The sequence below is a fragment of the Leuresthes tenuis genome, unplaced genomic scaffold, assembly GCF_036924035.1.
Source record: "Leuresthes tenuis unplaced genomic scaffold, fLeuTen1.0.hap1 SCAF_19, whole genome shotgun sequence".
Taxonomy (NCBI): Eukaryota; Metazoa; Chordata; class Actinopteri; order Atheriniformes; family Atherinopsidae; genus Leuresthes; species Leuresthes tenuis.
The window spans coordinates 21,750,327-21,822,415 of NW_027325373.1; the positions used below are offsets into that span (position 1 = coordinate 21,750,327).

The 72,089-nt window shown below is 42.6% G+C and overlaps 1 protein-coding gene across 1 annotated transcript; it reads right to left on the minus strand.

Annotated features, from left to right (window-relative positions):
- Positions 1-10,350: 10,350 nt before the first annotated feature.
- Positions 10,351-12,514, minus strand: LOC140277135 (uncharacterized). Its single transcript, XM_072372047.1, has 6 exons — positions 12,232-12,514; positions 11,823-11,883; positions 11,566-11,666; positions 10,889-10,982; positions 10,708-10,775; positions 10,351-10,591 (listed from the first exon to the last, which is right to left on the minus strand). Exons 1-6 carry the CDS (start codon positions 12,304-12,306, stop codon positions 10,355-10,357), a joined length of 636 nt encoding a protein of 211 aa, XP_072228148.1. The 5' UTR covers positions 12,307-12,514; the 3' UTR covers positions 10,351-10,354.
- Positions 12,515-72,089: the final 59,575 nt, after the last annotated feature.

The following is a 72,089-nucleotide window of genomic DNA, read 5'->3' on the forward strand; positions in this document are numbered from 1 at the left end:
TGATAAACAACAGTGTTGACTTTAAGTTGTTCAAGACGTCCTAACAGCATTTCTCATTAATATCACAGTGATGTACTATCATACAAACAAGTTGTACTTCAACATCTTAAAGTACAACAAAGAAAGATAACACCCCCCGTAGTGTATATTCAGACAGTTATGAAATCAATAAACATGATTATAAGGCTTAATAGAACACAGTGTCAGCCTCTGTAGCCATTTCAACATAAAATGATGCGTTCACATGTTTCCACAAGGATGATACGTGGAAAACATGATGTCAAACATGATAAAATATAACCTTTGGTTTTAAAAATGTTCACACAACATAAACATTAAATACTCATGAAGCCCTTTTGCATGAGTCGGTTTGTCAATTTAGAAAAACAACTTAAATATACCACTTGTACATGATTGGAAGTGGTTAAAGGAAACAGAAGTGCTGCTGGTCTGCAAAAGCTGGGACTCAGCAGCAAATACATCCAAGTGTTGATCCTCTGCCAGCACGGTACAGCAGTCAGAAGAAGTAGCATGAAACCGTTACCGGACCTGTACAGGCCGTCGGCCGACATTCCAACACTACTTCTCACCTGAGCTACTAGTTACCGTGAAGCCATGATCATTAAAGTCTGTCAAAGTAACAAATACATTTCAATGATTGGAAGATATTAACAATAATTAACATCAGTTTGACCAATAAATAGAAAGCCAGCTGTCATAAAGAAAATACAATGATTATCATTAAAAAGTGCTCATGATTCAAAGCCAGTACAGCAGTACTGAAAGATTTGTGAACTGTTGTAGTTCACAAAGCAGCATAAGAATTATACATATACACATGTTACAGCTGGCAGGATAAAAAGGGTCAATACTGATGTGCACCATTACATTCTGCAAGAATAAATAAATAAATAAATAAATAAATAAATAAATAAATAAATAGCCAATCAGCAGCCAGTATTGTTCAGTACACAATAAACTGGACTGTGATAGCTGTAGTACGTGTGCAGGACTCCTGACTGGAGGCAGCAATTTGGTTGGGAAATATAAATGTGGTCGATTAACGTGTTCTGTTCGGTTGTTGCTGCGGTGATAATTTGTGTGTACCCTCTAATTTGTAACAATTCGTGAATGGCTTTTTTACCTGTGGAGATAAGGTCCTCATTAAAGTCTCCACAAATGATGACGGGTTGGATGGTCATCATGTCCAAAGAATCCAATAAATGGTTCATTTGGGGTAAAAATTTGTCCAATCTGTAATTTGGAGGCCTGTAAATTGTCGCAATAAGCGCTTTTACCGGATGCTGTACTTTGACGACGATGAATTCCAGATCCGTGACATTTTGGATGTACCGCCGTGGTTCCGCTCTAATGTCGGTCCTAAAGTAAACTGCAACGCCGCCGCCAGCTTTTTTGGCCATGTCAGGATGGGTTGCGTACGAGACGTGTCTGTTGCGGGTCAACATGGTGTATCCTTCCAATTGAAAATGTGGGGAAATGTGTGAGCCAGACAGATGCGTTTCTGTTAGGCATAATACATGAGCCAATTTCAATTCATGGTGGCATTTTAAGTCCTCCATGTGAGACGGCAGTCCCTGTGTGTTGTGGTGGATGATGGTCAATGATTGATGTGTTTGATCGATTGTTTGTCCCAATTGTAATAATGGCCTTGTGTCGCTAAATGAGGTGTGTGTCATCTCCTGCAGTGCAGCTGTGATTTGTGGATCAGCATAAATTTTCTCCTCATTAAATTCAGTAATATAAAGTCCCTGAAGTGACGTTGTCCTGCTAAGGGCAACGTACGCCATTCCGGGCTCAAAAACGCGTTTCAAACAAACCACAGCTGACTGCATGGTCATGCCTTGTACTTTGTGGGCTGTACAGGCAAAGGCTAACTTCATTGGAAACTGCCGTCTCATAACACCCTTTAAGCTGAGGTTCTCCTCCGATTTGTCAATGTAAACTAAGTCGTCCGACGGTCCCTGAATTTTTTGGCGAAACCTCTGACCCGCTGTCGGATTGTCAAGCTTGAGTCCAATAAGCCTGACCGTGGTTGGTCCCTGTTGTGTGTTTGTGACCATGTGTGCAATGGTTCCAAATGTGCCGTTCACAAGCCCATCCTCGACATCCAGGTTCCGAATTATCATGACGCGCACTCCTATCGCCGCTTCAATTTTGTCGGGTAAATCTTTTTTTTTCCCTTTTAATGTTCCCAATGTAATCATTTGGCCTGTCTGAGGGTCTTTTTTGTAATCCTCTGCTTTGATACTGATGATATCAGAGCAGAGAGCAACAACCGTTTCAGAATTGTGCTTATCGACCTCTTTGTTGGTTGCGAATATGTGGAGGACGTCAGGTGGACAGTCTTGGTTGTCGTGGACTGTCTGTGCGAGCAAGGCTTTGTCCTGTTCGCTGAGAGAATCGGTCTTCTGCTTTACTCTGATCCTGTTCAGGAGCTCAGCAAAAGTCCGATCATCTTTCTGACGCATGATCTCTGTCAGGTTAACCATTTGAAAGTTCTCCTTCCAAAGATCAAGCACTTCCTCCTCATACACGCACAGTGGTTTGGCTTTACCAAGAGGGGGTAGTTGGTAAAAGTCTCCCACTGCAAGTACCGAAATCCCACCAAATGGTTTCTTGTTTCCTCTGATCTGCTGAAATCTCCAATGGACGTACGCAAAGAGTTCTTTGGACACCATGGAGATTTCGTCAATAATTAAAATTTCAACGTTTGACAGCACTGCTCTCATTTCGTCCAGCGAGTTTCCAAGACCCTGGTATGGTGGTTTCAGGGATCTTGGCAGTTTCAGAACTGAGTGCAGTGTCTTACCAGAGATGTTAAAAGCTGCCGTTCCAGTAAAAGCTGTCAGGAGTACCGCGGGTTGGGACATGTCTGCCTGGTCCCTGAATCTGGGGAGCTGGCGCAGGATCTTTGTGGCCTCCTCATGTATGCATTTGATGACATGAGATTTTCCACATCCAGCTCCTCCAGAAACAAAATAAAAGAACTGTTCAGGACTGTGCCCCCAGACAAGTCTGAAGCACCAGTCCCGAACAGTGTAAAAAATGGATGCCTGCATCTCGTTGAGGCTTCGGTACATCTTTATAACCAAATCTGGGCTCAGTCTCGGTACCTCGATGGCTGGAATGGTTGCTCCGCTCTCCACTTGATAGTCGGGAATGACTTCTCTCCGATTCTCGTCATTCACCGGCTCTCTCTCGGCAACACACTCCAACCGATCGACCTCGACTTCTGGTGCAAAAGAGTTCCAGGCATTTTGAAGAGGACCTTGCTCCTTAAGCCTTTCCATGGCCCTGTCAAATTCCTTCCCACGTCCTTCATAACGCATTTTGTTGAAATCTGTCCATTTTTTAACTGAGATTTCCCCTTTAGTTTCATTATTATAGAAACTCTCGTACGTGGGATGGTCCTCATTTTTCAGGTCATTGCTTGACCTGTGTGGAAAATAAAGTTTGAGAAGTCGCCCATAAAACTTCTCTGCCTGTTTCTTCTCTGAAAATCTTGTGTACCGAATTACAGCAGGTTTTCCAACTGTTCTTTTCTGAATGAACCCTTTGTCGTTCATCAGAGGAATGGCATTTTTACCCTGAGTTTCCAGACCATAAAGCACCCTGTAATCTGACACAAACTCAGCCAAACACATGCCTTCAAACTCACGTGTTTGGGGTCTGGAAGTGTACTTCTCAGGGAGTCCAGACATCCAGACTTCTTCACTATCGTCTGCCATTTCCTTTAACCTGCTCATGGGGAGACTCATCCGCACTGCTTGATCATCCGTCTGGATGAACAAGACACTACGGGAGCACTTTTTGAGGGGCAGGCTGCATGTTCGTGCTACAGACTCCTGAGCACTGACCTCTCTGTGTTTCACATACGCCTGCATGATCTGCTTCATCTCGTCTTTTTCATTGACATTCGTTTTTTTAACTTCACGAATGACACCATCGAGGAACTCGGTCATCTCATGTTCTGGCTTTGACACATAGGACATCATGTAGGCCAAACAACTGTAGTCGTCGATAACAAATTGGATGTCCATGTTCGCATTCCAGGCTCTGAGAAGATCCGAGTTGTAGGCGTTGACCCAACATTCCTTTGGATGGCGCTTCAGCAGAATCACATGGCCGTTGGTCAAATTGAAGACATTATCCAAATATTCTTCATAGGTCATCTTGCATCTTAGTAGCAGCTCTGATAAATTATTAAATGAGACATTTGGGTCACACAGTAAATCTCTCACTGGCTTGAGTTTTTCTTTGGCCTCTCTTTGTTGCTTTCCATAATCTCTCTTTTTAGACTTCTTCCCTTTGGTCTTTTCCCCACTTGTGCTGGGCTCCCCATCACCCAGCATCTCCTCCAGTTCTCCGAGGTTGGGGAAGGTAATCATGGTGTGGTCCACGGGTAGTTTTGGGAACCCAAATCTGCAGATTACGTTGCCTCTCTTGCATGATTTGGAGTGGTTTCTGCTGTGGACTTGGACCTCAGACACAATCTTATGAAGCTCAGGGTCAGTGTCTGGGTCAGGCATCCGGCACGTGATGTAGCGGTCAATAAATTTATACACGTGATCCTCCAGGTTTTCTCCAAATTTGGGGGCGTCTTTGATCCAGGCCAACATGTGGATGTGAGGACTTCCTCTGGCCTGAAACTCTACCCTATAAAAATAATCCTCAACCTCGCCAATTGGTTGAGCTGGAGACAGAATCAAATGAGCCATCAAAGCGTCGACTCTCTTCTCAAACAGTCTCATGACTGTGACAGGATTGCTTCTGAGGATCTCACATTTTTCATTCCAGTCCAGCTGTGAAAAGTCCACCTGTTGTCCTTGTTGAGCTTTTATGGCCTCAATAACCTCAGGCCATCTCATTTCAGCAGCTGAAAATGTGAGAAAGAAAGTTGGTTTGCCCAACTGTCTGACCATGGCATGGAGATCTTTAAGTGCTTTCTCCCAGTAAGCCGGGGTCCCTCTCAGTGGTCTCATGAAGCGAGTTGCGTCTCTGTCGCTAATGAGCTTTTCCACTTCGTCTTTGTCCTGAAGCATCCTGCTTGACACAATGCGTCCATCTCTGGTAATGGGTTTACTTTTCCGCATCTGGATGGACATGCTGTTTGTGGCTATGTGTGTCTCTGTGGCAAACTGAGCAAAGAACAAATAACTTTGATCAACTGCAAAGCGAGTGTCTGCAGAGAAGAGCCTTACATTAAAATACATACTGGGGGACACTTTAACTCTTCTGGCCTCACATATGGTGTTCCTCCCAGTAGGAAATTGGACGGGGAAGGCTTTGGCTTCTAGTTTGGGTGTTGAAAAGAAGCCAACAGGTTTGTTGCCTTGGGCCGGTGCGATGCTGAATATGCCTTGACCATAGGACAAAATCTCTTGTGCTATGTCAGAGGGCTGCATGCAAGAGTCCAGGGCCAAACCAGGACGTAAATCATCCTTTTCTGGCTCTGTGGGTTGTGGCTGTTGATCACTTCCACCTGCAGATGGTTCTTGTGGCTCCATCTGGTCATTTTGGATGATGGATGCTGCATTCTCCACTTCTGTATCTGTGTCTTCAGGAACCGTCTCGCTGGACTGATCATCCATGAGACTTTCAAAAGCAGCATCCTCGTCAATTGACACATCTGTGTATTCAGAATGTATCTCTTTCAGTTTTAATAGCCCAGCTAACACATTCTTCATGTTAACAGTGTAAAAATGTTGATACCCCTTGTATCTGATGTGTCTTTTTAGCTTTACTTGTAACAGCTGGGCTTCGTGTCTGGATCTTGGGAGGCAGTTTACGGTTGCTTCCACCTCTGATGGAACACAAACCACAGCACCATGTACTGCTCTCTGCCGTCCCTTTGGCAATGCGACAATTTTTGCAAATGGCAATATTTTTGCAATTAATTGTCTTTCTAATACATTTAATTGGCTCAGCTCTTGTGGGATGGGAGCAAGTTGCAAATTATTTGCCACAGCAATGGAAGACATTTTCCCCCTCTTCAAATGTCCGTCACAGCTGTGGCAAATCCACTCCTGCATCCTCTCTGGTGGAACGGTACAAGGAGCTGAGCATTCAGTGTTGCATGCGTGCACATATGTTCCTGTCAAGCAAGCAGCAACTATGTGGGCATTAATCACATAATTTGATCTGTTGCATTTCTTTACTTGATTAGGAAACAGGGTTCTGTGACACACTGTACAGATCAGTGTTGGTCCTTCCTGAATTTGTTCCCTGAATGCAGATATGGCAGCTTGCATAACATCACTGACCACAGGCTGAATTTCAGGCCGCACAGTTTGCTGGCAGGATCTACGGACGTATCTGTATTTCCTTCTTATTCTCAAGGCACACTGCAACTTGTGAAGTATGCGAAGAGTAGGATTTGCAGCCAGTCTGTCTCTCTTTTGCTGTGTACAGCGCTGAATGTGATGCAGCCTGAAAGAAGGATTCGTGTTGTACCGCTGCACCATGTACCTTTTCTGCCTGCTCTTAAAACCAGGATCTGTATGATAGTTATGGACTACGTACCATTTCTGCCTGCTCTGAAAACCAGGATCTGTATGATAGTTATGGACTACGTACCATTTCTGCCTGCTCTGAAAACCAGGATCTGTATGATAGTTATGGACTACGTACCTTTTCTGCTTGCTCTGAAAAGTTGGATCCGTTTTATATCTCCTGACAATGTATTCCCTCTTCTTTTTTTGAACATGAGCATCAGTATGGTACGTCATAATTCTATGAGCTTTAACTTTTTCCTGGATCTGTTGATAACGGCATTTGGATGATAACAGCCGTCGTTTATGGAATCGAGAATCCTTCCCATATCTTGTTGTCAGCGCCTGCAACTTCTTGGTCCTTAATCCTGAACAGATTGCATAACGTTGCCTGTAACGCTGGCTTCTCATCTTTCGTTTTAGGACATCAGTGGTTGTTCCCTTCTGGTTTTTGCGTGTACTTTCCTTACGAATGGCTTTGCGACGCCGTTGTTTATTTAATTTGGAGACATTTCCTATTGCCTCTGCAGTCCGATTTGGTACACGGTCTCCAACACTTTCACCGGTGCTCGTCTCTGGCACTGGTTCTTCTACAGAGCTGTGGGCTTCAACAGTCTCTGTATGTGCTGCGGGGGTTGACTCAGCACTCTTCTGTGCAGCTGCAGCTGCTGGATGTCCCCTGGAAGCATTGAGTGCTTCAAATGAAACTGGCACAAACTCGTAGCTGGTGTTACCTCCACGATCTCCGAACAGCTCGTGCAGGTGGCTGACCAGGTCACTCAGGTGAGTGAAAGTCAGCATGATTGCAGTTCCACCTGGGAGAGGCAAACCTGAAGCACTCCTGGAGTGAGAATCAAAGAATCCATATCTGCCTGTGCTGTCACGGAACACGGCAAAGCACTCGGGTGAGACCACGAGCAAAGCGTGACTGACGTCTTCAGACAGACACTCCAGGCGCGTGGCAAGGGGCAGCCACCATTTCCTTCTTTCAGGGCTGTCTTCCTCATCCATCAGAAATCCATATTTAATGGCAGATTTGTGCACGTTGTAGATGTTGCTGTCCGTTTGAATTTGGTTTGGAGTTTCCTCGATTGTGAGGTTGTCATCTATAAACCTCCCCTCAACCAGAAGCTTCATTTTGCTCCAAATGTACAGCGAATCCCCCTCTTCTAACACTTTATCTAAGTTAGCTGTACTGAACTGCATTCCCTCAGTGTGATAGGCCAGGAATATGAGAGCATTACATGTGCACTGGTGATTTTTGGAGAACCTTTCATATCTCATATCACCCTGGGAATGAGTTGCTCTCACAGTCCAAATCCTCTGAGAAGTGTGGCCAGGAACACGTTGAGCTGCAGTTGACTCGCTCTGCGTTTCCCGGGTCAGAATCTCAGCAGGTGTCTCACGCTGGTGAAAGAAAGATGCATCAGGTTACTATAACTATCAATACTTTTCACTTTCAGTGACTTTAAATGTAAAAGTACATTTGCTGATTTCTGCAATGAACATTGATGAATATAACAATGAAAGTTGTTTATATTAACCATGGCTGCTGCGATAAAGACATGTCTTCTTTTGGTGATGTTAGTGGTTATTGAAGTGATTCACATTTAAATTTACCCTTAAAGCAGGAAAATGGAGGTCAGTGGAGGCATCATCCATTAGTGGGAACCAGCTCGATGGTGAAGGAGTGCTCGCCATCTGATGAGACATAGTTAAGAGTCAGTACGACACAAAGTGAAGAGATTTAACACAGAACTTCTGTCATGAAAATGATAAACATGAACTCAGAGCTACATTCTGGGTTAATTGGAATTTGTTGCAGCAGCATTGACTACAGTTATAGTGGTTTCTGACACAGTATAAATACACTGATTTGGGTCTCCAAGAGCAGTGGAAAGAATGTGTGTGTACCTCATCAGGTGAAGGAGGGGGAGTGCTCATCATCCAGACGTTTGGCTGTGGAGGTGTCAGAAGTCTGGGAATCTGCAAGAATGGATACACTAATCATTACAGTGACTATAAAACAATCCCCCACCAGCTGCGTAGAAGAACTTTAGCTCCAGAACATCAACAAATGTCAGATGTCTGCATTATTGAAAGAGATACCTTCTGAGCTGGAGAATGGACGGGGGTGGAGCCTTCATGGTCTTTCCAGAAGTGTCTCGGAGGTGGAGACGCCTGAAGAAAAATGACATGATCCCACAGTGAAATAAAGCTCATCGCTTAATTTTGCTTAACAAGATCCCAAACAGGAGAATGTAGGGAAAAAAAACACACCTGTTCTGCAGCAACATGGGAGCAGGAGGGTAGTTCCTCCATCACCGGTCCTGCCGGGGGAACAGCCGCCGCTGCCGAGGGAGGAGGAGCCGCCGCCGAGGGAGGAGCCGCCGCCGAGGGAGGAGCCGCCGCCGAGGGAGGAGCCGCCGCCGAGGGAGGAGCCGCCGCCGAGGGAGGAGCCGCCGCCGAGGGAGGAGCCGCCGCCGGGTGAACCATCTGTTTGAAGAAAGGATGTTAGATAACACAGGAAACAATTACTACACATGAAGATGCACATTTGTCAGTTCATTACAAATGGTAAAAAAAGTTTTAAAAAAAGAGCCTTCAGAAACTGAACCCTGCTGTGCTGAGTCAGCTAAAGCTGGTGTGTAAAAAGAAAATACCTTTTCAGGGGGAGGAGGGGAGCAGGAGGGATTCTGACACAATGTTTGGTTATAAATGAACACCTGGATATTCCAAACAGAACTCACAACACTCGTGATAACGTAGTGATATCAGCAACATGTCACCATTAACATGTTTGTGCTTTAAATATCCTGCGTTTACCCAGTGGTGGAATAAAGTTTACCTCATCAGCTGAAGAGACGGTGGGTCTGGTCTGGCGTCCCCTGAACAGTCTGGCGCGACGTTCAGCTCTCTGCCAACACATGACATAAGTTAGTAAAGATGCAGCGTATGCAACACTGAGACCGCCTGCAAGAAGGCGCAGAGCAAACTGAACTTCTTCCGGAAACCGAGGTCTGTCAACATCTTCTACAGTGTAGTGTTGAAGGTGTAGTCTGCTCTGCAGCATCAGTCATCAGCACTTTCCCCAAACAAAAGAAAACAGAAAATTCAGTGGATGTTCTAAACACAGACGGCACCAACCTTCTCCACCCGCACACCTTCCTCCACACCAGCAGGCACAGGAACAGTAGGTGTCGGTGACACCTGAAAACCCAAGAACAAAGGCATGAATGAAAGTGAAACCATGTCAGTTTGACAGTTACTCGTCTGACCAAACTGCACCACAAAGGGATCAAAGACATTACAAACCTGTGGCTGGGCTCGCCTCCGCTTCAAGACAGCAGGCCTCCTCCGATGTTCCACAGGCGCTGCCTAATGAGAGCAAATGTACGACATGATCAAACAAACAGGTTCTCAATGAAGATGTCACACTTTGTCATTAATCCATTATGTACAACGAGGCAGCAACGTACCCATTTGCCTGCAGGAACACCCGCACCAAGGGCTGATGGAACCAGCTGCTCCATGGCCTCCAGGATCTCAGCGGAGAACCTCTGAGGATTCAGGGGAAAGACGGACTCCCCCCCTGAAACCACAGAACTGGCATCCACCTGGAAGGAGGAAAACAGAGATGAGGTTAGATAAACGACAGATGCAGTTACATGATTAAAGTGATGAAAGAAAATATCACTAAGATGATGCAGAACCATCCTCCTGTCGGGTGAAGCAGAGACAACTCAGCTTCCCCCCGAATGGTTCCACTGAAATGACGCCACATTGAAAAAGATGAATGATTAGAGCATCATTTATTGAACGTAAAAACATTAAAATCATGACTACAATGTCCAAGTTCTCACCTTAGCACCTGATCCCACAACCGTCCACTCCGAAGGAGGTGGACGTGGGGCAGGCACCTCACCTCTCACCACGATGCGAGGACGCATCCTGGGAGATGGTGGGGAGACCCTGTGAAGCACGAGGGGCTTCACTGCTGGCGGTTCCAGAGCCTCGTAGGTGGCCCGCCACAGCAACTGCACAAGGATGGGCATCCCTGCGTCGTCACTGAGGTGGACCTGCAGAAACAAGGAGAACAGGACAGAAAAAGGAGATTAAAAAGGGTTGTAAACGTCCCACATTTAGCTGTTAAATGTTAGTCTTTATTAGTTTTTATAATTTTCTAAAAACTTACACCATCGTAGGCCCACAGCTCCAAACGGTTGAGAGGGAACTCATCCGCCATGTGGCAGTATTTAAGGCCTAAAGGCAAACAGAGAAAACATGTCTCAATAAACATGTAGAATTATTTCATATTTTAATGAAGCAGAACTCCTAAATCCATCTGAACATGCATTGATTTTATGAAAACGTACCGTAACTGGCCGCCACACGGTGAAACTCCTGGCGAATGAGTTTCTGGTATCCCTCATCCACCGTCAGCCGCGGGACGAAGTCCGCAACGAACACCTTTAAAAAACAATGACGGGGCATTAGGAATGATGGCAGGATGTAAACGGAGAACCTCAATGGCTTCATGTCAAAGTAAACCTGAAGAGCTTACCTTAGGCCAGCGGTTGCAGACGGTGGCCAGGTAACGGCCAAAAGCTGCGCCCGCCTCCTCCACAGTCCTGCTGGCCGTCAGGTCGTTGCTGGGAGCCAGGACACACACCGCGTCAGGAACCTGAGGAAGAGCACAGGACAGTACCTCTTTCCTGAGCTGGTTGGCACACGCCCCCGGGGTGGACATCACGCCAAAGGAGAAGCGCCCCTCCGGCATGGTGACGATTCCATCTGCGACGGATCGCAGATGAGAATCTCCTACAAGAAGAACAAACTGGGACAAGAGAAAAGATTTACGTTAGAAAAAGAACATTCAATAATTAACTGTTCATACCCGCTTCATCCTGATCAGGGACACAGGGCGGAAGAAGCAGGAGCCTTTCCAAGGCATCAGTCAGTGGGAGGCAGTATATACTTATAGAGACCTGGAATGATAGTAACCAATCAGAAGCACTCATATTGAATGTGTTCTTTAGAAATGTATAAATACCTTCTTATCGGGATGCTGGGCAGGGATGACCAGCTTGTGGCTCTTCCCGCTGAAAGGACTGGTCGGCCACCTGCGCACCTTGTGACGCCACCCCGTCCCATCTGCCATGAAGAGAAAAACACAAACAACAACCTTTACTGATAAAAGAATTAATTGAATGTCAATAAAGTGGGTAGCACGGAGTGAAAGGAACTATTTACTTCAGCTATACAACATAGATGAACCTGAACGTGGAAATAAAAACACAGATTACATACGTGCGCTAGCCCCAGAGGGCTGCTGATGGCCAACCAGCTCGGTCCCTGGCACCGCTCTGCCCTGAAGGTCAAAGAATAACTTTAATTTTCCAGCACAGATTGAGAAATAAACAGTAAAAATGACATTCCAACACTGATAAGAAATTAAAGCAGTGTAAGTTAAATGTGTGCAAAGCAAAGCTGTTGGTTCTACAGTACACTGTAAGGTCTGCGATTAAAAATATTGTTTTAAATCTAAGTGGAATTGCATATTTAACCTAAAATTTGAGGGCAATTTACAGAATAATTATTGATATCCTGAAGTCTCTGGAGTTTTTACAAACATGATGACTGACAAGCACAAACAGAAAGTGATTTGTTTTTCATCAAGTGTAATACATTCATATAAATTAATTTGAGAAAAATATACCTCCGGCACGTCCGGCACGTCGAGCTTCCTCCAGCGGTCCTTGGCGGCCTGGGCTTTCCTTCCCTTCCTCGGCATCCTGCAGAGAAAAATAGAAGGAAAAAAAGAAAGACGAGAGGAGGCAAGAGCACAACAATCCAACAACAACAATCTATAAAGAATGCCAAAGCTCAATATATGTTGTGTTCAAAACGTAATGGAAATTTAGGATGTACTGAAGTACTGTTAAACAAATGAAGGTTGTAAAAGGTGAATGTTCTGAGAGTGTTCTCTCTAATAGTGTGCGTGTGTGTGTGTGTGTGCGCTTGTGTGTGTCCTATGGGTAGATATGTATGGGTATAGAAATGGGTATGTAGATGGGTTGTAATGAAGGTGAGTATGTTGGTAGGTTTGTAAGTCGGTGTGTAGATCGGTTTGTAGGTGTGAAAGCTTTCCACAGAGGAATTCACAATCAAAGGGTTTAGGAGCTGAAAAAAAAGAGAAGAAAAGAATCTGATTAATAACACAAACTATAGTTGTCTGTCCTTAAAACTTGAATAAAGTGAATATGTCAGTGTTCAAATTGTAATAATCCATAAAGCTTAGAATGTATACACTTTTGTCAGTAAACTAAAAAGATTCCTGTAAACAGGAAAACACAAAATTCACGAATAGTTGCCAACTTACAGGGTATCTGACAAGCTCAGTCACAACACTGAAAGCAGTCTGTCAAAAGAAAAGAAAAAAATATTCATCAGCAAAAGGAACATGGAATGAAGAACATGTGAAGATATAAGTTATACAGGTCAGTGAGGAAAGTAAAACCTTAACTGTTCACCACGCAGGAAGAGACTAATATAATATGTTTTTGAAGTAGCTTTAGAGCTAAAGCCAGTTCATTTTCTAATTAATCAGATATAACATAACATCATCATTAGGCCACTTTAAATGGCTTTCTTAAAATCTGCAAGCTCATTTAAAAATAGAACTTACTTCATTTAAATAAGATTAATCAGGGGAAACTAAAGTAAATTAGCAAAGCTTTGATTCCACCTCAGCCAGCCCTTTAGCAGTTAAAAACATTTGATGTTTGTCTGTGAGAGATTGCAGTGTAGCCTACAAAGCTAAGGCAGCATTGGTATACAGGATTTAGTACAAAACACAAGCAAAATGAGCAGTCAACACAAGACATATTGTGTTAAAATCACAATGCATTCACATTCTGAGTCATTCAACAGCAGCACATAGCAAAATGAGCAGTCAACACAAGACATATTGTGTTAAAATCACAATGCATTCACAGTCTCAATCATTCAACAGCAACACATAGCAAAATGAGCAGTCAACACAAGACATATTGTGTTAAAATCACAATGCATTCACAGTCTCAATCATTCAACAGCAGCACATAGCAAAATGAGCAGTCAACACAAGACATATTGTGTTAAAATCACAATGCATTCACATTCTGAGTCATTCAACAGCAGCACATAGCAAAATGAGCAGTCAACACAAGACATATTGTGTTAAAATCACAATGCATTCACAGTCTCAATCATTCAACAGCAGCACATAGCAAAATGAGCAGTCAACACAAGACAGTGTTAAAATCACAATGCATTCACAGTCTCAATCATTCAACAGCAGCACATAGCAAAATGAGCAGTCAACACAAGACAGTGTTAAAATCACAATGCATTCACAGTTTCAATCATTCAACAGCAGCACATAGCAAAATGAGCAGTCAACACAAGACATATTGTGTTAAAATCACAATGCATTCACATTCTGAGTCATTCAACAGCAGCACATAGCAAAATGAGCCGTCAACACAAGACATATTGTGTTAAAATCACAATGCATTCACATTCTGAGTCATTCAACAGCAGCACATAGCAAAATGAGCCGTCAACACAAGACATATTGTGTTAAAATCACAATGCATTCACAGTCTCAATCATTCAACAGCAGCACATAGCAAAATTCACATTCTGAATCATTCAACACCAGCACATATCTTTTACCGTCGAGAGCATTCAAGTTCAGGCTGCGAGCTAACAATGTAGCATGCTAACATGAGGCAGAGACAGACATTAGCCGAAGGAAATTTAGCAAATACCTTATTCTTTGTTTAACTCGAAGACGGTAATATTTCCGCCAAGCTCAACGACATATAATGTTCAATATAACCACTAGACACAAGCCTTATACTGAAATAGTCATTAAATTCATGTTCCAACAAGTTCAATTGAACAAGCTTTTGCCGTCGAGAGCGTTCAAGTTCAGGCTGCGGGCTAACAATGTAGCATGCTAACATGAGGCAGAGACACACATTAGCCGAAGGAAATTTAGCAAATACCTTATTCTTTGTTTAACTCGAAGACGGTAATATTTCCGCCAAGCTCAACGACATATAATGTTCAATATAACCACTAGACACAAGCCTTATACTGAAATAAAGTCATTAAATTCATGTTCCAACAAGTTCAATTGAACAAGCTTTTGCCGTCGAGAGCGTTCAAGTTCAGGCTGCGGGCTAACAATGTAGCATGCTAACATGAGGCAGAGACACAGACACATTAGCCGACGGAAATTTAGCAAATACCTTATTCTTTGTTTAACTCGAAGACGGTAATATTTCCGCCAAGCTCAACGACATATAATGTTCAATATAACCACTAGACATACTGAAATAAACTCTCAGTAAATTCACAGCATTCCACGCCAGACAGCGGGCTAATAGTGTAGCATGCTAAACGAAGGCAGCCACACAGAAACATCAGAATAGAGAAAAGTAGTTCTAAATACAAAACGTATTCTCCGTTAAACATGCCTACATCCATATTTCCAACAAGCAACAACATAATATTGAATATGACCAATCAACACCATTGATTAGCATTCTGTAAAGGAAGAAGCAAAAAACAGGTCTTACCTGAACAAAGCTCGCCAGACAGAAAGACTATTCGAGAATATTCGAAGAACCAGGGGCGAAGTGACGATCCAACAACCAATGAAAACAGTGGAATTGCTGACATCCAATAAAGGTTGAATATGTACTGCTGACGTGCAATTTTCCTTTCGCGGACATATGTGTCGTCAGCGGCTGGCATGAAGCTGTTATTGAAGCTGATGTGTTGATCATAATGGAAAACATATGAGTCCGTGCGCGCTGTCGCGCGCATTTGTCTCGTGAGTGGCACGAACCTGTTATCACAGCTGATGTGTTGATCATAATGGAAAACATATGAGTCAGTGCGCGCTATCGCGCGCATTTGTCTCGTGAGGGCTAGCATGACGCTGTTGATAGCTGATGTGTTGATCATAATGGAAAACATATGAGTCCGTGCGCGCTATCGCGCGCATTTGTCTCGTGAGTGGCACGAACCTGTTGTCACAGCTGATGTGTTGATCATAATGGAAAACATATGAGTCCGTGCGCGCTGTCGCGCGCATTTGTCTCGTGAGTGGCACGAACCTGTTATCACAGCTGATGTGTTGATCATAATGGAAAACATATGAGTCCGTGCGCGCTATCGCGCGCATTTGTCTCGTGAGTGGCACGTACCTGTTATCACAGCTGATGTGTTGATCATAATGGAAAACATATGAGTCAGTGCGCGCTGTCGCGCGCATTTGTCTCGTGAGGGCTAGCATGACGCTGTTGATAGCTGATGTGTTGATCATAATGGAAAACATATGAGTCCGTGCGCGCTGTCGCGCGCATTTGTCTCGTGAGTGGCACGAACCTGTTATCACAGCTGATGTGTTGATCATAATGGAAAACATATGAGTCAGTGCGCGCTGTCGCGCGCATTTGTCTCGCTGTTATGATAGCTGATGTGTTGATCATAGTGGAAAACATATGAGTCAGTGCGCGCTATCGCGCGCATTTGTTTCGTGAGCGCTAGCATGACGCTGTTGGGTCAGTGCGCGCTATCGCGCGCATTTGTCTCGTGAGCGGCTAGCATGACGCTGTTGGGTCAGTGCGCGCTGTCGCGCGCATTTGTCTCGTGAGCAGCTGGCATGAAGCTGTTTTCACAGTTTTGGCTGCCTGCTGACAGACAGAGGCTGTCATGTTATATTGTAATAGGAGCACAGATAAAACAGGCTGGCATAATGCTGTTACAGCAGGCCAGCCTGCTTGGCTCTGGCTTCATCAGCTGTGATAGAACAGGGCAGACATCTTGAGTGAGCTCCCAATTAGTTGCTATGGGCAACAGCTGTGCCTGCCAACTGCCATTCTGCACCTCACTTTGTCCCCTTAAAATCATGGGGTTTTCATTTTGAGCAGGAAATCTGGAACAAACGCTCGCTGTTCGAAAAGTAGAAGTCGTATCCGAATAATTCTTTGACCGTGAGCGCCAGAAGGCCCGGGGGAAGCCAGCGGTGTCATTTTTATTCTTCTAACCCCCGTGGCTCCTTTATTATGGCAGTTTTAAAATGATTTTTCCGACTGATTTCAGGCCTCGCCCGTTTTATAATGGGATTTAATGTTCCCTCTCTGCGCTCAGAGGGGATTTGTGAGAAATCTGTGAGGCCCAGCTCAATGACAGTCACATTGGGTGAAAGACAACTAAAATACCTACGTTTTGATGTATAATTTATCCAAATCAGGCAGATATTTTGGACGTGAGAGGCATTTGTTTGAAAAATAATTTTTTAAAGATTTTTAGAGTGAGAGGTAGAGTGCAGAGGCACAAAATTTGCTCCTCTGGACACCTAAAACGTAAACTGCCGTTGTGTCAAAGCCGTATAAGCTATTAACAAGCCCTTTACACCAGTTAAAGCTGAGTCTTTCCTGTCACACACAAACTTTGAATGATGTGTGTATGACCTTGTATGGCTGAGTTCAGAGGCCTCCAAGGGGAGGCAGTTTTGGGCTCTTCGAGCCCAAAACTGCCTCGTTAAGGCCTTCTCCATTCATTTTCCCATTGACAATTTGCCCGCTTTTTCCCATTTATCCGCTATTCCGGTCGAGTAATGAGAGAGAAAAATACAAGCACACCTCTCCCGATCGGCGCGCACGCAGCCATGTATTTTTTATTTGAGTCGGACCTTCGCTGTGGGACGAGTAGCGCGCCGAAAAACGGGCGGAAACGGAAGAATAATAATAACTAGAAAATTTCTGAAGAAATTTTGATGGGTGCCCAGCTGCTGCCCGTCTTCTGCCCGTCCACACACACACACACACACAGATGAGAGCTGTGCTGTGCTGAGAGACCTGCTAGTTGCCAGTCAAGCATTAGGTATTTCAGTATTAAACTAAGGTACAGAGATAAGCTGAAACATAGTTTAACATTTGAGATCCTGGCCTGCTGTGGTGAAACCTGCCTGCTTTGGGCAGCATGAGGGAGAGACGGCTGGCTTAATAGATGGCTTAAACAAGGTTTTTAATGTCTTAATCACACAATGAACCACTTTACACTTTAAATGGTGGCAGCCATTATGTTTACCTGATTAAGGAGGAGAGTTTAAACAGCCAATCACCTGCTCAGTTACTGGTCTTTTAGCCAACCGAGTCCCCTTTTGGGGGGGTTGAAGCAGAGATCCCAGAGGAGGAGGACAGAAAGTAATGTTCAGACATACTGACAGTTTAAATGCGTTTATTTAGCAACAACAGCTCATTATAATTCAGTCAGTTTTGATAAACTTTAACATGGCACAGTCTATAATAGGGGTCCCTGTGTAGAGAAATATCTGTAAGCATTCACCATCACAGTAAGAGGAAGACATGAGGACATTAAACCCAACAACATTCAAATCTTACCTCTGTCCTATGGTGATAGAAACTCCAGTCTTCATCGGAGTCCTCGGTCACATCTGTGTTTGCTCAAGGTTGTTTGGGTCACTGCAGCTGATGGGAGTCCTTCTCTGCTTCATAAGACAAAAAGAGAGGAAACCAAATGTTGAGTTTCATGTAGATAAATTTTCTTGTTTTTGATTCATCACAAAAAATATCCAAAGTACAATCAATGTATTGAGTAAAGATAAAAACACTCACCTTTTTTCATAGTTCTTCTCCTTGGACACGTCACGATGCAGTTTGAATCCTCCTGTGGAAGCGCAGGTGTTCGGTTCAGCAGGACCTCAGATGGAAAGCTGGACACACAATCATTAACAGCATTAATCATAAACAGACATCCTTACTGTATGTGAGCTGTGAGGGGAAGTGTCAGTACTTACTTTAGACCTTTTTGTCTGTCTCTGCAGCATCTGCATGATGACTGTAGTCTGGATTCATGCTGGTTGCTCATGTTTTAAAAGCTGGAGACAACAATCATGAAATTAGCACCAAGCACACATGATGAAAAGCACTGAAACTGTCTTCATACATGTAGAAGTCTCACCTGTAAGTGCAGCGTTACATCTAATGAGGTCCTGCTTCTCCAACCGAAGATGCTGCATCAGTGTTTTCTGGGGGGGGGGGGTGTTTGGTTTCTCTGACAGAAGAAAAACAAAAGCATGATAACTTCTAATGAATAAATGGAACAATCTGGTGATGTTATGAGTTAAGGATTCACGTTAAACAGAGTGAAGTGTGAGGTGTAACTCTGCACCTTTGACTCCAACATTTACCTCAGTTTCATCTTTTTCTCTGTCTGACTGAAGCTGCTCCGTCTCTGTCCTGTCTGCCTTCTCTGAGCTTGTCATCACTGGTGGTGTAGCTCTCCGACTGAACAAACTCATGATACTCTTCTCACAAAAACATGGTCAAGGATGATAAACTAATTGTCAAAGCATCACCGTGCCAGCACGGTACAGCAATCAGGAGGAATCACACTCTACTAGTTAAGCCATGATCCTCAAAGTTCATATTTCACTGATTGGAAGATATGTACAATAATTAACATAATTGCCAACTGTCAAATAAAATACCATGATTATAATTCAAAAGTGCTCATGACTTGAGAATATATAGACGAATAAATAGATGAATAAATAGACATAAAAATAGATAAATAAGCTAAATGAGCACTGAACACAAGCCATATTCTGTTCAAATCACAATGCATTCACATTCTGACTCATTCGACACCAGCACATAGCTTTTGCCGTCGAGCGCGTTCAAGTTCAGGCTGCGGGCTAACAATGTAGCATGCTAAGCTAAGGCAGGCACACAGAAACATCGGCGGAAGGAAAATTAGCAAATACGTTGTCTTTATTTAACTCGAAGACGTCATATTTCCGCCACGATCAACGACAGATAATGTTCAATATAACCACTCAACGTAAATTCATAGCCTTCATAGCATTCAACGCCAAACAGCGGGTTTATAGTGTAGCATGCTAAACAAGGCAGTCACACAGAAACATCGGCGGAAGGAAAATTAGCAAATACCTCGTCTTTATTTAACTGGGAGACGGTCATATTTCCGCCACGATCAACGACAGATAATGTTCAATATAACCACAACGTAAATTCATAGCTTTCACAGCATTCCACGCCAGACAGCGGGCTAATAGTGTAGCATGCTAAACAAGGCAGCCACACCGAAACATCGGCGGAAGGAAAATTAGCAAATACCTTGTCTTTATTTAACTGGAAGACGGTCATATTTCCGCCACGATCAACGACAGATAATGTTCAATATAACCACAACGTAAATTCATAGCCTTCATAGCATTCCACGCCAAACAGCGGGTTTATAGTGTAGCATGCTAAACAAAGCAGTCACACCGAAACATCGGCGGAAGGAAAATTAGCAAATACCTCGTCTTTATTTAACTGGGAGACGGTCATATTTCCGCCACGATCAACGACAGATAATGTTCAATATAACCACAACGTAAATTCATAGCTTTCACAGCATTCCACGCCAGACAGCGGGCTAATAGTGTAGCATGCTAAACAAGGCAGCCACACCGAAACATCGGCGGAAGGAAAATTAGCAAATACCTCGTCTTTATTTAACTGGAGGACGGTCATATTTCCGCCACGATCAACGACAGATAATGTTCAATATAACCAAACCAAGCAAAAAATAGATCTTACCTGAACAAAGCTCGCCAGACAGAAAGACTACTCAAGAATATTCGAAGAAGCAGGGGCGAAGTGACGATCCAACAACCAATGAAAACAGTGGAATTGCTGACGTGTGTCGTCAAGCGTCTGGTATGACGCTGTTAAAACAGCTGATGTGTTGATCATAATGGAAAACATATGAGTCCGTGCGCGCTGTCGCGCGCATTTGTCTCGTGAGTGGCACGAACCTGTTATCACAGCTGATGTGTTGATCATAATGGAAAACATATGAGTCAGTGCGCGCTATCGCGCGCATTTGTTTCGTGAGGGCTAGCATGACGCTGTTGATAGCTGATCATAATGGAAAACATATGAGTCCGTGCGCGCTGTCGCGCGCATTTGTCTCGTGAGTGGCACGAACCTGTTATCACAGCTGATGTGTTGATCATAATGGAAAACATATGAGTCAGTGCGCGCTATCGCGCGCATTTGTTTCGTGAGGGCTAGCATGACGCTGTTGATAGCTGATCATAATGGAAAACATATGAGTCCGTGCGCGCTGTCGCGCGCATTTGTCTCGTGAGTGGCACGAACCTGTTATCACAGCTGATGTGTTGATCATAATGGAAAACATATGAGTCAGTGCGCGCTGTCGCGCGCATTTGTCTCGTGAGGGCTAGAATGACGCTGTTATGATAGATGTGTTGATCATAATGGAAAGCATATGAGTCAGTGAGCGCTATCGCGCGCATTTGTTTCGTGAGCGGCTAGCATGACGCTGTTGGGTCAGTGCGCGCTGTCGCGCGCATTTGTCTCGTGAGCGGCTAGCATGACGCTGTTGGGTCAGTGCGCGCTGTCGCGCGCATTTGTCTCGTGAGCGGCTAGCATGACGCTGTTGGGTCAGTGCGCGCTGTCGCGCGCATTTGTCTCGTGAGCAGCTGGCATGAAGCTGTTTTCACAGTTTTGGCTGCCTGCTGACAGACAGAGGCTGTCATGTTATATTGTATTAGGAGCACAGATAAAACAGGCTGGCCTAATGCTGTTACAGCAGGCCAGCCTGCTTGGCTCTGCCCTCATCCGCCATCTTGATTCTGCCCTCATCAGCTGTGATAGAACAGGGCAGCCTTCTTGGGTGTGGTCAGCATTAGTTGCTATGGGCAACAGCTGTGCCTGCCAACTGCCAACTGCCGAATTCTGCACCTCACTTTGTCCCCTTAAAATCATGGGGTTTTCATATTGAGGCAGAAATCTGGAACAAAACGCTCGCTGTTCGAAAAGTAGAAGTCGTATCCGAATAATTCTTTCACCGTGAGCGCCAGAAGGCCCGGGGGAAGCCAGCGGTGTCATTTTTATTCTTCTAACCCCCGTGGCTCCTTTATTATGGCAGTTTTAAAATGATTTTTCACACTGATTTCAGGGCTCGGCCGTTTTATAATGGGATGGAATGTTCCCTCTCTGCGCTCAGAGGGGATTTGTGAGAAATCTGTGAGGCCCAGCTCAATGACAGTCACATTGGGTGAAAGACAACTAAAATACCTACGTTTTGATGTATAATTTATCAAGATCAGGCAGATATTTTGGACGTGAGAGGCATTTGTTCGAGAAATTGTTTTTTAAAGATTTTTAGAGTGACAGTTAGAGTGTAACTGACATTAGACGACCTCCTCTGGACACCTAAAACGTAAACTGCCGTTGTGTCAAAGCCGTATAAGCTATTAACAAGCCCTTTACCACAGTTAAAGCTGAGCCTTTCCTGTCACACACAAACTTTGAATGATGTGTGTGTGACCTTGTATGGCTGAGTTCAGAGGCCTCCAATGTGAGGCAGTTTTGGGCTCTTCGAGCCCAAAACTGCCTCGTTAAGGCCTTCTCCATTCATTTTCCCATTGACAATTTGCCCGCTTTTTCCCCATTTATCCGCTATTTCTTTCGAGTAATGAGAGAGAAAAGTAATAGCACACTTCTGCCCATCGGCGCGCACGCAGCCATGTATTTTTTATTTTAGTCGGACCAACGCTGTGGGACGAGTAGCGCGCCGAAAAACGTGACGGAAGCGGAAAAATAATAATAAGTATGAGCAATAGTAATATGTGTGCCCTGCCTATGGCATGGGGCACCCATAATAATAAGTATGAGCAATAGTAATATGTGTGCCCTGCCTATGGCATGGGGCACCCATAATAACTAGAAAATTTCTGAAGAAATTTTGATGGGTGCCCAGCTGCTGCCCGTCTTCTGCCCGTCCACACACACACACACACAGAGGCTATGGTGAAGGTCAAGCATTACATACTTCAAATCCAGTCTGAAAAATGAGATTTTGGCTTGTTCTGGTGAAACCTGCCTGCTTTATACAGCATGAGTGAGGTTAACCACACAGGAGCCAGAGAGAGACAGAGGAGGACAGGCTGTGTCCCCTGACAACAAACAGCTGTTTGAATGGATTTAAAAGTCAAAATGAAAACAAAACTGAACTTTTCAATAAGAGAAGGGTCTGCTGAAGACACTGATGTGATTTATATCAAGGTCCTGTGTAAAATATAGGTTTTATAGCAGTTTGAATGCAGCCCTCACTGTCAGCTTAAAGGAGCGAAGGAGGGCCTGTTTATAATGGAAATGTGTGATTTTGCTCTGAATCTGAGGTGATTTGAGAGAAAAAGCATAAGTTAAAGCACAAATATGGAAAGAAGACATAAATAGCTTCACGTTAAGCTAGAATTTATCCAGTTTTAAGAGAAATTGTGGATGTTAAGGAGGTTTTAGGCTGTGATTAGTGTGGTTTCTGTGGATTTCTAATGGAGAGGGCCTGTTTTTAATGAAAATGTGTGATTTTGCTCTGAATCTGAGGTGATTTGAGAGAAAAAGCATAAGTTAAAGCACAAATATGGAAAGAAGACATAAATAGCTTCATTTTGAGCAAGAATTCATCCAGTTTCAACAAAAATTGTGGATGTTAAGGAGGTTTTAGGCTGTGATTAGTGTGGTTTCTGTGGATTTCCCTGTATTTCTAATGGAGAGGGACAGTGCTGATTCTAAGGTCAATTTCTCAAAAACCATTTTAGTAATGAGAGAGAAAAATACAAGCACACTTCTGCAGACCCAGACGCACGTTTTGAGGTATCATATGTGTGCTTTAGACAGCATGAGTGAGGTTAACCACACAGAAGCCACAGAGACACAGAGGAGGACAGGCTGTGTCCCCTGAGAACAAACAGCTGTTTGAATGGATTTAAAAGTCAAAATTTAAAAAAGATTTAACTTTTCAGTAAGAGAAAGCCCTGCTGAAGACACTGATGTGATTTATATCAAGGTCCTGTGTAAAATATAGGTTTTATAGCAGTTTGAATGCAGCCCTCACTGTCACTTTAAATGAGTGAAGGAGGGCCTGTTTCACATGGAAATGTGTGATTTTGCTCTGAATCTGAGGTGATTTGAGAGAAAAAGCATAAGTTAAAGCACAAATATGGAAAGAAGACATAAATAGCTTCACGTTAAGCTAGAATTTATCCAGTTTTAAGAGAAATTGTGGATGTTAAGGAGGTTTTAGGCTGTGATTAGTGTGGTTTCTGTGGATTTCTAATGGAGAGGGCCTGTTTTTAATGAAAATGTGTGACTTTGCTCTGAATCTGAGGTGATTTGAGAGAAAAAGCATAAGTTAAAGCACAAATATGGAAAGAAGACATAAATAGCTTCATGTTAAGCTAGAATTTATCCAGTTTTAAGAGAAATTGTGGATCTTAAGGAGGTTTTAGGCTGTGATTAGTGTGGTTTCTGTGGATTTCCCTGTATTTCTAATGGAGAGGGACAGTGCTGATTCTAAGGTCAATTTCTCAAAAACCATTTTAGTAATGAGAGAGAAAGATACAAGCACACCTCTGCAGACCCAGACGCACGTTTTGATGTATGATGTGTATGGGTTTGGCGAAAACTGTGGGAGGAGAAGCGCGTCGACCGTGGTGACACGTGATGGAACTTTCAGTTGTAATGGTAATACTAGAAAATTTCTGAAGAAATTTTGATGGGTGCCCAGCTGCTGCCCGTCTTCTGCCCGTCCACACACACACACAGATGAGAGCTGTGCTGAGAGACCTGCTAGTTGCCAGTCAAGCATTAGGTATTTCAAATCCAGTATTAAACTAAGGTACAGAGATAAGCTCAAACATAGTTTAACATTTCAGATCCTGGCCTGCTGTGGTGAAACCTGCCTGCTTTGGGCAGCATGAGGGACAGACGGCTGGCTTAATAGATGGCTTAAACAAGGTTTTTAATGTCTTAATCACACAATGAACCACTTTACACTTTAAATGGTGGCAGCCATTATGTTTACCTGATTAAGGAGGAGAGTTTAAACAGCCAATCACCTGCTCAGTTAATGGTCTTTTAGCCAACCGAGTCCCCTTTTGGGGGGGTTGAAGCAGAGATCCCAGAGGAGGAGGACAGAAAGTAATGTTCAGACATACTGACAGTTTAAATGTGTTTATTTAGCAACAACAGCTCATTATAATTCAGTCAGTTTTGATAAACTGATAAACTTTAACATGTCACAGTCTATAATAGGGGTCCCTGTGTAGAGAAATATCTGTAAGCATTCACCACCACAGTAAGAGGAAGACATGAGGACATTAAACCCAACAACATTCAAATCTTACCTCTGTCCTATGGTGATAGAAACTCCAGTCTTCATCGGAGTCCTCGGTGATATCTGTGTTTGCTGAAGGTTGTTTGGGTCGCTGCAGCTGATGGGAGTCTTTCTCTGCTTCATTCTGCTTTGAATCCTCCTGTGGAAGCGCAGGTGTTCGGTTCAGCAGGACCTCAGATGGAAAGCTGGACACACAATCATTAACAGCATTAATCATAAACAGACATCCTTACTGTATGTGAGCTGTGAGGGGAAGTGTCAGTACTTACTTTTTGTCTGTCTCTGCAGCATCTGCATGATGACTGTAGTCTGGATTCATGCTGGTTTCCATCTGGTTGCTCATGTTTTAAAAGCTGGAGACAACAATCATGAAATTAGCACCAAGCACACATGATGAAAAGCACTGAAACTGTCTTCATACATGTAGAAGTCTCACCTGTAAGTGCAGCGTTACATCTAATGAGGTCCTGCTTCTCCAACTGAAGATGCTGCATCAGTGTTTTCTGGTGGGGGGGGTGTTTGGTTTCTCTGACAGAAGAAAAACAAAAGCATGATAACTTCTAATGAATAAATGGAACAATCTGGTGATGTTATGAGTTAAGGATTCACGTTAAACAGAGTGAAGTGTGAGGTGTAACTCTGAACCTTTGACTCCAACATTTACCTCAGTTTCATCTTTTTCTCTGTCTGACTGAAGCTGCTCCGTCTCTGTCCTGTCTGCCTTCTCTGAGCTTCTCATCACTGGTGGTGTAGCTCTCCGACTGAACAAACTAATGATACTCTTCTCACAAAAACATGGTCAAGGATGATAAACTAATTGTCAAAGCATCACCGTGCCAGCACGGTACAGCAATCAGGAGGAATCACACTCTACTAGTTAAGCCATGATCCTCAAAGTTCATATTTCACTGATTGGAAGATATGTACAATAATTAACATAATTGCCAACTGTCAAATAAAATACCATGATTATAATTCAAAAGTGCTCATGATTTGAGAATATATAGACGAATAAATAGACATAAAAATGGATAAATAAGCAAAATGAGCACTGAACACAAGTCATATTCTGTTCAAATCACAATGCATTCACATTCTGACTCATTCGACACCAGCACATAGCAAAATGAGCAGTCAAAACAAGCCATATTCTGTTCAAATCACAATGCATTCACATTCTGACTCATTCGACACCAGCACATAGCTTTTGCCGTCGAGAGCGTTCAAGTTCAGGCTGCGGGCTAACAATGTAGCATGCTAAACAAGGCAGTCACACAGAAACATCGGCGGAAGGAAAATGAGCAAATACCTTGTCTTTATTTAACTGGAAGACGGTCATATTTCCGCCACGATCAACGACAGATAATGTTCAATATAACCACTCAACGTAAATTCATAGCCTTCATAGCATTCCACGCCAGACAGCGGGTTAATAGTGTAGCATGCTAAACAAGGCAGTCACACCGAAACATCGGCGGAAGGAAAATTAGCAAATAGCTCGTCTTTATTTAACTGGAAGACGGTCGTATTTCCGCCACGATCAACGACAGATAATGTTCAATATAACCACAACGTAAATTCATAGCTTTCACAGCATTCCACGCCAGACAGCGGGCTAATAGTGTGGCATGCTAAACAAGGCAGTCACACCGAAACATCGGCGGAAGGAAAATTAGCAAATACCTCGTCTATATTTAACTCGAAGACGATCATATTTCCGCCACGATCAACGACAGATAATGTTCAATATAACCACAACGTAAATTCATAGCTTTCACAGCATTCCACGCCAGACAGCGGGCTAATAGTGTGGCATGCTAAACAAGGCAGTCACACCGAAACATCGGCGGAAGGAAAATTAGCAAATAGCTCGTCTTTATTTAACTCGAAGACGGTCGTATTTCCGCCACGATCAACGACAGATAATGTTCAATATAACCACAACGTAAATTCATAGCTTTCACAGCATTCAACGGCAGACAGCGGGCTAATAGTGTAGCATGCTAAACAAGGCAGTCACACCGAAACATCGGCGGAAGGAAAATTAGCAAATACCTCGTCTTTATTTAACTGGAAGACGGTCATATTTCCGCCACGATCAACGACAGATAATGTTCAATATAACCAAACCAAGCAAAAAATAGATCTTACCTGAACAAAGCTCGCCAGACAGAAAGACTACTCAAGAATATTCGAAGAAGCAGGGGTGAAGTGACGATCCAACAACCAATGAAAACAGTGGAATTGCTGACGTGTGTCGTCAAGCGTCTGGTATGACGCTGTTAAAACAGCTGATGTGTTGATCATAATGGAAAACATATGAGTCCGTGCGCGCTGTCGCGCGCATTTGTCTCGTGACTGGCACGAACCTGTTATCACAGCTGATGTGTTGATCATAATGGAAAACATATGAGTCCGTGCGCGCTGTCGCGCGCATTTGTCTCGTGAGTGGCACGAACCTGTTATCACAGCTGATGTGTTGATCATAATGGAAAACATATGAGTCCGTGCGCGCTGTCGCGCGCATTTGTCTCGTGAGTGGCACGAACCTGTTATCACAGCTGATGTGTTGATCATAATGGAAAACATATGAGTCAGTGCGCGCTATCGCGCGCATTTGTCTCGTGAGGGCTAGCATGACGCTGTTGATAGCTGATGTGTTGATCATAATGGAAAACATATGAGTCAGTGCGCGCTGTCGCGCGCATTTGTCTCGTGAGGGCTAGAATGACGCTGTTATGATAGCCGATGTGTTGATCATAATGGAAAACATATGAGTCAGTGCGCGCTATCGCGCGCATTTGTTTCGTGAGCGGCTAGCATGACGCTGTTGGGTCAGTGCGCGCTATCGCGCGCATTTGTCTCGTGAGCAGCTGGCATGAAGCTGTTTTCACAGTTTTGGCTGCCTGCTGACAGACAGAGGCTGTCATGTTATATTGTATTAGGAGCACAGATAAAACAGGCTGGCATAATGCTGTTACAGCAGGCCAGCCTGCTTGGCTCTGGCTTCATCAGCTGTGATAGAACAGGGCAGACATCTTGAGTGAGCTCCCAATTAGTTGCTATGGGCAACAGCTGTGCCTGCCAACTGCCATTCTGCACCCCACTTTGTCCCCTTAAAATCATGGGGTTTTCATTTTGAGCAGGAAATCTGGAACAAACGGTCGCTGTTCGAAAAGTAGAAGTCGTATCCGAATAATTCTTTCACCGTGAGCGCCAGAAGGCCCGGGGGAAGCCAGCGGTGTCATTTTTATTCTTCTAACCCCCGTGGCTCCTTTATTATGGCAGTTTTAAAATGATTTTTCCGACTGATTTCAGGCCTCGTCCGTTTTATAATGGGATTTAATGTTCCCTCTCTGCGCTCAGAGGGGATTTGTGAGAAATCTGTGAGGCCGAGCTCAATGACAGTCACATTGGGTGAAAGACAACTAAAATACCTACGTTTTGATGTATAATTTATCCAAATCAGGCAGATATTTTGGACGTGAGAGGCATTTGTTTGAAAAATCATTTTTTAAAGATTTTTAGAGTGAGAGGTAGAGTGCAGAGGCACAAAATTTGCTCCTCTGGACACCTAAAACGTAAACTGCCGTTGTGTCAAAGCCGTATAAGCTATTAACAAGCCCTTTACACCAGTTAAAGCTGAGTCTTTCCTGTCACACACAAACTTTGAATGATGTGTGTATGACCTTGTATGGCTGAGTTCAGAGGCCTCCAAGGGGAGGCAGTTTTGGGCTCTTCGAGCCCAAAACTGCCTCGTTAAGGCCTTCTCCATTCATTTTCCCATTGACAATTTGCCCGCTTTTTCCCATTTATCCGCTATTCCGGTCGAGTAATGAGAGAGAAAAGTAATAGCACACCTCTCCCGATCGGCGCGCACGCAGCCATGTATTTTTTATTTGAGTCGGACCTTCGCTGTGGGACGAGTAGCGCGCCGAAAAACGGGCGGAAACGGAAGAATAATAATAATAAGTATGAGCAATAGTAATATGTGTGCCCTGCCTTTGGCATGGGGCACCCATAACTAGAAAATTTCTGAAGAAATTTTGATGGGTGCCCAGCTGCTGCCCGTCTTCTGCCCGTCCACACACACACACAGATGAGAGCTGAGAGCTGCTAGTTGCCAGATATTTCAAATCCAGTCTGAAAAATGAGATTGTGGCTTGTTGTGGTGAAACCTGCCTGCTTTATACAGCATGAGTGAGGTTAACCACACACAGAAGCCAGAGAGAGACAGAGGAGGACAGGCTGTGTCCCCTGAGAACAAACAGCTGTTTCAATGGATTTAAAAGTCAAAATTTAAAAAAATTGAACTTTTCAGTAAGAGAAAGCTCTGCTGAAGACACTGATGTGATTTATATCAAGGTCCTGTGTAAAATATAGGTTTTATAGCAGTTTGAATGCAGCCCTCACTGTCACTTTAAATGAGTGAAGGAGGGCCTGTTTATAATGGAAATGTGTGATTTTGCTCTGAATCTGAGGTGATTTGAGAGAAAAAGCATAAGTTAAAGCACAAATATGGAAAGAAGACATAAATAGCTTCATGGTAAGCTAGAATTTATCCAGTTTTAAGAGAAATTGTGGATGTTAAGGAGGTTTTAGGCTGTGATTAGTGTGGTTTCTGTGGATTTCTAATGGAGAGGGCCTGTTTTTAATGAAAATGTGTGACTTTGCTCTGAATCTGAGGTGATTTGAAAGAAAAAGCATAATTTATAGCACAAATATGGAAAGAAGACATAAATAGCTTCATTTTGAGCAAGAATTTATCCAGTTTTAACAAAAATTGTGGATGTTAAGGAGGTTTTAGGCTGTGATTAGTGTGGTTTCTGTGGATTTCCCTGTATTTCTAATGGAGAGGGACAGTGCTGATTCTAAGGTCATTTTCTCAAAAACCATTTTAGTAATGAGAGAGAAAGATACAAGCACACTTCTGCAGACCCAGACGCACGTTTTGATGTATGATGTGTATGGGTTTGGCGAAAACTGTGGGAGGAGAAGCGCGTCGACCGTGGTGACACGTGATGGAACTTTCAGTTGTAATGGTAATACTAGAAAATTTCTGAAGAAATTTTGATGGGTGCCCAGCTGCTGCCCGTCTTCTGCCCGTCCACACACACACACAGATGAGAGCTGAGAGCTGCTATTTGCCAGATATTTCAAATCCAGTCTGAAAAATGAGAGTTTGGGTTGTTCTGGTGAAACCTGCCTGCTTTATACAGCATGAGTGAGGTTAACCACACAGAAGCCAGAGAGAGACAGAGGAGGACAGGCTGTGTCCCCTGAGAACAAACAGCTGTTTGAATGGATTTAAAAGTCAAAATTTAAAAAAATTTAACTTTTCAGTAAGAGAAAGCCCTGCTGAAGACACTGATGTGATTTATATCAAGGTCCTGTGTAAAATATAGGTTTTATAGCAGTTTGAATGCAGCCCTCACTATCAGCTTAAAGGAGAGAAGGAGGGCCTGTTTCACATGGAAATGTGTGATTTTGCTCTGAATCTGAGGTGATTTGAGAGAAAAAGCATAAGTTAAAGCACAAATATGGAAAGAAGACATAAATAGCTTCATGATAAGCTAGAATTGATCCAGTTTTAAGAGAAATTGTGGAGGTTAAGGAGGTTTTAGGCTGTGATTAGTGTGGTTTCTGTGGATTTCTAATGGAGAGGGCCTGTTTTTAATGAAAATGTGTGACTTTGCTCTGAATCTGAGGTGATTTGAGAGAAAAAGCATAAGTTAAAGCACAAATATGGAAAGAAGACATAAATAGCTTCACGTTAAGCTAGAATTTATCCAGTTTTAAGAGAAATTGTGGATCTTAAGGAGGTTTTAGGCTGTGATTAGTGTGGTTTCTGTGGATTTCCCTGTATTTCTAATGGAGAGGGACAGTGCTGATTCTAAGGTCATTTTCTCAAAAACCATTTTAGTAATGAGAGAGAAAGATACAAGCACACCTCTGCAGACCCAGACGCACGTTTTGATGTATGATGTGTATGGGTTTGGCGAAAACTGTGGGAGGAGAAGCGCGTCGACCGTGGTGACACGTGATGGAACTTTCAGTTGTAATGGTAATACTAGAAAATTTCTGAAGAAATTTTGATGGGTGCCCAGCTGCTGCCCGTCTTCTGCCCGTCCACAGGGAGGCTATGGTGAAGGTCAAGCATTAGATACTTCAAATCCAGTCTGAAAAATGAGATTTTGGATTGTTGTGGTGAAACCTGCCTGCTTTATACAGCATGAGTGAGGTTAACCACACAGAAGCCAGAGAGAGACAGAGGAGGACAGGCTGTGTCCCCTGACAACAAACAGCTGTTTCAAAGGATTTATAAGTCCCATTGAAAAAAAAAATTAACTTTTCAATAAGAGAAAGGTCTGCTGAAGACACTGATGTGATTTATATCAAGGTCCTGTGTAAAATATAGGTTTTATAGCAGTTTGAATGCAGCCCTCACTATCAGCTTAAAGGAGAGAAGGAGGGCCTGTTTATAATGGAAATGTGTGATTTTGCTCTGAATCTGAGGTGATTTGAGCGAAAAAGCATAAGTTAAAGCACAAATATGGAAAGAAGACATAAATAGCTTCACGTTAAGCTAGAATTTATCCAGTTTTAAGAGAAATTGTGGATGTTAAGGAGGTTTTAGGCTGTGATTAGTGTGGTTTCTGTGGATTTCTAATGGAGAGGGCCTGTTTTTAATGAAAATGTGTGACTTTGCTCTGAATCTGAGGTGATTTGAAAGAAAAAGCATAATTTATAGCACAAATATGGAAAGAAGACATAAATAGCTTCATTTTGAGCAAGAATTCATCCAGTTTTAACAAAGATAGTGGATGTTAGGGAGGTTTGGGCCTGTGATTAGTGTGGTTTCTGTGGATTTCCCTGTATTTCTAATGGAGAGGGACAGTGCTGATTCTAAGGTCAATTTCTCAAAAACCATTTTAGTAATGAGAGAGAAAGATACAAGCACACTTCTGCAGACCCAGACGCACGTTTTGATGTATGATGTGTATGGGTTTGGCGAAAACTGTGGGAGGAGAAGCGCGTCGACCGTGGTGACACCTGATGGAACTTTCAGTTGTAATGGTAATACTAGAAAATTTCTGAAGAAATTTTGATGGGTGCCCAGCTGCTGCCCGTCTTCTGCCCGTCCACACACACACACAGATGAGAGCTGAGAAGCTGGTAGTTGCCAGATATTTCAAATCCAGTCTGAAAAATGAGATTTTGGCTTGTTCTGGTGAAACCTGCCTGCTTTATACAGCATGAGTGAGGTTAACCACACAGAAGCCAGAGAGAGACAGAGGAGGACAGGCTGTGTCCCCTGAGAACAAACCGCTGTTTGAATGGATTTAAAAGTCAAAATGAAAAAAAAAATTAACTTTTCAGTAAGAGAAAGGTCTGCTGAAGACACTCATGTGATTTATATCAAGGTCCTGTGTAAAATATAGGTTTTATAGCAGTTTGAATGCAGCCCTCACTGTCACTTTAAATGAGTGAAGGAGGGCCTGTTTATCATGGAAATGTGTGATTTTGCTCTGAATCTGAGGTGATTTGAGAGAAAAAGCATAAGTTAAAGCACAAATATGGAAAGAAGACATAAATAGCTTCATGTTAAGCTAGAATTTATCCAGTTTTAAGAGAAATTGTGGATGTTTAGGAGGTTTTAGGCTGTGATTAGTGTGGTTTCTGTGGATTTCTAATGGAGAGGGCCTGTTTTTAATGAAAATGTGTGACTTTGCTCTGAATCTGAGGTGATTTGAAAGAAAAAGCATAATTTATAGCACAAATATGGAAAGAAGACATAAATAGCTTCATCTTAAGCAAGAATTTTTCCAGTTTTAACAGAAATTGTGGATGTTAGGGAGGTTTTAGGCTGTGATTAGTGTGGTTTCTGTGGATTTCCCTGTATTTCTAATGGAGAGGGACAGTGCTGATTCTAAGGTCATTTTCTCAAAAACCATTTTAGTAATGAGAGAGAAAGATACAAGCACACCTCTGCAGACCCAGACGCACGTTTTGATGTATGATGTGTATGGGTTTGGCGAAAACTGTGGGAGGAGAAGCGCGTCGACCGTGGTGACACGTGATGGAACTTTCAGTTGTAATGGTAATACTAGAAAATTTCTGAAGAAATTTTGATGGGTGCCCAGCTGCTGCCCGTCTTCTGCCCGTCCACACACACACACACACACAGATGAGAGCTGTGCTGTGCTGAGAGACCTGCTAGTTGCCAGTCAAGCATTAGGTATTTCAGTATTAAACTAAGGTACAGAGATAAGCTGAAACATAGTTTAACATTTCAGATCCTGGCCTGCTGTGGTGAAACCTGCCTGCTTTGGGCAGCATGAGGGAGAGACGGCTGGCTTAATAGATGGCTTAAACAAGGTTTTTAATGTCTTAATCACACAATGAACCACTTTACACTTTAAATGGTGGCAGCCATTATGTTTACCTGATTAAGGAGGAGAGTTTAAACAGCCAATCACCTGCTCAGTTAATGGTCTTTTAGCCAACCGAGTCCCCTTTTGGGGGGGTTGAAGCAGAGATCCCAGAGGAGGAGGACAGAAAGTAATGTTCAGACATACTGACAGTTTAAATGTGTTTATTTAGCAACAACAGCTCATTATAATTCAGTCAGTTTTGATAAACTTTAACATGTCACAGTCTATAATAGGGGTCCCTGTGTAGAGAAATATCTGTAAGCATTCACCATCACAGTAAGAGGAAGACATGAGGACATTAAACCCAACAACATTCAAATCTTACCTGTGTACTATGGTGATAGAAACTCCAGTCTTCATCGGAGTCCTCGGTGATATCTGTGTTTGCTGAAGGTTGTTTGGGTCGCTGCAGCTGATGGGAGTCTTTCTCTGCTTCATTCTGCTTTGAATCCTCCTGTGGAAGCGCAGGTGTTCGGTTCAGCAGGACCTCAGATGGAAAGCTGGACACACAATCATTAACAGCATTAATCATAAACAGACATCCTTACTGTATGTGAGCTGTGAGGGGAAGTGTCAGTACTTACTTTAGACCTTTTTGTCTGTCTCTGCAGCATCTGCATGATGACTGTAGTCTGGATTCATGCTGGTTGCTCATGTTTTAAAAGCTGGAGACAACAATCATGAAATTAGCACCAAGCACACATGATGAAAAGCACTGAAACTGTCTTCATACATGTAGAAGTCTCACCTGTAAGTGCAGCGTTACATCTAATGAGGTCCTGCTTCACCAACCGAAGATGCTGCATCAGTGTTTTCTGGGGGGGGGGGGGGTGTTTGGTTTCTCTGACAGAAGAAAAACAAAAGCATGATAACTTCTAATGAATAAATGGAACAATCTGGTGATGTTATGAGTTAAGGATTCACGTTAAACAGAGTGAAGTGTGAGGTGTAACTCTGAACCTTTGACTCCAACATTTACCTCAGTTTCATCTTTTTCTCTGTCTGACTGAAGCTTCTCCGTCTCTGTCCTGTCTGCCTTCTCTGAGCTTCTCATCACTGGTGGTGTAGCTCTCCGACTGAACAAACTCATGATACTCTTCTCACAAAAACATGGTCAAGGATGATAAACTAATTGTCAAAGCATCACCGTGCCAGCACGGTACAGCAATCAGGAGGAATCACACTCTACTAGTTAAGCCATGATCCTCAAAGTTCATATTTCACTGATTGGAAGATATGTACAATAATTAACATAATTGCCAACTGTCAAATAAAATACCATGATTATAATTCAAAAGTGCTCATGATTTGAGAATATATAGACGAATAAATAGATGAATAAATAGACATAAAAATGGATAAATAAGCTAAATGAGCACTGAACACAAGCCATATTCTGTTCAAATCACAATGCATTCACATTCTGACTCATTCGACACCAGCACATAGCAAAATGAGCAGTCAAAACAAGCCATATTCTGTTCAAATCACAATGCATTCACATTCTGACTCATTCGACACCAGCACATAGCTTTTGCCGTCGAGAGCGTTCAAGTTCAGGCTGCGGGCTAACAATGTAGCATGCTAAACAAGGCAGTCACACCGAAACATCGGCGGAAGGAAAATGAGCAAATACCTTGTCTTTATTTAACTCGAAGACGGTCGTATTTCCGCCACGATCAACGACAGATAACGTTCAATATAACCACTCAACGTAAATTCATAGCCTTCATAGCATTCCACGCCAGACAGCGGGTTAATAGTGTAGCATGCTAAACAAGGCAGTCACACCGAAACATCGGCGGAAGGAAAATTAGCAAATAGCTCGTCTTTATTTAACTGGAAGACGGTCGTATTTCCGCCACGATCAACGACAGATAATGTTCAATATAACCACAACGTAAATTCATAGCTTTCACAGCATTCCACGCCAGACAGCGGGCTAATAGTGTGGCATGCTAAACAAGGCAGTCACACCGAAACATCGGCGGAAGGAAAATTAGCAAATACCTCGTCTATATTTAACTCGAAGACGATCATATTTCCGCCACGATCAACGACAGATAATGTTCAATATAACCACTCAACGTAAATTCATAGCCTTCATAGCATTCCACGCCAAACAGCGGGTTTATAGTGTAGCATGCTAAACAAGGCAGTCACACCGAAACATCGGCGGAAGGAAAATTAGCAAATAGCTCGTCTTTATTTAACTCGAAGACGGTCGTATTTCCGCCACGATCAACGACAGATAATGTTCAATATAACCACAACGTAAATTCATAGCTTTCACAGCATTCAACGGCAGACAGCGGGCTAATAGTGTAGCATGCTAAACAAGGCAGTCACACCGAAACATCGGCGGAAGGAAAATGAGCAAATACCTCGTCTTTATTTAACTGGAAGACGGTCATATTTCCGCCACGATCAACGACAGATAATGTTCAATATAACCAAACCAAGCAAAAAATAGATCTTACCTGAACAAAGCTCGCCAGACAGAAAGACTACTGAAGAATATTCGAAGAACCAGGGGGAAGTGACGATCCAACAACCAATGAAAACAGTGGAATTGCTGACGTATGTCGTCAGCGTCTGGTATGAAGCTGTTAAAACAGCTGATGTGTTGATCATAATGGAAAACATATGAGTCCGTGCGCGCTGTCGCGCGCATTTGTCTCGTGAGTGGCACGAACCTGTTATCACAGCTGATGTGTTGATCATAATGGAAAACATATGAGTCAGTGCGCGCTGTCGCGCGCATTTGTCTCGTGAGGGCTGTTATGATAGCTGATGTGTTGATCATAATGGAAAACATATGAGTCAGTGCGCGCTATCGCGCGCATTTGTTTCGTGAGCGGCTAGCATGACGCTGTTGGGTCAGTGCGCGCTGTCGCGCGCATTTGTCTCCTGAGCGGCTAGCATGACGCTGTTGGGTCAGTGCGCGCTGTCGCGCGCATTTGTCTCGTGAGCAGCTGGCATGAAGCTGTTTTCACAGTTTTGGCTGCCTGCTGACAGACAGAGGCTGTCATGTTATATTGTATTAGGAGCACAGATAAAACAGGCTGGCATAATGCTGTTACAGCAGGCCAGCCTGCTTGGCTCTGGCTTCATCAGCTGTGATAGAACAGGGCAGACATCTTGAGTGAGCTCCCAATTAGTTGCTATGGGCAACAGCTGTGCCTGCCAACTGCCATTCTGCACCTCACTTTGTCCCCTTAAAATCATGGGGTTTTCATTTTGAGCAGGAAATCTGGAACAAACGGTCGCTGTTCGAAAAGTAGAAGTCGTATCCGAATAATTCTTTCACCGTGAGCGCCAGAAGGCCCGGGGGAAGCCAGCGGTGTAATTTTTATTCTTCTAACCCCCGTGGCTCCTTTATTATGGCAGTTTTAAAATGATTTTTCCGACTGATTTCAGGCCTCGCCCGTTTTATAATGGGATTTAATGTTCCCTCTCTGCGCTCAGAGGGGATTTGTGAGAAATCTGTGAGGCCCAGCTCAATGACAGTCACATTGGGTGAAAGACAACTAAAATACCTACGTTTTGATGTATAATTTATCCAGATCAGCCAGATATTTTGAACGTGAGAGGCATTTGTTTGAAAAATAATTTTTTAAAGATTTTTAGAGTGAGAGGTAGAGTGGAGGAGGCACAAAATGAGCTCCTCTGGACACCTAAAACGTAAACTGCCGTTGTGTCAAAGCCGTATAAGCTATTAACAAGCCCTTTACACCAGTTAAAGCTGAGTCTTTCCTGTCACACACAAACTTTGAATGATGTGTGTATGACCTTGTATGGCTGAGTTCAGAGGCCTCCAAGGGGAGGCAGTTTTGGGCTCTTCGAGCCCAAAACTGCCTCGTTAAGGCCTTCTCCATTCATTTTCCCATTGACAATTTGCCCGCTTTTTCCCATTTATCCGCTATTCCGGTCGAGTAATGAGAGAGAAAAATACAAGCACACCTCTCCCGATCGGCGCGCACGCAGCCATGTATTTTTTATTTGAGTCGGACCTTCGCTGTGGGACGAGTAGCGCGCCGAAAAACGGGCGGAAACGGAAGAATAATAATAACTAGAAAGAGCTGTTCCTGCGAAACAGCAGTGAGAATGCATTTTAAGTTGAATGGATTAGTTGAACATGCTCAAATAGCTGAATCTATTTGAAATTTATCAGAAATCAAGTGAATAATAGTAAAAATGGCTTCAGTGTAATATACAGCAGGGAGTGGAAGAGTGATGTCATCAGTGACAGCAATGTTTGTCAACAGCTGCAGCTTAACGAGCTCTCTCCCTGTGTAACCTGCAGAAATTGCATATTTGGATACTATGACCTCCTGTGAGAAAACCGGAAGAGCGAGGAAAATAATTTGAAGACCGTAAGAAGCAGAAGGCTTGGAGGAACGCAGCAATGTAGTTTTTATTTGAATGGAGTGAAAAAAATTTAAACGGCAGCAGGTTGAACACAGTTGAACCTGTCTCTGGCGTTCCACCAAATTTACATTGGAGTTAGTGAGAGAAATTGAAAAGTTTCTCTCGCTTCAAGGCTCATAGCTGAAATTCTGTAAATGTGAGCTATTTAGTAGTTACATCAGCTGAAAGAGGACAAGTGTACCTACATTTTAAGGTATAATTTGTTTATCTGAGTTGAACAGTTTTAAAGTTAGAGCAATTTGTTTGAATATCAGAAAAAGTTAAAATGATCAGTCTGCCACTCTAATCTTCTCATTCATAAAAATCAGGAAGGAGCAAAAATTTTCATGTTTTTTAAACTGTCATATTTCAAAATTGGCTGAATATTTGAAAAATCTGTATAATCAGATAATAGCTGAATGTCTTGTGAACATTTTAAAGTTTGAATGGTGTCTCTAGCTGAATGTATGCTCAACTAGTTAGGTTGGAAAGAGGAGGAAGTTTTTGAAGAGTTGAAAGAAATTGCCATTCATTTGAATGAGGGGAAAATTTGAATAAAAGTTAAATAGTTTAAAAAGTATAAAAGTTATAAACATGAAAAATAGTAGCCATCATCTCCTGAAGGAGCTGAACGTTTTGATACCAAATTTGTTGAAATCGGTCAAAGATTGTAGAACTAGTTGAGTGCCAAAAAACGTACGGAATAATAATAATAATAATAATAATAAAGAGAAACAGGAAAACAATAGTGAGAATGCCATGCATTCTCACAATAAGTATGAGCAATAGTAATATGTGTGCCCTGCCTATGGCATGGGGCACCCATAATAAGTATGAGCAATAGTAATATGTGTGCCCTGCCTTTGGCATGGGGCACCCATAACTAGAAAATTTCTGAAGAAATTTTGATGGGTGCCCAGCTGCTGCCCGTCTTCTGCCCGTCCACACACACACACAGATGAGAGCTGAGAGCTGCTAGTTGCCAGATATTTCAAATCCAGTCTGAAAAATGAGATTGTGGCTTGTTGTGGTGAAACCTGCCTGCTTTATACAGCATGAGTGAGGTTAACCACACACAGAAGCCAGAGAGAGACAGAGGAGGACAGGCTGTGTCCCCTGAGAACAAACAGCTGTTTCAATGGATTTAAAAGTCAAAATTTAAAAAAATTGAACTTTTCAGTAAGAGAAAGCTCTGCTGAAGACACTGATGTGATTTATATCAAGGTCCTGTGTAAAATATAGGTTTTATAGCAGTTTGAATGCAGCCCTCACTGTCACTTTAAATGAGTGAAGGAGGGCCTGTTTATAATGGAAATGTGTGATTTTGCTCTGAATCTGAGGTGATTTGAGAGAAAAAGCATAAGTTAAAGCACAAATATGGAAAGAAGACATAAATAGCTTCATGGTAAGCTAGAATTTATCCAGTTTTAAGAGAAATTGTGGATGTTAAGGAGGTTTTAGGCTGTGATTAGTGTGGTTTCTGTGGATTTCTAATGGAGAGGGCCTGTTTTTAATGAAAATGTGTGACTTTGCTCTGAATCTGAGGTGATTTGAAAGAAAAAGCATAATTTATAGCACAAATATGGAAAGAAGACATAAATAGCTTCATTTTGAGCAAGAATTTATCCAGTTTTAACAAAAATTGTGGATGTTAAGGAGGTTTTAGGCTGTGATTAGTGTGGTTTCTGTGGATTTCCCTGTATTTCTAATGGAGAGGGACAGTGCTGATTCTAAGGTCATTTTCTCAAAAACCATTTTAGTAATGAGAGAGAAAGATACAAGCACACTTCTGCAGACCCAGACGCACGTTTTGATGTATGATGTGTATGGGTTTGGCGAAAACTGTGGGAGGAGAAGCGCGTCGACCGTGGTGACACGTGATGGAACTTTCAGTTGTAATGGTAATACTAGAAAATTTCTGAAGAAATTTTGATGGGTGCCCAGCTGCTGCCCGTCTTCTGCCCGTCCACACACACACACAGATGAGAGCTGAGAGCTGCTAGTTGCCAGATATTTCAAATCCAGTCTGAAAAATGAGATTGTGGCTTGTTGTGGTGAAACCTGCCTGCTTTATACAGCATGAGTGAGGTTAACCACACACAGAAGCCAGAGAGAGACAGAGGAGGACAGGCTGTGTCCCCTGAGAACAAACAGCTGTTTCAATGGATTTAAAAGTCAAAATTTAAAAAAATTGAACTTTTCAGTAAGAGAAAGCTCTGCTGAAGACACTGATGTGATTTATATCAAGGTCCTGTGTAAAATATAGGTTTTATAGCAGTTTGAATGCAGCCCTCACTGTCACTTTAAATGAGTGAAGGAGGGCCTGTTTATAATGGAAATGTGTGATTTTGCTCTGAATCTGAGGTGATTTGAGAGAAAAAGCATAAGTTAAAGCACAAATATGGAAAGAAGACATAAATAGCTTCATGGTAAGCTAGAATTTATCCAGTTTTAAGAGAAATTGTGGATGTTAAGGAGGTTTTAGGCTGTGATTAGTGTGGTTTCTGTGGATTTCTAATGGAGAGGGCCTGTTTTTAATGAAAATGTGTGACTTTGCTCTGAATCTGAGGTGATTTGAAAGAAAAAGCATAATTTATAGCACAAATATGGAAAGAAGACATAAATAGCTTCATTTTGAGCAAGAATTTATCCAGTTTTAACAAAAATTGTGGATGTTAAGGAGGTTTTAGGCTGTGATTAGTGTGGTTTCTGTGGATTTCCCTGTATTTCTAATGGAGAGGGACAGTGCTGATTCTAAGGTCATTTTCTCAAAAACCATTTTAGTAATGAGAGAGAAAGATACAAGCACACTTCTGCAGACCCAGACGCACGTTTTGATGTATGATGTGTATGGGTTTGGCGAAAACTGTGGGAGGAGAAGCGCGTCGACCGTGGTGACACGTGATGGAACTTTCAGTTGTAATGGTAATACTAGAAAATTTCTGAAGAAATTTTGATGGGTGCCCAGCTGCTGCCCGTCTTCTGCCCGTCCACACACACACACAGAGAGGCTATGGTGAAGGTCAAGCATTACATACTTCAAATCCAGTCTGAAAAATGAGATTTTGGCTTGTTCTGGTGAAACCTGCCTGCTTTATACAGCATGAGTGAGGTTAACCACACAGGAGCCAGAGAGAGACAGAGGAGGACAGGCTGTGTCCCCTGACAACAAACAGCTGTTTGAATGGATTTAAAAGTCAAAATGAAAACAAAACTGAACTTTTCAATAAGAGAAGGGTCTGCTGAAGACACTGATGTGATTTATATCAAGGTCCTGTGTAAAATATAGGTTTTATAGCAGTTTGAATGCAGCCCTCACTGTCAGCTTAAAGGAGCGAAGGAGGGCCTGTTTATAATGGAAATGTGTGATTTTGCTCTGAATCTGAGGTGATTTGAGAGAAAAAGCATAAGTTAAAGCACAAATATGGAAAGAAGACATAAATAGCTTCACGTTAAGCTAGAATTTATCCAGTTTTAAGAGAAATTGTGGATGTTAAGGAGGTTTTAGGCTGTGATTAGTGTGGTTTCTGTGGATTTCTAATGGAGAGGGCCTGTTTTTAATGAAAATGTGTGATTTTGCTCTGAATCTGAGGTGATTTGAGAGAAAAAGCATAAGTTAAAGCACAAATATGGAAAGAAGACATAAATAGCTTCATTTTGAGCAAGAATTCATCCAGTTTTAACAAAAATTGTGGATGTTAAGGAGGTTTTAGGCTGTGATTAGTGTGGTTTCTGTGGATTTCCCTGTATTTCTAATGGAGAGGGACAGTGCTGATTCTAAGGTCAATTTCTCAAAAACCATTTTAGTAATGAGAGAGAAAAATACAAGCACACTTCTGCAGACCCAGACGCACGTTTTGAGGTATCATATGTGTGCTTTAGACAGCATGAGTGAGGTTAACCACACAGAAGCCACAGAGACACAGAGGAGGACAGGCTGTGTCCCCTGAGAACAAACAGCTGTTTGAATGGATTTAAAAGTCAAAATTTAAAAAAGATTTAACTTTTCAGTAAGAGAAAGCCCTGCTGAAGACACTGATGTGATTTATATCAAGGTCCTGTGTAAAATATAGGTTTTATAGCAGTTTGAATGCAGCCCTCACTGTCACTTTAAATGAGTGAAGGAGGGCCTGTTTCACATGGAAATGTGTGATTTTGCTCTGAATCTGAGGTGATTTGAGAGAAAAAGCATAAGTTAAAGCACAAATATGGAAAGAAGACATAAATAGCTTCACGTTAAGCTAGAATTTATCCAGTTTTAAGAGAAATTGTGGATGTTAAGGAGGTTTTAGGCTGTGATTAGTGTGGTTTCTGTGGATTTCTAATGGAGAGGGCCTGTTTTTAATGAAAATGTGTGACTTTGCTCTGAATCTGAGGTGATTTGAGAGAAAAAGCATAAGTTAAAGCACAAATATGGAAAGAAGACATAAATAGCTTCATGTTAAGCTAGAATTTATCCAGTTTTAAGAGAAATTGTGGATGTTAAGGAGGTTTTAGGCTGTGATTAGTGTGGTTTCTGTGGATTTCCCTGTATTTCTAATGGAGAGGGACAGTGCTGATTCTAAGGTCAATTTCTCAAAAACCATTTTAGTAATGAGAGAGAAAGATACAAGCACACTTCTGCAGACCCAGACGCACGTTTTGATGTATGATGTGTATGGGTTTGGCGAAAACTGTGGGAGGAGAAGCGCGTCGACCGTGGTGACACGTGATGGAACTTTCAGTTGTAATGGTAATACTAGAAAATTTCTGAAGAAATTTTGATGGGTGCCCAGCTGCTGCCCGTCTTCTGCCCGTCCACACACACACACAGATGAGAGCTGAGAAGCTGGTAGTTGCCAGATATTTCAAATCCAGTCTGGAAAATGAGATTTTGGCTTGTTCTGGTGAAACCTGCCTGCTTTATACAGCATGAGTGAGGTTAACCACACAGAAGCCAGAGAGAGACAGAGGAGGACAGGCTGTGTCCCCTGACAATAAACAGCTGTTTCAATGGATTTAAAAGTCACAATTAAAAAAATTAACTTTTCAGTAAGAGAAAGGTCTGCTGAAGACACTGATGTGATTTATATCAAGGTCCTGTGTAAAATATAGGTTTTATAGCAGTTTGAATGCAGCCCTCACTGTCACTTTAAATGAGTGAAGGAGGGCCTGTTTATCATGGAAATGTGTGATTTTGCTCTGAATCTGAGGTGATTTGAGAGAAAAAGCATAAGTTAAAGCACAAATATGGAAAGAAGACATAAATAGCTTCATGTTAAGCTAGAATTTATCCAGTTTTAAGAGAAATTGTGGATGTTAAGGAGGTTTTAGGCTGTGATTAGTGTGGTTTCTGTGGATTTCTAATGGAGAGGGCCTGTTTTTAATGAAAATGTGTGACTTTGCTCTGAATCTGAGGTGATTTGAAAGAAAAAGCATAATTTATAGCACAAATATGGAAAGAAGACATAAATAGCTTCATCTTAAGCAAGAATTTTTCCAGTTTTAACAGAAATTGTGGATGTTAAGGAGGTTTTAGGCTGTGATTAGTGTGGTTTCTGTGGATTTCCCTGTATTTCTAATGGAGAGGGACAGTGCTGATTTTAAGGTCATTTTCTCAAAAACCATTTTAGTAATGAGAGAGAAAGATACAAGCACACTTCTGCAGACCCAGACGCACGTTTTGATGTATGATGTGTATGGGTTTGGCGAAAACTGTGGGAGGAGAAGCGCGTCGACCGTGGTGACACGTGATGGAACTTTCAGTTGTAATGGTAATACTAGAAAATTTCTGAAGAAATTTTGATGGGTGCCCAGCTGCTGCCCGTCTTCTGCCCATTCACACACACACACAGATGAGAGCTGAGAGCTGCTAGTTGCCAGATATTTCAAATCCATTAGATTTTGGGTTGTTCTGGTGAAATCTGCCCGCTTTAGATACATAAGGCCCGGTTGATCTGTTCAGAATAATGGAAAACATATGAGTCAGCGGCTGGCATGAACCTATTATCACAACTGATGTGTTGAAAGTAATGGAAACATTAGTTAGTGCGTGCTATCGCACGCATTTGTCTCGTCACCAGCTGCCATGAACCTGTTAATCTGTTCAGATTAATTAAAATTTATGAGTTAGTGCGCGCTATCGCGCGCATTTGTCTCGTCAGCAGCTGCCGTGAACCTGTTAATCTGTTCAGATTAATGAGAAACATGAGTTAGTGCGCGCTATCGCGCGCATTTGTGTCATCAGGGGCTGCCATGAAGCTGTTAATCTGTTCAGATTAATGGAAATTTATGAGTTAGTGCGCGCTATCGCGCGCATTTGTCTCATCAGGGGCTGGCATGAACCTATTAATCTGTTCAGATTAATGAAAAACATGAGTTAGTGCGCGCTATCGCGCGCATTTGTCTCATCAGGGGCTGGCATGAACCTGTTAATATGTTCTGAATAATGGAAAACATGAGTGAACACAGGCTGGCATAAAGCTTTTACAATAGGGCCGCCATGTTGTTTCAAAAGGCCTGAAATGTCTTTTTGAAAGGAGCTGGAGCTTTAAGAAAGAAAAGTAGCTGAATGGGATTAGTTGAACATGCTCAAAAAGCTGAATGTAGTGGAAATTTATCAGAAATCAAGTGATTAATAGTTAAAATGGCTTCAGTGTAATATACAGCAGGGAGTGGAAGAGTGATGTCATCAGTGATAGCAATGTTTGTCAACAGCTGCAGCTCTCTCCCTGTATAACCTGCAGAAATTGCATTTTGGATACTATGACCTCCTGTGAGAAAACCGGAAGAGCGAGGAAAATAATTTCAAGACCGTAAGAAGCAGAAGGCTTGGAGGAACGCAGCAATGTAGTTTTTATTTCAATGGAGTGAAAAAAATTTAAACGGCAGCAGGTTGAACACAGCTGAACCTGTCTCTGGCGTTCCACCAAATTTACATTGGAGTTAGTGAGAGAAATTGAAAGGTTTCTCTCGCTTCAAGGCTCATAGCTGAAATTCTGTAAATGTGAGCTATTTAGTAGTTACATCAGCTGAAAGAGGACAAGTGTACCTACATTTTAAGGTATAATTTGTTTGTCTGAGTTAAACAGCATGAAAGTTTGAGTAATTTGTTTGAATATCAGAAAAAGTTAAAATGATCAGTCTGCCACTCTAATCTTCTCATTCATAAAAATCAAGGAGGAGCAAAAATGTTCATGGTTTTTTAAACTGTCATATTTCAGAATTGGCTTAATATTTGAAAAAGCTGTATAATCACATAATAGCTGAATGTCTTGTGAACATTTTAAAGTTTGAATGATGTCTCTGTGATACCGTATGGCTGAGTTACTGCCCTCTAAAATAGGACAGTTTGGGGCTCGTTGAGTCTGGCCTCCTAATTAGTTGCTGTGGGCAACAGCTGCACGTGCACACTGACAAATCTGCACCTCACTTTGTCCCCTTAAAATCATGGGGTTTTCATTTTGAGCAGGAAATCTGGAACAAACGGTCGCCGTTCGAAAAGTAGAAGTCGTATCCGAATAATTCTTTCACCGTGAGCGCCAGAAGGCCCGGGGGAAGCCAGCGGTGTCATTTTTATTCTTCTAACCCCCGTGGCTCATTTATTATGGCAGTTTTAAAATGATTTTTCCGACTGATTTCAGGCCTCGCCCGTTTTATAATGGGATTTAATGTTCCCTCTCTGCGCTCAGAGGGGATTTGTGAGAAATCTGTGAGGCCCAGCTCAATGACAGTCACATTGGGTGAAAGACAACTAAAATACCTACGTTTTGATGTATAATTTATCCAGATCAGGCAGATATTTTGGACGTGAGAGGCATTTGTTTGAAAAATAATTTTTTAAAGATTTTTAGAGTGAGAGGTAGAGTGCAGAGGCACAAAATGAGCTCCTCTGGACACCTAAAACGTAAACTGCCGTTGTGTCAAAGCCATATAAGCTATTAACAAGCCCTTTACACCAGTTAAAGCTGAGTCTTTCCTGTCACACACAAACTTTGAATGATGTGTGTATGACCTTGTATGGCTGAGTTCAGAGGCCTCCAAGGGGAGGCAGTTTTGGGCTCTTCGAGCCCAAAACTGCCTCGTTAAGGCCTTCTCCATTCATTTTCCCATTGACAATTTGCCCGCTTTTTCCCATTTATCCGCTATTCCGGTCGAGTAATGAGAGAGAAAAATACAAGCACACCTCTCCCGATCGGCGCGCACGCAGCCATGTATTTTTTATTTGAGTCGGACCTTCGCTGTGGGACGAGTAGCGCGCCGAAAAACGGGCGGAAACGGAAGAATAATAATAATAATAAGTATGAGCAATAGTAATATGTGTGCCCTGCCTATGGCATGGGGCACCCATAACTAGAAAATTTCTGAAGAAATTTTGATGGGTGCCCAGCTGCTGCCCGTCTTCTGCCCGTCCACACACACACACAGAGAGGCTATGGTGAAGGTCAAGCATTACATACTTCAAATCCAGTCTGAAAAATGAGATTTTGGCTTGTTCTGGTGAAACCTGCCTGCTTTATACAGCATGAGTGAGGTTAACCACACAGGAGCCAGAGAGAGACAGAGGAGGACAGGCTGTGTCCCCTGACAACAAACAGCTGTTTGAATGGATTTAAAAGTCAAAATGAAAACAAAACTGAACTTTTCAATAAGAGAAGGGTCTGCTGAAGACACTGATGTGATTTATATCAAGGTCCTGTGTAAAATATAGGTTTTATAGCAGTTTGAATGCAGCCCTCACTGTCAGCTTAAAGGAGCGAAGGAGGGCCTGTTTATAATGGAAATGTGTGATTTTGCTCTGAATCTGAGGTGATTTGAGAGAAAAAGCATAAGTTAAAGCACAAATATGGAAAGAAGACATAAATAGCTTCACGTTAAGCTAGAATTTATCCAGTTTTAAGAGAAATTGTGGATGTTAAGGAGGTTTTAGGCTGTGATTAGTGTGGTTTCTGTGGATTTCTAATGGAGAGGGCCTGTTTTTAATGAAAATGTGTGATTTTGCTCTGAATCTGAGGTGATTTGAGAGAAAAAGCATAAGTTAAAGCACAAATATGGAAAGAAGACATAAATAGCTTCATTTTGAGCAAGAATTCATCCAGTTTTAACAAAAATTGTGGATGTTAAGGAGGTTTTAGGCTGTGATTAGTGTGGTTTCTGTGGATTTCCCTGTATTTCTAATGGAGAGGGACAGTGCTGATTCTAAGGTCAATTTCTCAAAAACCATTTTAGTAATGAGAGAGAAAAATACAAGCACACTTCTGCAGACCCAGACGCACGTTTTGAGGTATCATATGTGTGCTTTAGACAGCATGAGTGAGGTTAACCACACAGAAGCCACAGAGACACAGAGGAGGACAGGCTGTGTCCCCTGAGAACAAACAGCTGTTTGAATGGATTTAAAAGTCAAAATTTAAAAAAGATTTAACTTTTCAGTAAGAGAAAGCCCTGCTGAAGACACTGATGTGATTTATATCAAGGTCCTGTGTAAAATATAGGTTTTATAGCAGTTTGAATGCAGCCCTCACTGTCACTTTAAATGAGTGAAGGAGGGCCTGTTTCACATGGAAATGTGTGATTTTGCTCTGAATCTGAGGTGATTTGAGAGAAAAAGCATAAGTTAAAGCACAAATATGGAAAGAAGACATAAATAGCTTCACGTTAAGCTAGAATTTATCCAGTTTTAAGAGAAATTGTGGATGTTAAGGAGGTTTTAGGCTGTGATTAGTGTGGTTTCTGTGGATTTCTAATGGAGAGGGCCTGTTTTTAATGAAAATGTGTGACTTTGCTCTGAATCTGAGGTGATTTGAGAGAAAAAGCATAAGTTAAAGCACAAATATGGAAAGAAGACATAAATAGCTTCATGTTAAGCTAGAATTTATCCAGTTTTAAGAGAAATTGTGGATGTTAAGGAGGTTTTAGGCTGTGATTAGTGTGGTTTCTGTGGATTTCCCTGTATTTCTAATGGAGAGGGACAGTGCTGATTCTAAGGTCAATTTCTCAAAAACCATTTTAGTAATGAGAGAGAAAGATACAAGCACACTTCTGCAGACCCAGACGCACGTTTTGATGTATGATGTGTATGGGTTTGGCGAAAACTGTGGGAGGAGAAGCGCGTCGACCGTGGTGACACGTGATGGAACTTTCAGTTGTAATGGTAATACTAGAAAATTTCTGAAGAAATTTTGATGGGTGCCCAGCTGCTGCCCGTCTTCTGCCCGTCCACACACACACACAGATGAGAGCTGAGAAGCTGGTAGTTGCCAGATATTTCAAATCCAGTCTGGAAAATGAGATTTTGGCTTGTTCTGGTGAAACCTGCCTGCTTTATACAGCATGAGTGAGGTTAACCACACAGAAGCCAGAGAGAGACAGAGGAGGACAGGCTGTGTCCCCTGACAATAAACAGCTGTTTCAATGGATTTAAAAGTCACAATTAAAAAAATTAACTTTTCAGTAAGAGAAAGGTCTGCTGAAGACACTGATGTGATTTATATCAAGGTCCTGTGTAAAATATAGGTTTTATAGCAGTTTGAATGCAGCCCTCACTGTCACTTTAAATGAGTGAAGGAGGGCCTGTTTATCATGGAAATGTGTGATTTTGCTCTGAATCTGAGGTGATTTGAGAGAAAAAGCATAAGTTAAAGCACAAATATGGAAAGAAGACATAAATAGCTTCATGTTAAGCTAGAATTTATCCAGTTTTAAGAGAAATTGTGGATGTTAAGGAGGTTTTAGGCTGTGATTAGTGTGGTTTCTGTGGATTTCTAATGGAGAGGGCCTGTTTTTAATGAAAATGTGTGACTTTGCTCTGAATCTGAGGTGATTTGAAAGAAAAAGCATAATTTATAGCACAAATATGGAAAGAAGACATAAATAGCTTCATCTTAAGCAAGAATTTTTCCAGTTTTAACAGAAATTGTGGATGTTAAGGAGGTTTTAGGCTGTGATTAGTGTGGTTTCTGTGGATTTCCCTGTATTTCTAATGGAGAGGGACAGTGCTGATTTTAAGGTCATTTTCTCAAAAACCATTTTAGTAATGAGAGAGAAAGATACAAGCACACTTCTGCAGACCCAGACGCACGTTTTGATGTATGATGTGTATGGGTTTGGCGAAAACTGTGGGAGGAGAAGCGCGTCGACCGTGGTGACACGTGATGGAACTTTCAGTTGTAATGGTAATACTAGAAAATTTCTGAAGAAATTTTGATGGGTGCCCAGCTGCTGCCCGTCTTCTGCCCATTCACACACACACACAGATGAGAGCTGAGAGCTGCTAGTTGCCAGATATTTCAAATCCATTAGATTTTGGGTTGTTCTGGTGAAATCTGCCCGCTTTAGATACATAAGGCCCGGTTGATCTGTTCAGAATAATGGAAAACATATGAGTCAGCGGCTGGCATGAACCTATTATCACAACTGATGTGTTGAAAGTAATGGAAACATTAGTTAGTGCGTGCTATCGCACGCATTTGTCTCGTCACCAGCTGCCATGAACCTGTTAATCTGTTCAGATTAATTAAAATTTATGAGTTAGTGCGCGCTATCGCGCGCATTTGTCTCGTCAGCAGCTGCCGTGAACCTGTTAATCTGTTCAGATTAATGAGAAACATGAGTTAGTGCGCGCTATCGCGCGCATTTGTGTCATCAGGGGCTGCCATGAAGCTGTTAATCTGTTCAGATTAATGGAAATTTATGAGTTAGTGCGCGCTATCGCGCGCATTTGTCTCATCAGGGGCTGGCATGAACCTATTAATCTGTTCAGATTAATGAAAAACATGAGTTAGTGCGCGCTATCGCGCGCATTTGTCTCATCAGGGGCTGGCATGAACCTGTTAATATGTTCTGAATAATGGAAAACATGAGTGAACACAGGCTGGCATAAAGCTTTTACAATAGGGCCGCCATGTTGTTTCAAAAGGCCTGAAATGTCTTTTTGAAAGGAGCTGGAGCTTTAAGAAAGAAAAGTAGCTGAATGGGATTAGTTGAACATGCTCAAAAAGCTGAATGTAGTGGAAATTTATCAGAAATCAAGTGATTAATAGTTAAAATGGCTTCAGTGTAATATACAGCAGGGAGTGGAAGAGTGATGTCATCAGTGATAGCAATGTTTGTCAACAGCTGCAGCTCTCTCCCTGTATAACCTGCAGAAATTGCATTTTGGATACTATGACCTCCTGTGAGAAAACCGGAAGAGCGAGGAAAATAATTTCAAGACCGTAAGAAGCAGAAGGCTTGGAGGAACGCAGCAATGTAGTTTTTATTTCAATGGAGTGAAAAAAATTTAAACGGCAGCAGGTTGAACACAGCTGAACCTGTCTCTGGCGTTCCACCAAATTTACATTGGAGTTAGTGAGAGAAATTGAAAGGTTTCTCTCGCTTCAAGGCTCATAGCTGAAATTCTGTAAATGTGAGCTATTTAGTAGTTACATCAGCTGAAAGAGGACAAGTGTACCTACATTTTAAGGTATAATTTGTTTGTCTGAGTTAAACAGCATGAAAGTTTGAGTAATTTGTTTGAATATCAGAAAAAGTTAAAATGATCAGTCTGCCACTCTAATCTTCTCATTCATAAAAATCAAGGAGGAGCAAAAATGTTCATGGTTTTTTAAACTGTCATATTTCAGAATTGGCTTAATATTTGAAAAAGCTGTATAATCACATAATAGCTGAATGTCTTGTGAACATTTTAAAGTTTGAATGATGTCTCTGTGATACCGTATGGCTGAGTTACTGCCCTCTAAAATAGGACAGTTTGGGGCTCGTTGAGTCTGGCCTCCTAATTAGTTGCTGTGGGCAACAGCTGCACGTGCACACTGACAAATCTGCACCTCACTTTGTCCCCTTAAAATCATGGGGTTTTCATTTTGAGCAGGAAATCTGGAACAAACGGTCGCCGTTCGAAAAGTAGAAGTCGTATCCGAATAATTCTTTCACCGTGAGCGCCAGAAGGCCCGGGGGAAGCCAGCGGTGTCATTTTTATTCTTCTAACCCCCGTGGCTCATTTATTATGGCAGTTTTAAAATGATTTTTCCGACTGATTTCAGGCCTCGCCCGTTTTATAATGGGATTTAATGTTCCCTCTCTGCGCTCAGAGGGGATTTGTGAGAAATCTGTGAGGCCCAGCTCAATGACAGTCACATTGGGTGAAAGACAACTAAAATACCTACGTTTTGATGTATAATTTATCCAGATCAGGCAGATATTTTGGACGTGAGAGGCATTTGTTTGAAAAATAATTTTTTAAAGATTTTTAGAGTGAGAGGTAGAGTGCAGAGGCACAAAATGAGCTCCTCTGGACACCTAAAACGTAAACTGCCGTTGTGTCAAAGCCATATAAGCTATTAACAAGCCCTTTACACCAGTTAAAGCTGAGTCTTTCCTGTCACACACAAACTTTGAATGATGTGTGTATGACCTTGTATGGCTGAGTTCAGAGGCCTCCAAGGGGAGGCAGTTTTGGGCTCTTCGAGCCCAAAACTGCCTCGTTAAGGCCTTCTCCATTCATTTTCCCATTGACAATTTGCCCGCTTTTTCCCATTTATCCGCTATTCCGGTCGAGTAATGAGAGAGAAAAATACAAGCACACCTCTCCCGATCGGCGCGCACGCAGCCATGTATTTTTTATTTGAGTCGGACCTTCGCTGTGGGACGAGTAGCGCGCCGAAAAACGGGCGGAAACGGAAGAATAATAATAATAATAAGTATGAGCAATAGTAATATGTGTGCCCTGCCTATGGCATGGGGCACCCATAACTAGAAAATTTCTGAAGAAATTTTGATGGGTGCCCAGCTGCTGCCCGTCTTCTGCCCGTCCACACACACACACAGATGAGAGCTGAGAGCTGCTATTTGCCAGATATTTCAAATCCAGTCTGAAAAATGAGAGTTTGGGTTGTTCTGGTGAAACCTGCCTGCTTTATACAGCATGAGTGAGGTTAACCACACAGAAGCCAGAGAGAGACAGAGGAGGACAGGCTGTGTCCCCTGAGAACAAACAGCTGTTTGAATGGATTTAAAAGTCAAAATTTAAAAAAATTTAACTTTTCAGTAAGAGAAAGCCCTGCTGAAGACACTGATGTGATTTATATCAAGGTCCTGTGTAAAATATAGGTTTTATAGCAGTTTGAATGCAGCCCTCACTATCAGCTTAAAGGAGAGAAGGAGGGCCTGTTTCACATGGAAATGTGTGATTTTGCTCTGAATCTGAGGTGATTTGAGAGAAAAAGCATAAGTTAAAGCACAAATATGGAAAGAAGACATAAATAGCTTCATGATAAGCTAGAATTGATCCAGTTTTAAGAGAAATTGTGGAGGTTAAGGAGGTTTTAGGCTGTGATTAGTGTGGTTTCTGTGGATTTCTAATGGAGAGGGCCTGTTTTTAATGAAAATGTGTGACTTTGCTCTGAATCTGAGGTGATTTGAGAGAAAAAGCATAAGTTAAAGCACAAATATGGAAAGAAGACATAAATAGCTTCACGTTAAGCTAGAATTTATCCAGTTTTAAGAGAAATTGTGGATCTTAAGGAGGTTTTAGGCTGTGATTAGTGTGGTTTCTGTGGATTTCCCTGTATTTCTAATGGAGAGGGACAGTGCTGATTCTAAGGTCATTTTCTCAAAAACCATTTTAGTAATGAGAGAGAAAGATACAAGCACACCTCTGCAGACCCAGACGCACGTTTTGATGTATGATGTGTATGGGTTTGGCGAAAACTGTGGGAGGAGAAGCGCGTCGACCGTGGTGACACGTGATGGAACTTTCAGTTGTAATGGTAATACTAGAAAATTTCTGAAGAAATTTTGATGGGTGCCCAGCTGCTGCCCGTCTTCTGCCCGTCCACACACACACACAGATGAGAGCTGTGCTGTGCTGAGAGACCTGCTAGTTGCCAGTCAAGCATTAGGTATTTCAGTATTAAATTAAAGTACAGAGATAAGCTGAAACATAGTTTAACATTTGAGATCCTGGCCTGCTGTGGTGAAACCTGCCTGCTTTGGGCAGCATGAGGGAGAGACGGCTGGCTTAATAGATGGCTTAAACAAGGTTTTTAATGTCTTAATCACACAATGAACCACTTTACACTTTAAATGGTGGCAGCCATTATGTTTACCTGATTAAGGAGGAGAGTTTAAACAGCCAATCACCTGCTCAGTTAATGGTCTTTTAGCCAACCGAGTCCCCTTTTGGGGGGGTTGAAGCAGAGATCCCAGAGGAGGAGGACAGAAAGTAATGTTCAGACATACTGACAGTTTAAATGTGTTTATTTAGCAACAACAGCTCATTATAATTCAGTCAGTTTTGATAAACTTTAACATGTCACAGTCTATAATAGGGGTCCCTGTGTAGAGAAATATCTGTAAGCATTCACCACCACAGTAAGAGGAAGACATGAGGACATTAAACCCAACAACATTCAAATCTTACCTCTGTCCTATGGTGATAGAAACTCCAGTCTTCATGGGAGTCCTCGGTGATATCTGTGTTTGCTGAAGGTTGTTTGGGTCGCTGCAGCTGATGGGAGTCTTTCTCTGCTTCATTCTGCTTTGAATCCTCCTGTGGAAGGGCAGGTGTTCGGTTCAGCAGGACCTCAGATGGAAAGCTGGACACACAATCATTAACAGCATTAATCATAAACAGACATCCTTACTGTATGTGAGCTGTGAGGGGAAGTGTCAGTACTTACTTTAGACCTTTTTGTCTGTCTCTGCAGCATCTGCATGATGACTGTAGTCTGGATTCATGCTGGTTTCCATCTGGTTGCTCATGTTTTAAAAGCTGAAGACAACAATCATGAAATTAGCACCAAGCACACATGATGAAAAGCACTGAAACTGTCTTCATACATGTAGAAGTCTCACCTGTAAGTGCAGCGTTACAGCTAATGAGGTCCTGCTTCTCCAACCGAAGATGCTGCATCAGTGTTTTCTGGTGGGGGGGGGTGTTTGGCTATTTGACAGAAGAAAAACAAAAGCATGATAACTTCTAATGAATAAATGGAACAATCTGGTGATGTTATGAGTTAAGGATTCACGTTAAACAGAGTGAAGTGTGAGGTGTAACTCTGAACCTTTGACTCCAACATTTACCTCAGTTTCATCTTTTTCTCTGTCTGACTGAAGCTGCTCCGTCTCTGTCCTGTCTGCCTTCTCTGAGCTTCTCATCACTGGTGGTGTAGCTCTCCGACTGAACAAACTCATGATACTCTTCTCACAAAAACATGGTCAAGGATGATAAACTAATTGTCAAAGCATCACCGTGCCAGCACGGTACAGCAATCAGGAGGAATCACACTCTACTAGTTAAGCCATGATCCTCAAAGTTCATATTTCACTGATTGGAAGATATGTACAATAATTAACATAATTGCCAACTGTCAAATAAAATACCATGATTATAATTCAAAAGTGCTCATGACTTGAGAATACATAGACGAATAAATAGATGAATAAATAGACATAAAAATGGATAAATAAGCTAAATGAGCACTGAACACAAGCTATATTCTGTTCAAATCACAATGCATTCACATTCTGACTCATTCAACACCAGCACATAGCAAAATGAGCAGTCAAAACAAGCCATATTCTGTTCAAATCACAATGCATTCACATTCTGACTCATTCGACACCAGCACATAGCTTTTGCCGTCGAGAGCGTTCAAGTTCAGGCTGCGGGCTAACAATGTAGCATGCTAAACAAGGCAGTCACACAGAAACATCGGCGGAAGGAAAAGTAGCAAATACCTCGTCTTTATTTAACTGGAAGACGATCATATTTCCGCCACGATCAACGACAGATAATGTTCAATATAACCACTCAACGTAAATTCATAGCCTTCATAGCATTCCACGCCAGACAGCGGGTTTATAGTGTAGCATGCTAAACAAGGCAGTCACACCGAAACATCGGCGGAAGGAAAATTAGCAAATACCTCGTCTATATTTAACTCGAAGACGATCATATTTCCGCCACGATCAACGGCAGATAATGTTCAATATAACCACTCAACGTAAATTCATAGCCTTCATAGCATTCCACGCCAGACAGCGGGCTAATAGTGTAGCATGCTACACAAGGCAGTCACACCGAAACATCGGCGGAAGGAAAATTAGCAAATAGCTCGTCTTTATTTAACTCGAAGACGGTCGTATTTCCGCCACGATCAACGGCAGATAATGTTCAATATAACCACAACGTAAATTCATAGCTTTCACAGCATTCCACGCCAGACAGCGGGCTAATAGTGTAGCATGCTAAACAAGGCAGTCACACCGAAACATCGGCGGAAGGAAAATTAGCAAATACCTCGTCTTTATTTAACTCTAAGACGGTCGTATTTCCGCCACGATCAACGGCAGATAATGTTCAATATAACCACAACGTAAATTCATAGCTTTCACAGCATTCCACGCCAGACAGCGGGCTAATAGTGTAGCATGCTAAACAAGGCAGTCACACCGAAACATCGGCGGAAGGAAAATTAGCAAATACCTCGTCTTTATTTAACTGGAAGACGGTCATATTTCCGCCACGATCAACGACAGATAATGTTCAATATAACCAAACCAAGCAAAAAATAGATCTTACCTGAACAAAGCTCGCCAGACAGAAAGACTACTCAAGAATATTCGAAGAACCAGGGGCGAAGTGACGATCCAACAACCAATGAAAACAGTGGAATTGCTGACGTATGTCGTCAGCGTCTGGTATGAAGCTGTTAAAACAGCTGATGTGTTGATCATAATGGAAAACATATGAGTCCGTGCGCGCTGTCGCGCGCATTTGTCTCGTGAGTGGCACGAACCTGTTATCACAGCTGATGTGTTCATCATAATGGAAAACATATGAGTCCGTGCGCGCTGTCGCGCGCATTTGTCTCGTGAGTGGCACGAACCTGTTATCACAGCTGATGTGTTGATCATAATGGAAAAACATATGAGTCCGTGCGCGCTATCGCGCGCATTTGTCTCGTGAGGGCTAGCATGACGCTGTTGATAGCTGATGTGTTGATCATAATGGAAAACATATGAGTCCGTGCGCGCTGTCGCGCGCATTTGTCTCGTGAGTGGCACGAACCTGTTATCACAGCTGATGTGTTGATCATAATGGAAAAGATATGAGTCAGTGCGCGCTGTCGCGCGCATTTGTCTCGCTGTTATGATAGCTGATGTGTTGATCATAGTGGAAAACATATGAGTCAGTGCGCGCTATCGCGCGCATTTGTTTCGTGAGCGCTAGCATGACACTGTTGGGTCAGTGCGCGCTGTCGCGCGCATTTGTCTCGTGAGCGGCTAGCATGACGCTGTTGGGTCAGTGCGCGCTGTCGCGCGCATTTGTCTCGTGAGCAGCTGGCATGAAGCTGTTTTCACAGTTTTGGCTGCCTGCTGACAGACAGAGGCTGTCATGTTATATTGTATTAGGAGCACAGATAAAACAGGCTGGCATAATGCTGTTACAGCAGGCCAGCCTGCTTGGCTCTGGCTTCATCAGCTGTGATAGAACAGGGCAGACATCTTGAGTGAGCTCCCAATTAGTTGCTATGGGCAACAGCTGTGCCTGCCAACTGCCATTCTGCACCTCACTTTGTCCCCTTAAAATCATGGGGTTTTCATTTTGAGCAGGAAATCTGGAACAAACGCTCGCTGTTCGAAAAGTAGAAGTCGTATCCGAATAATTCTTTCACCGTGAGCGCCAGAAGGCCCGGGGGAAGCCAGCGGTGTCATTTTTATTCTTCTAACCCCCGTGGCTCCTTTATTATGGCAGTTTTAAAATGATTTTTCCGACTGATTTCAGGCCTCGCCCGTTTTATAATGGGATTTAATGTTCCCTCTCTGCGCTCAGAGGGGATTTGTGAGAAATCTGTGAGGCCCAGCTCAATGACAGTCACATTGGGTGAAAGACAACTAAAATACCTACGTTTTGATGTATAATTTATTCACATCAGGCAGATATTTTGGACGTGAGAGGCATTTGTTTGAAAAATAATTTTTTAAAGATTTTTAGAGTGAGAGGTAGAGTGCAGAGGCACAAAATGAGCTCCTCTGGACACCTAAAACGTAAACTGCCGTTGTGTCAAAGCCGTATAAGCTATTAACAAGCCCTTTACACCAGTTAAAGCTGAGTCTTTCCTGTCACACACAAACTTTGAATGATGTGTGTATGACCTTGTATGGCTGAGTTCAGAGGCCTCCAAGGGGAGGCAGTTTTGGGCTCTTCGAGCCCAAAACTGCCTCGTTAAGGCCTTCTCCATTCATTTTCCCATTGACAATTTGCCCGCTTTTTCCCATTTATCCGCTATTCCGGTCGAGTAATGAGAGAGAAAAATACAAGCACACCTCTCCCGATCGGCGCGCACGCAGCCATGTATTTTTTATTTGAGTCGGACCTTCGCTGTGGGACGAGTAGCGCGCCGAAAAACGGGCGGAAACGGAAGAATAATAAGTATGAGCAATAGTAATATGTGTGCCCTGCCTATGGCATGGGGCACCCATAACTAGAAAATTTCTGAAGAAATTTTGATGGGTGCCCAGCTGCTGCCCGTCTTCTGCCCGTCCACAGGGAGGCTATGGTGAAGGTCAAGCATTAGATACTTCAAATCCAGTCTGAAAAATGAGATTTTGGATTGTTGTGGTGAAACCTGCCTGCTTTATACAGCATGAGTGAGGTTAACCACACAGAAGCCAGAGAGAGACAGAGGAGGACAGGCTGTGTCCCCTGACAACAAACAGCTGTTTCAAAGGATTTATAAGTCCCATTGAAAAAAAAAATTAACTTTTCAATAAGAGAAAGGTCTGCTGAAGACACTGATGTGATTTATATCAAGGTCCTGTGTAAAATATAGGTTTTATAGCAGTTTGAATGCAGCCCTCACTATCAGCTTAAAGGAGAGAAGGAGGGCCTGTTTATAATGGAAATGTGTGATTTTGCTCTGAATCTGAGGTGATTTGAGCGAAAAAGCATAAGTTAAAGCACAAATATGGAAAGAAGACATAAATAGCTTCACGTTAAGCTAGAATTTATCCAGTTTTAAGAGAAATTGTGGATGTTAAGGAGGTTTTAGGCTGTGATTAGTGTGGTTTCTGTGGATTTCTAATGGAGAGGGCCTGTTTTTAATGAAAATGTGTGACTTTGCTCTGAATCTGAGGTGATTTGAAAGAAAAAGCATAATTTATAGCACAAATATGGAAAGAAGACATAAATAGCTTCATTTTGAGCAAGAATTCATCCAGTTTTAACAAAGATAGTGGATGTTAGGGAGGTTTGGGCCTGTGATTAGTGTGGTTTCTGTGGATTTCCCTGTATTTCTAATGGAGAGGGACAGTGCTGATTCTAAGGTCAATTTCTCAAAAACCATTTTAGTAATGAGAGAGAAAGATACAAGCACACTTCTGCAGACCCAGACGCACGTTTTGATGTATGATGTGTATGGGTTTGGCGAAAACTGTGGGAGGAGAAGCGCGTCGACCGTGGTGACACCTGATGGAACTTTCAGTTGTAATGGTAATACTAGAAAATTTCTGAAGAAATTTTGATGGGTGCCCAGCTGCTGCCCGTCTTCTGCCCGTCCACACACACACACAGATGAGAGCTGAGAAGCTGGTAGTTGCCAGATATTTCAAATCCAGTCTGAAAAATGAGATTTTGGCTTGTTCTGGTGAAACCTGCCTGCTTTATACAGCATGAGTGAGGTTAACCACACAGAAGCCAGAGAGAGACAGAGGAGGACAGGCTGTGTCCCCTGAGAACAAACCGCTGTTTGAATGGATTTAAAAGTCAAAATGAAAAAAAAAATTAACTTTTCAGTAAGAGAAAGGTCTGCTGAAGACACTCATGTGATTTATATCAAGGTCCTGTGTAAAATATAGGTTTTATAGCAGTTTGAATGCAGCCCTCACTGTCACTTTAAATGAGTGAAGGAGGGCCTGTTTATCATGGAAATGTGTGATTTTGCTCTGAATCTGAGGTGATTTGAGAGAAAAAGCATAAGTTAAAGCACAAATATGGAAAGAAGACATAAATAGCTTCATGTTAAGCTAGAATTTATCCAGTTTTAAGAGAAATTGTGGATGTTTAGGAGGTTTTAGGCTGTGATTAGTGTGGTTTCTGTGGATTTCTAATGGAGAGGGCCTGTTTTTAATGAAAATGTGTGACTTTGCTCTGAATCTGAGGTGATTTGAAAGAAAAAGCATAATTTATAGCACAAATATGGAAAGAAGACATAAATAGCTTCATCTTAAGCAAGAATTTTTCCAGTTTTAACAGAAATTGTGGATGTTAGGGAGGTTTTAGGCTGTGATTAGTGTGGTTTCTGTGGATTTCCCTGTATTTCTAATGGAGAGGGACAGTGCTGATTCTAAGGTCATTTTCTCAAAAACCATTTTAGTAATGAGAGAGAAAGATACAAGCACACCTCTGCAGACCCAGACGCACGTTTTGATGTATGATGTGTATGGGTTTGGCGAAAACTGTGGGAGGAGAAGCGCGTCGACCGTGGTGACACGTGATGGAACTTTCAGTTGTAATGGTAATACTAGAAAATTTCTGAAGAAATTTTGATGGGTGCCCAGCTGCTGCCCGTCTTCTGCCCGTCCACACACACACACACAGATGAGAGCTGTGCTGTGCTGAGAGACCTGCTGGTTGCCAGTCAAGCATTAGGTATTTCAAATCCAGTATTAAACTAAGGTACAGAGATAAGCTGAAACATAGTTTAACATTTCAGATCCTGGCCTGCTGTGGTGAAACCTGCCTGCTTTGGGCAGCATGAGGGACAGACGGCTGGCTTAATAGATGGCTTAAACAAAAGCTGTGAGGGGAAGTGTCAGTACTTACTTTAGACCTTTTTGTCTGTCTCTGCAGCATCTGCATGATGACTGTAGTCTGGATTCATGCTGCTTTCCATCTGGTTGCTCATGTTTTAAAAGCTGGAGACAACAATCATGAAATTAGCACCAAGCACACATGATGAAAAGCACTGAAACTGTCTTCATACATGTAGAAGTCTCACCTGTAAGTGCAGCGTTACATCTAATGAGGTCCTGCTTCTCCAACCGAAGATGCTGCATCAGTGTTTTCTGGGGGGGGGGTGTTTGGTTTCTCTGACAGAAGAAAAACAAAAGCATGATAACTTCTAATGAATAAATGGAACAATCTGGTGATGTTATGAGTTAAGGATTCACGTTAAACAGAGTGAAGTGTGAGGTGTAACTCTGAACCTTTGACTCCAACATTTACCTCAGTTTCATCTTTTTCTCTGTCTGACTGAAGCTTCTCCGTCTCTGTCCTGTCTGCCTTCTCTGAGCTTGTCATCACTGGTGGTGTAGCTCTCCGACTGAACAAACTCATGATACTCTTCTCACAAAAACATGGTCAAGGATGATAAACTAATTGTCAAAGCATCACCGTGCCAGCACGGTACAGCAATCAGGAGGAATCACACTCTACTAGTTAAGCCATGATCCTCAAAGTTCATATTTCACTGATTGGAAGATATGTACAATAATTAACATAATTGCCAACTGTCAAATAAAATACCATGATTATAATTCAAAAGTGCTCATGATTTGAGAATATATAGACGAATAAATAGACATAAAAATGGATAAGCAAAATGAGCACTGAACACAAGCCATATTCTGTTCAAATCACAATGCATTCACATTCTGACTCATTCAACACCAGCACATAGCAAAATGAGCAGTCAAAACAAGCCATATTCTGTTCAAATCACAATGCATTCACATTCTGACTCATTCAACACCAGCACATAGCAAAATGAGCAGTCAAAACAAGCCATATTCTGTTCAAATCACAATGCATTCACATTCTGACTCATTCGACACCAGCACATAGCTTTTGCCGTCGAGAGCGTTCAAGTTCAGGCTGCGGGCTAACAATGTAGCATGCTAAACAAGGCAGTTACACAGAAACATCGGCGGAAGGAAAATGAGCAAATACCTCGTCTTTATTTAACTGGAAGACGATCATATTTCCGCCACGATCAACGACAGATAATGTTCAATATAACCACAACGTAAATTCATAGCCTTCATAGCATTCCACGCCAGACAGCGGGTTTATAGTGTAGCATGCTAAACAAGGCAGTCACACAGAAACATCGGCGGAAGGAAAATTAGCAAATACCTCGTCTATATTTAACTCGAAGACGATCATATTTCCGCCACGATCAACGACAGATAATGTTCAATATAACCACTCAACGTAAATTCATAGCCTTCATAGCATTCCACGCCAAACAGCGGGTTTATAGTGTAGCATGCTAAACAAGGCAGTCACACCGAAACATCGGCGGAAGGAAAATTAGCAAATACCTCGTCTTTATTTAACTCGAAGACGGTCGTATTTCCGCCACGATCAACGACAGATAATGTTCAATATAACCACAACGTAAATTCATAGCTTTCACAGCATTCCACGCCAGACAGCGGGCTAATAGTGTAGCATGCTAAACAAGGCAGTCACACCGAAACATCGGCGGAAGGAAAATTAGCAAATACCTCGTCTATATTTAACTCGAAGACGATCATATTTCCGCCACGATCAACGACAGATAATGTTCAATATAACCAAACCAAGCAAAAAATAGATCTTACCTGAACAAAGCTCGCCAGACAGAAAGACTACTCAAGAATATTCGAAGAACCAGGGGCGAAGTGACGATCCAACAACCAATGAAAACAGTGGAATTTGCTGACATATGTCGTCAGCGTCTGGTATGAAGCTGTTAAAACAGCTGATGTGTTGATCATAATGGAAAACATATGAGTCCGTGCGCGCTGTCGCGCGCATTTGTCTCGTGAGTGGCACGAACCTGTTATCACAGCTGATGTGTTGATCATAATGGAAAACATATGAGTCAGTGCGCGCTATCGCGCGCATTTGTCTCGTGAGGGCTAGCATGAAGCTGTTGATAGCTGATGTGTTGATCATAATGGAAAACATATGAGTCCGTGCGCGCTGTCGCGCGCATTTGTCTCGTGAGTGGCACGAACCTGTTATCACAGCTGATGTGTTGATCATAATGGAAAACATATGAGTCAGTGCGCGCTGTCGCGCGCATTTGTCTCGCTGTTATGATCGCTGATGTGTTGATCATAATGGAAAACATATGAGTCCGTGCGCGCTGTCGCGCGCATTTGTCTCGTGAGTGGCACGAACCTGTCATCACAGCTGATGTGTTGATCATAATGGAAAACATATGAGTCAGTGCGCGCTGTCGCGCGCATTTGTCTCGTGAGGGCTGTTATGATAGCTGATGTGTTGATCATAATGGAAAACATATGAGTCAGTGCGCGCTATCGCGCGCATTTGTCTCGTGAGCAGCTGGCATGAAGCTGTTTTCACAGTTTTGGCTGCCTGCTGACAGACAGAGGCTGTCATGTTATATTGTATTAGGAGCACAGATAAAACAGGCTGGCATAATGCTGTTACAGCAGGCCAGCCTGCTTGGCTCTGGCTTCATCAGCTGTGATAGAACAGGGCAGACATCTTGAGTGAGCTCCCAATTAGTTGCTATGGGCAACAGCTGTGCCTGCCAACTGCCATTCTGCACCTCACTTTGTCCCCTTAAAATCATGGGGTTTTCATTTTGAGCAGGAAATCTGGAACAAACGCTCGCTGTTCGAAAAGTAGAAGTCGTATCCGAATAATTCTTTGACCGTGAGCGCCAGAAGGCCCGGGGGAAGCCAGCGGTGTAATTTTTATTCTTCTAACCCCCGTGGCTCCTTTATTATGGCAGTTTTAAAATGATTTTTCCGACTGATTTCAGGCCTCGCCCGTTTTATAATGGGATTTAATGTTCCCTCTCTGCGCTCAGAGGGGATTTGTGAGAAATCTGTGAGGCCCAGCTCAATGACAGTCACATTGGGTGAAAGACAACTAAAATACCTACGTTTTGATGTATAATTTATCCAAATCAGGCAGATATTTTGGACGTGAGAGGCATTTGTTTGAAAAATAATTTTTTAAAGATTTTTAGAGTGAGAGGTAGAGTGCAGAGGCACAAAATTTGCTCCTCTGGACACCTAAAACGTAAACTGCCGTTGTGTCAAAGCCGTATAAGCTATTAACAAGCCCTTTACACCAGTTAAAGCTGAGTCTTTCCTGTCACACACAAACTTTGAATGATGTGTGTATGACCTTGTATGGCTGAGTTCAGAAGCCTCCAAGGGGAGGCAGTTTTGGGCTCTTCGAGCCCAAAACTGCCTCGTTAAGGCCTTCTCCATTCATTTTCCCATTGACAATTTGCCCGCTTTTTCCCATTTATCCGCTATTCCGGTCGAGTAATGAGAGAGAAAAGTAATAGCACACCTCTCCCGATCGGCGCGCACGCAGCCATGTATTTTTTATTTGAGTCGGACCTTCGCTGTGGGACGAGTAGCGCGCCGAAAAACGGGCGGAAACGGAAGAATAATAATAAGTATGAGCAATAGTAATATGTGTGCCCTGCCTTTGGCATGGGGCACCCATAATAACTAGAAAATTTCTGAAGAAATTTTGATGGGTGCCCAGCTGCTGCCCGTCTTCTGCCCGTCCACACACACACAGATGAGAGCTGAGAGCTACTAGTTGCCAGTCAAGCATTATATGATCATAATCCAGTCTTAAATATGAGATCCAGGCTTGTTCTGGTGAAATCTGCCTGCTTTAGACACATAAGGCCCGGTTGATCTGTTCAGAATAATGGAGAACATATGAGTGAATGCGCGCTATCGCGCGCATTTGTGTCGTCAGGGGCTGCCATGAAGCTGTTAATCTGTTCAGATTAATGGAAATTTATGAGTGAATGCGCGCTATCGCGCGCATTTGTCTCATCAGGGTCTGGCCTGAACCTATTAATCTGTTCAGATTAATGGAAATTTATGAGTTAGTGCGCGCTATCGCGCGCATTTGTGTCGTCAGGGGCTGCCATGAAGCTGTTAATCTGTTCAGATTAATGGAAATTTATGAGTGAATGCGCGCTATCGCGCGCATTTGTCTCATCAGGGTCTGGCCTGAACCTATTAATCTGTTCAGATTAATGGAAATTTATGAGTTAGTGCGCGCTATCGCGCGCATTTGTGTCGTCAGGGGCTGCCATGAAGCTGTTAATCTGTTCAGATTAATGGAAATTTATGAGTGAATGCGCGCTATCGCGCGCATTTGTGTCGTCAGGGGCTGCCATGAAGCTGTTAATCTGTTCAGATTAATGGAAATTTATGAGTGAATGCGCGCTATCGCGCGCATTTGTGTCGTCAGGGGCTGCCATGAAGCTGTTAATCTGTTCAGATTAATGGAAATTTATGAGTGGATGCGCGCTATCGCGCGCATTTGTGTCGTCAGGGGCTGCCATGAAGCTGTTAATCTGTTCAGATTAATGGAAATTTATGAGTGAATGCGCGCTATCGCGCGCATTTGTCTCATCAGGGTCTGGCCTGAACCTATTAATCTGTTCAGATTAATGGAAATTTATGAGTTAGTGCGCGCTATCGCGCGCATTTGTGTCGTCAGGGGCTGCCATGAAGCTGTTAATCTGTTCAGATTAATGGAAATTTATGAGTGAATGCGCGCTATCGCGCGCATTTGTGTCGTCAGGGGCTGCCATGAAGCTGTTAATCTGTTCAGATTAATGGAAATTTATGAGTGGATGCGCGCTATCGCGCGCATTTGTGTCGTCAGGGGCTGCCATGAAGCTGTTAATCTGTTCAGATTAATGGAAATTTATGAGTGAATGCGCGCTATCGCGCGCATTTGTCTCATCAGGGTCTGGCCTGAACCTATTAATCTGTTCAGATTAATGGAAATTTATGAGTTAGTGCGCGCTATCGCGCGCATTTGTGTCGTCAGGGGCTGCCATGAAGCTGTTAATCTGTTCAGATTAATGGAAATTTATGAGTGAATGCGCGCTATCGCGCGCATTTGTGTCGTCAGGGGCTGCCATGAAGCTGTTAATCTGTTCAGATTAATGGAAATTTATGAGTGAATGCGCGCTATCGCGCGCATTTGTGTCGTCAGGGGCTGCCATGAAGCTGTTAATCTGTTCAGATGAATGGAAATTTATGAGTGGATGCGCGCTATCGCGCGCATTTGTGTCGTCAGGGGCTGCCATGAAGCTATTAATCTGTTCAGATTAATGGAAAACATGAGTTAGTGCGCGCTATCGCGCGCATTTGTGTCGTCAGGGGCTGGCATGAACCTATTAATCTGTTCAGATTAATGGAAAACATGAGTTAGTGCGCGCTATCGCGTGCATTTGTCTCATCAGGGTCTGGTCTGAACCTATTAATCTGTTCAGATTAATGAAAAACAAGATTTAGTGCGCGCTATCGCGCGCATTTGTGTCGTCAGGGGCTGCCATGAAGCTGTTAATCTGTTCAGATTAATGAAAAACAGGAGTTAGTGCGCGCTATCGCGCGCATTTGTCTCATCAGGGTCTGGCCTGAACCTATTAATCTGTTCAGATTAATGGAAAACATGAGTTAGTGCGCGCTGTCGCGCGCATTTGTCTCATCAGGGGCTGGCATGAACCTGTTAATATGTTCTGAATAATGGAAAACATGAGTGAACACAGGCTGGCATAAAGCTTTTACAATAGGGCCGCCATGTTGTTTCATAAGGCCTGAAATGTCTTTTTGAAAGGAGCTGGAGCTTTAAGAAAGAAAAGTAGCTGAATGGATTAGTTGAACATGCTCAAAAAGCTGAATCTAGTGGAAATGTATCAGAAATCAAGTGATTAATAGTTAAAATGGCTTCAGTGTAATATACAGCAGGGAGTGGAAGAGTGATGTCATCAGTGATAGCAATGTTTGTCAACAGCTGCAGCTCTCTCCCTGTATAACCTGCAGAAATTGCATTTTGGATACTATGACCTCCTGTGAGAAAACCGGAAGAGCGAGGAAAATAATTTGAAGACCGTAAGAAGCAGAAGGCTTGGAGGAACGCAGCAATGTAGTTTTTATTTCAATGGAGTGAAAAAAATTTAAACGGCAGCAGGTTGAACACAGTTGAACCTGTCTCTGGCGTTCCACCAAATTTACATTGGATTTAGTGAGAGAAATTGAAAGGTTTCTCTCGCTTCAAGGCTCATAGCAGAAATTCTGTAAATGTGAGCTATTTAGTAGTTACATCAACTGAAAGAGGACAAGTGTACCTACAGTTTAAGGTATAATTTGTTTGTCTGCGTTAAACAGCATGAAAGTTAGAGGCATTTGTTTGAATATCAGAAAAAGTTAAAATGATCAGTCTGCCACTCTAATCTTCTCATTCATAAAAATCAAGAAGGAGCAAAAATGTTCATGTTTTTTAAACTGTCATATTTCAGAATTGGCTTAATATTTGAAAAAGCTGTATAATCACATAATAGCTGAATGTCTTGTGAACATTTTAAAGTTTGAATGATGTCTCTGTGATACCGTATGGCTGAGTTACTGCCCTCTAAATTAGGACAGTTTGGGGCTCGTTGAGTCTGGCCTCCTCATTAGTTGCTGTGGGCAACAGCTGCACGTGCCCACTGACAAATCTGCACCTCACTTTGTCCCCTTAAAATCATGGGGTTTTCATATTGAGGCAGAAATCTGGAACAAAACGCTCGCTGTTCGAAAAGTAGAAGTCGTATCCGAATAATTCTTTCACCGTGAGCGCCAGAAGGGACGGGGGAAGCCAGCGGTGTAATTTTTATTCTTCTAACCCCCGTGGCTCCTTTATTATGGCAGTTTTAAAATTATTTTTCCGACTGATTTCAGGCCTCGCCCGTTTTATAATGGGATTTAATGTTCCCTCTCTGCGCTCAGAGGGGATTTGTGAGAAATCTGTGAGGCCCAGCTCAATGACAGTCACATTGGGTGAAAGACAACTAAAATACCTACGTTTTGATGTATAATTTATCCAGATCAGGCAGATAGTTTGGACATGAGAGGCATTTGTTTGAAAAATAATTTTTTAAAGATTTTTAGAGTGACAGTTAGAGTGGAGGAGCCACAAAATGAGCTCCTCTGGACACCTAAAACGTAAACTGCCGTTGTGTCAAAGCCGTATAAGCTATTAACAAGCCCTTTACACCAGTTAAAGCTGAGTCTTTCCTGTCACACACAAACTTTGAATGATGTGTGTGTGACCTTGTATGGCTGAGTTCAGAGGCCTCCAAGGGGATGCAGTTTTGGGCTCTTCGAGCCCAAAACTGCCTCGTTAAGGCCTTCTCCATTCATTTTCCCATTGACAATTTGCCCGCTTTTTCCCATTTATCCGCTATTCCGGTCGAGTAATGAGAGAGAAAAATACAAGCACACCTCTCCCGATCGGCGCGCACGCAGCCATGTATTTTTTATTTTAGTCGGACCAACGCTGCGGGACGAGTAGCGCGCCGAAAAACGGGCGGAAACGGAAGAATAATAAGTATGAGCAATAGTAATATGTGTGCCCTGCCTATGGCATGGGGCACCCATAACTAGAAAATTTCTGAAGAAATTTTGATGGGTGCCCAGCTGCTGCCCGTCTTCTGCCCGTCCACACACACAGATGAGAGCTGTGCTGTGCTGAGAGACCTGCTAGTTGCCAGTCAAGCATTAGGTATTTCAAATCCAGTATTAAACTAAGGTACAGAGATAAGCTGAAACATAGTTTAACATTTGAGATCCTGGCCTGCTGTGGTGAAACCTGCCTGCTTTGGGCAGCATGAGGGACAGACGGCTGGCTTAATAGATGGCTTAAACAAGGTTTTTAATGTCTTAATCACACAATGAACCACTTTACACTTTAAATGGTGGCAGCCATTATGTTTACCTGATTAAGGAGGAGAGTTTAAACAGCCAATCACCTGCTCAGTTACTGGTCTTTTAGCCAACCGAGTCCCCTTTTGGGGGGGTTGAAGCAGAGATCCCAGAGGAGGAGGACAGAAAGTAATGTTCAGACATACTGACAGTTTAAATGTGTTTATTTAGCAACAACAGCTCATTATAATTCAGTCAGTTTTGATAAACTGATAAACTTTAACATGTCACAGTCTATAATAGGGGTCCCTGTGTAGAGAAATATCTGTAAGCATTCACCATCACAGTAAGAGGAAGACATGAGGACATTAAACCCAACAACATTCAAATCTTACCTCTGTCCTATGGTGATAGAAACTCCAGTCTTCATCGGAGTCCTCGGTCACATCTGTGGTTGCTCAAGGTTGTTTGGGTCACTGCAGCTGATGGGAGTCCTTCTCTGCTTCATAAGACAAAAAGAGAGGAAACCAAATGTTGAGTTTCATGTAGATAAATTTTCTTGTTTTTGATTCATCACAAAAAATATCCAAAGTACAATCAATGTATTGAGTAAAGATAAAAACACTCACCTTTTTTCATAGTTCTTCTCCTTGGACACGTCACGATGCAGTTTGAATCCTCCTGTGGAAGGGCAGGTGTTCGGTTCAGCAGGACCTCAGATGGAAAGCTGGACACACAATCATTAACAGCATTAATCATAAACAGACATCCTTACTGTATGTGAGCTGTGAGGGGAAGTGTCAGTACTTACTTTAGACCTTTTTGTCTGTCTCTGCAGCATCTGCATGATGACTGTAGTCTGGATTCATGCTGGTTGCTCATGTTTTAAAAGCTGGAGACAACAATCATGAAATTAGCACCAAGCACACATGATGAAAAGCACTGAAACTGTCTTCATACATGTAGAAGTCTCACCTGTAAGTGCAGCGTTACATCTAATGAGGTCCTGCTTCTCCAACCGAAGATGCTGCATCAGTGTTTTCTGGGGGGGGGGGGGGGGGGTGTTTGGTTTCTCTGACAGAAGAAAAACAAAAGCATGATAACTTCTAATGAATAAATGGAACAATCTGGTGATGTTATGAGTTAAGGATTCACGTTAAACAGAGTGAAGTGTGAGGTGTAACTCTGCACCTTTGACTCCAACATTTACCTCAGTTTCATCTTTTTCTCTGTCTGACTGAAGCTTCTCCGTCTCTGTCCTGTCTGCCTTCTCTGAGCTTCTCATCACTGGTGGTGTAGCTCTCCGACTGAACAAACTCATGATACTCTTCTCACAAAAACATGGTCAAGGATGATAAACTAATTGTCAAAGCATCACCGTGCCAGCACGGTACAGCAATCAGGAGGAATCACACTCTACTAGTTAAGCCATGATCCTCAAAGTTCATATTTCACTGATTGGAAGATATGTACAATAATTAACATAATTGCCAACTGTCAAATAAAATACCATGATTATAATTCAAAAGTGCTCATGACTTGAGAATATATAGACGAATAAATAGATGAATAAATAGACATAAAAATGGCTAAATGAGCACTGAACACAAGCCATATTCTGTTCAAATCACAATGCATTCACTTTCTGACTCATTCGACACCAGCACATAGCTTTTGCCGTCGAGCGCGTTCAAGTTCAGGCTGCGGGCTAACAATGTAGCATGCTAAGCTAAGGCAGGCACACAGAAACATCGGCGGAAGGAAAATTAGCAAATACGTTGTCTTTATTTAACTCGAAGACGTCATATTTCCGCCACGATCAACGACAGATAATGTTCAATATAACTGGTCAACACAAGCCTTATACTGAAATAAACTCATTAAATTCATATTCCAACAAGTTCAATTTGAACAAGCTTTTGCCGTCGAGCGCGTTCAAGTTCAGGCTGCGGGCTAATAGTGTAGCATGCTAAACAAAGCAGTCACACCGAAACATCGGCGGAAGGAAAATTAGCAAATACCTCGTCTTTATTTAACTGGGAGACGGTCATATTTCCGCCACGATCAACGACAGATAATGTTCAATATAACCACAACGTAAATTCATAGCTTTCACAGCATTCCACGCCAGACAGCGGGCTAATAGTGTAGCATGCTAAACAAGGCAGCCACACCGAAACATCGGCGGAAGGAAAATTAGCAAATACCTTGTCTTTATTTAACTGGAAGACGGTCATATTTCCGCCACGATCAACGACAGATAATGTTCAATATAACCACAACGTAAATTCATAGCCTTCATAGCATTCCACGCCAAACAGCGGGTTTATAGTGTAGCATGCTAAACAAAGCAGTCACACCGAAACATCGGCGGAAGGAAAATTAGCAAATACCTCGTCTTTATTTAACTGGAGGACGGTCATATTTCCGCCACGATCAACGACAGATAATGTTCAATATAACCACAACGTAAATTCATAGCTTTCACAGCATTCCACGCCAGACAGCGGGCTAATAGTGTAGCATGCTAAACAAGGCAGCCACACCGAAACATCGGCGGAAGGAAAATTAGCAAATACCTCGTCTTTATTTAACTGGGAGACGGTCATATTTCCGCCACGATCAACGACAGATAATGTTCAATATAACCAAACCAAGCAAAAAATAGATCTTACCTGAACAAAGCTCGCCAGACAGAAAGACTACTCAAGAATATTCGAAGAAGCAGGGGCGAAGTGACGATCCAACAACCAATGAAAACAGTGGAATTGCTGACGTGTGTCGTCAAGCGTCTGGTATGAAGCTGTTAAAACAGCTGATTGTGTTGATCATAATGGAAAACATATGAGTCCGTGCGCGCTGTCGCGCGCATTTGTCTCGTGAGTGGCACGAACCTGTTATCACAGCTGATGTGTTGATCATAATGGAAAACATATGAGTCAGTGCGCGCTATCGCGCGCATTTGTTTCGTGAGGGCTAGCATGACGCTGTTGATAGCTGATCATAATGGAAAACATATGAGTCCGTGCGCGCTGTCGCGCGCATTTGTCTCGTGAGTGGCACGAACCTGTTATCACAGCTGATGTGTTGATCATAATGGAAAACATATGAGTCAGTGCGCGCTGTCGCGCGCATTTGTCTCGTGAGGGCTAGAATGACGCTGTTATGATAGATGTGTTGATCATAATGGAAAGCATATGAGTCAGTGCGCGCTATCGCGCGCATTTGTCTCGTGAGCGGCTAGCATGACGCTGTTGGGTCAGTGCGCGCTGTCGCGCGCATTTGTCTCGTGAGCGGCTAGCATGACGCTGTTGGGTCAGTGCGCGCTGTCGCGCGCATTTGTCTCGTGAGCAGCTGGCATGAAGCTGTTTTCACAGTTTTGGCTGCCTGCTGACAGACAGAGGCTGTCATGTTATATTGTATTAGGAGCACAGATAAAACAGGCTGGCATAATGCTGTTACAGCAGGCCAGCCTGCTTGGCTCTGCCCTCATCCGCCATCTTGGCTCTGCCCTCATCAGCTGTGATAGAACAGGGCAGCCTTCTTGGGTGTGGTCAGCATTAGTTGCTATGGGCAACAGCTGTGCCTGCCAACTGCCAACTGCCGAATTCTGCACCTCACTTTGTCCCCTTAAAATCATGGGGTTTTCATATTGAGGCAGAAATCTGGAACAAAACGCTCGCTGTTCGAAAAGTAGAAGTCGTATCCGAATAATTCTTTCACCGTGAGCGCCAGAAGGCCCGGGGGAAGCCAGCGGTGTCATTTTTATTCTTCTAACCCCCGTGGCTCCTTTATTATGGCAGTTTTAAAATGATTTTTCACACTGATTTCAGGGCTCGGCCGTTTTATAATGGGATGGAATGTTCCCTCTCTGCGCTCAGAGGGGATTTGTGAGAAATCTGTGAGGCCCAGCTCAATGACAGTCACATTGGGTGAAAGACAACTAAAATACCTACGTTTTGATGTATAATTTATCCAGATCAGGCAGATATTTTGGACGTGAGAGGCATTTGTTCGAGAAATTGTTTTTCAAAGATTTTTAGAGTGACAGTTAGAGTGTAACTGACATTAGACGACCTCCTCTGGACACCTAAAACGTAAACTGCCGTTGTGTCAAAGCCGTATAAGCTATTAACAAGCCCTTTACCACAGTTAAAGCTGAGTCTTTCCTGTCACACACAAACTTTGAATGATGTGTGTGTGACGCTGTATGGCTGAGTTCAGAGGCCTCCAATGTGAGGCAGTTTGGGGCTCTTCGAGCCCCAAACTGCCTCTTTTTGGCCTTCTCCATTCATTTTCCCATTGACAATTTGCCCGCTTTTTCCCATTTATCCGCTATTCCGGTCGAGTAATGAGAGAGAAAAGTAATAGCACACTTCTGCCCATCGGCGCGCACGCAGCCATGTATTTTTTATTTTAGTCGGACCTTCGCTGCGGGCCGAGTTACGCGCCGAAAAACGTGACGGAAACGGAAGAATAATAATAAGTATGAGCAATAGTAATATGTGTGCCCTGCCTATGGCATGGGGCACCCATAACTAGAAAATTTCTGAAGAAATTTTGATGGGTGCCCAGCTGCTGCCCGTCTTCTGCCCGTCCACACACACACACACACACAGATGAGAGCTGTGCTGTGCTGAGAGACCTGCTAGTTGCCAGTCAAGCATTAGGTATTTCAGTATTAAACTAAGGTACAGAGATAAGCTGAAACATAGTTTAACATTTCAGATCCTGGCCTGCTGTGGTGAAACCT

Coding starts and splice junctions, on each gene's coding strand:
- LOC140277135 (XM_072372047.1), bottom strand. CDS start 12,306: ATGCCGAGGAAGGGAAGGAAAGCCCAGGCCGCCAAGGACCGCTGGAGG. Junction 10,983..11,565: donor CCCAGCATCCCGATAAGAAG/GTATTTATACAT, acceptor TGTTTTTTAAAG/GTGTTCGTTGCGGACTTCGT. Junction 10,776..10,888: donor CCGTGTGGCGGCCAGTTACG/GTACGTTTTCAT, acceptor GTTTGCCTTTAG/GCCTTAAATACTGCCACATG.